This window comes from Aegilops tauschii, chromosome 6 (assembly GCF_002575655.3).
Source record: "Aegilops tauschii subsp. strangulata cultivar AL8/78 chromosome 6, Aet v6.0, whole genome shotgun sequence".
Taxonomy (NCBI): Eukaryota; Viridiplantae; Streptophyta; class Magnoliopsida; order Poales; family Poaceae; genus Aegilops; species Aegilops tauschii.
The window spans coordinates 151,220,754-151,292,842 of record NC_053040.3 but is presented as its reverse complement, the minus strand read 5'-3'; the positions used below and the strand labels follow the sequence as shown (position 1 = coordinate 151,292,842).

General features: G+C 43.4%; 3 protein-coding genes across 3 annotated transcripts; 2 read left to right on the top strand and 1 right to left on the bottom strand.

Moving 5' to 3' along the window:
• The first annotated feature begins 25,154 nt into the window (after nt 1–25,154).
• LOC109779599 (uncharacterized) lies at nt 25,155–32,495 on the top strand. Its single transcript, XM_020338239.4, has 14 exons — nt 25,155–25,662; nt 26,536–26,617; nt 26,733–26,836; nt 27,086–27,212; nt 27,296–27,390; nt 27,613–27,736; nt 28,273–28,353; nt 30,363–30,461; nt 30,731–30,895; nt 30,994–31,081; nt 31,171–31,241; nt 31,313–31,381; nt 31,699–31,830; nt 32,008–32,495. Exons 1-14 carry the CDS (start codon nt 25,622–25,624, stop codon nt 32,230–32,232), a joined length of 1,503 nt encoding a protein of 500 aa, XP_020193828.1. The 5' UTR covers nt 25,155–25,621; the 3' UTR covers nt 32,233–32,495.
• Nucleotides 32,496–33,013: 518 nt separating this feature from the next.
• LOC109779598 (uncharacterized) lies at nt 33,014–48,101 on the bottom strand. Its single transcript, XM_020338238.4, has 5 exons — nt 47,706–48,101; nt 34,452–34,705; nt 34,137–34,348; nt 33,788–34,049; nt 33,014–33,619 (listed from the first exon to the last, which is right to left on the bottom strand). Exons 1-5 carry the CDS (start codon nt 47,794–47,796, stop codon nt 33,323–33,325), a joined length of 1,116 nt encoding a protein of 371 aa, XP_020193827.1. The 5' UTR covers nt 47,797–48,101; the 3' UTR covers nt 33,014–33,322.
• A 1,607-nt stretch (nt 48,102–49,708) lies between these two features.
• LOC109779594 (protein FAR1-RELATED SEQUENCE 5-like) lies at nt 49,709–52,136 on the top strand. The gene is made up of 3 exons (XM_020338235.1): nt 49,709–49,736; nt 49,999–50,118; nt 50,671–52,136. The coding sequence occupies exons 1-3, from the start codon at nt 49,709–49,711 to the stop codon at nt 52,134–52,136; spliced, it is 1,614 nt and encodes a 537-aa protein (XP_020193824.1).
• Nucleotides 52,137–72,089: the final 19,953 nt, after the last annotated feature.

The following is a 72,089-nucleotide window of genomic DNA, read 5'->3' as shown; positions in this document are numbered from 1 at the left end:
GAGTTATTCCATTTGGGTGGTGAACTTGGCGTTGATGTAGTCGCAGTTCCTTGTTTCCGATTGACGAAGGTCGGAGGCGAGTTGCTCCATGTGTTCACCCAATGCTTCACTTTCTTGATCTAGAGCTCGTTGCACGATGAAGAAGTGGTTCTTTGTGACGTAGCCGTGATCACCATCTTGCTCCTCGGAAAGCGGGTTCGCCGACGAACTTGGCCTATCCATCATAACCAAGTGGGGTGAGTAGGAAAATGAGAGAACAATACCGAAGTTACCTTTTCTGAGGATTGAGGATGTAACAAGTATCACTCAATGTAATGCCACAATAGGAGAATTGGAACCGGGTTTGTTCCTCACACCTACAAGTAAAAAGCTTATGGAGTAGCTCGGTTAGGATGGCGGCAAAAAATTCAAGCAAATGTTAGTCAAGATATCGATAAGGTTGTGAAGGTTCACAAAAATGCAAGTAAAGCAAATAGATCAAGCCCAAGGATATCACTAGGAACACACACACGGAAGATAGATGGGATCCGCACAACCAAGGGGTGAGCTCAAAATGTGCAACCATGGAAAATGCTCTTGTTGTGCGAATGCTAGAGACACGCTAGCTCGATTGCTCAAATGGGCAAGATACGCTTGTGCACCAACCTATGAGAGAAACGTGCCGTCTTCAATCCCAACTATGCTATGTATGCGGTGACCAAGATGATATGACTATGCAAAATGGCTCAATACTATTGCTTACAAGCTCTTTGTTTCTCCTCTTTTGCTTAAAAGCTTTTCTTTCTTTCTCTTTGTTTTTTTCTATGCTTGATGCTCGAGCCAAGTATGATATGAGACAAGTATGTAAGATATGCACGGGAGAGACTTATGGCACTAAGATGATAACAAGATCACTACGGTGCACAATAGCGTGGCCCGGCAATTCTCAACTCGCTAGTCTCGATGGGTAAGCAACGCAAAATGGCTCGGGCTATCAATGCAAAAGCAAGGGTAAGAAGTAAGTGTCGTCAAGGTTACCATCCTTTCTTACGGTCCGGTGAAGATGACTCCGAGTGATGATGATTGGCGGTGATGTCGATGTCACATGCTCCTAAGTAGCCGAAACACCTTAGGAAACGGAAACCGCAACTCAGAATCGGTCAAATGCAGAAGGTGGGTGTTTTGTGATAATTTTTTGGATGGAGGCTAATGGTGGTGGTAATGATATGAGTGGATGGGGGATGTCAAATGCTTCCAAACGAGCTAAAGAACACAAAAAACAGGCTTGGGAGTTGGAAGTTATGGTCAAAATGGTTGTGTAGTTGGGTTGATTCGGGGGGGTGCAGGCACCCGGGGGTGGGAGGTGAGGGTGCCCGGGGTGGTCAGGGGTAAATGGCCCGGGGGTGTGGGTGCCCGATGGTTCGAGGTGCGGGCACCCGGAGGTCGTTGATTTGGGCGGAAATTTTGGGGGAAATGCAAGATTCTGTGGATTTAGTGGTGGAAAGGGTGGGGATTGTTGGGGAGGGGTTAGATCCACTTGCCAAACATCAAATCCATGGACCAAAACAACCAAATCTCACAAGATCCAACAAATTGCAAGAAAATTTTTTGGGGCTATTTTTGTGGGGAATTTTTGAAATTGGATGAAAAACAACAAAATCAAGCTAGCAAATGGGGGATGGGACTCCAAGATGTGAATCAACCTTGCTCATGATACCAAGATGTTGTAGGGTGAAACCCTAGAGGGGATCTTTTCACACTTGGAGGCGGAAAAGAGGAAGAACACTCAAGAACACAAGGCACAAATCACTCAAACAAACCCAAATATCACATCCACTAGAGTAGCATACATGAGATCCACAAGATTACAAGATCAATCCAAGGAAAATAGCACTAGGGTAAAAGTTCTTCCCACTAGGTGAGGTCTTGCATCCAAGAGGATCTTCTCCAAGAGGAGGGCTTGATCTCCAAGAGGAGCTTCTTGATGTCTACTACGCAACCTTCTTCTTGTAGACGTTGTTGGGCCTCCAAGTGCAGAGGTTTGTAGGACAGTAGCAAATTTCCCTCAAGTGGATGACCTAAGGTTTATCAATCCGTGGGAGGCGTAGGATGAAGATGGTCTCTCTCAAACAACCCTGCAACCAAATAACAAAGAGTCTCTTGTGTCCCCAACACACCCAATACAATGGTAAATTGTATAGGTGCACTAGTTCGGCGAAGAGATGGTGATACAAGTGCAATATGGATGGTAGATATAGGTTTTTGTAATCTGAAATTATAAAAACAGCAAGGTAACTAATGATAAAAGTGAGCGTAGATGGTATTGCAATACGTTAAAACAAGACCTAGGGTTCATACTTTCACTAGCGCAAGTTCTCTCAACAATAATAACATAATTGGATCATATAACTATCCCTCAACATGCAACAAAGAGTCACTCCGAAGTCACTAACAGCAGAGAACAAACGAAGATATTATGGTAGGGTACGAAACCACCTCAAAGTTATCCTTTCTGATCGATCTATTCAAGAGTCCGTAGTAAAATAACACGAAGCTATTCTTTCTGTTCGATCTATCCTAGAGTCAAGACGAAAACGTGTGCCAACCCCTATGCATAGATTCCCAAGGTCACGGAACCCGCAAGTTGATCACCAAAACATACATCAAGTGAATCAATAGAATACCCCATTGTCACCACGGTTATCCCACGCAAGACATACATAAAGTATTCTCAAATCCTTAAAGACTCAATCCGATAAGATAACTTCAAAGGGAAAACTCAATCCATTACAAGAGAGTAGAGGGGGAGAAACATCATAAGATCCAACTATAATAGCAAAGCTCGCGATACATCAAGATCGTGCCAAATCAAGAACACGAGAGAGAGAGAGAGAGATCAAACACATAGCTACTGGTACATACCCTCAGCCCCGAGGGTGAACTACTCCCTCCTCGTCATGGAGAGCGCCGGGATGATGAAGATGGCCACCGGTGAAGGATTTCCCCCTCCCGTAGGGTGCCGGAATGGGTCTAGATTGGTTTTCGGTGGCTATAGAGGCTTGCGGCGGCGGAACTCCCGATCTATTCTGATCCCCGATGTTTTTAGGGTATATGGACATATATAGGCGAAAGAAGTCGGCCAGGGGAGCCACGAGGGCCCACGAGGGTGGGGGGCGCGCCCAGGGGGTAGGGCGCGCCTCCCTGCCTCGTGGCTTCCTCGAAGCTACCCTGACGTCTACTCCAAGTCTCTTGGATTGCTTCCGTTCCAAAAATAACTCTCCCAAAGGTTTCATTCCGTTTGGACTCCGTTTGATATTCCTTTTCTTCGAAATACTGAAATAGGCAAGAAAACAGCAGTTTGGGCTGGGCCTCCGGTTAATAGGTTAGTCCCAAAAATAATATAAAAGTGTTTAGTAAAGCCCATAAACATCCAAAACAGGTAATATAATAGCATGAATACTTCATAAATTATAGATACGTTGGAGACGTATCAGCATCCCCAAGCTTAATTCCTGCTCGTCCTCGAGTAGGTAAATGATAAAATAAATAATTTATGAAGTGTGAATGCTAGCAGGTGCACAAGTTTGATCATTGATAATTTCAATCACCTTTTCTAGCATCATTATATGTCATAACACTAGCTCATCTCATAAAACTTTTCATGATCAAGTAACAAACTATTCACATGTTAAAGTATAGATCATAAACTTTCTTGAAAACTAACAAACAGTGCTCTTAGTCATCAAACAATTGCAATTCATCTTATTTTCAGGAAGGGTCTATGTCAGAGCTTTGATTTAGCAAACTCCACATACTCAACTATCATATAGTCTTCCATGATTGCTACCACTCAAAGCATATTTTTAGAACAAATAGTATTCATCGAACACAGAGAAAGATAGGGGCTTAATGTTTCGCCTCCCAACCTTTTACCTCAAGGGTAATGTCAACAATAATAATTCATGCTCAAATATATTTGAATGGCCATATATGCTTAGATCTTTCTCCACCACATGATGCTTGCCAACTAAAGAGTAGGTTGGAATGAGAAGGAATACTACTGACTCTTGCATAAAAGTAAAAGATAGGCCCTTCGCAGAGGGAAGCAGGGATTTGTAGAGGTGCCAGAGCTCGAAGCTAAAACAAAGATGAAAATAATTTTGAGAGGTATGCTTTCATTGTCAACATAACAACCAAGAGTTCCCAATATCTTCCACACTAGATACATTATAGGCGGTTCCCAAGCAGAAAGGTAAAGATTTTACTCCCCCTCCACCAAGCATCACACTCCACGGCTTGTCCGTAACAACGGGTGCCGTCCAACTATCAACAATCCTGGGGGAGTTTGTTTAAATTATTTGCTAATTTGTTTTTGATCTTTTGATCATAGGACTGGGCATCCTAGTTACCAGCCATTTTCTCGTGAATGATGAGCGGAGTCCACTCATCGTGAGAATAACCCACCTAGCATGGAAGATACTGACAGCCCCTAATCACTACATGAGCGGTTCGGGCATACAAAACAGATTATTATTTGAAGGTTTAGAGTTTGGCACATGCAAATTTACTTGGAACGGCAGGTAAATACCGCGTATAGGTAGATATGGTGGACACTCATGGAAGGAACTTGGTTCAAGGATTTTGGATGCACAAGCAGTATTCCCGCTTAGTACAGATATTTTGGCTAGCAAAGGATTCTAAATAGCAAGCACCACATGTTAGAAGATCCATAACAATATAACTTCTATAAAAATATACCCAAGCATAACTCATTATGTTGTCTTCCTTGTCCAACTTCAACTAATTTGCTCAGGTTTGAAAATAATTAATGGGGCTCACAATCATAGAAGATGTCCAAGATAGTATATTTATATGTGAAATCTCTCTTCCTTCAATAGTCTTTCATGAATTGTTCAAGTGACCAATACAATGTTTGCTAACCTTCAATAAATTTACCACCTCTACTTCTTATATGTGAAGTCATTACTCCCCATGGGATAAACATATGAAACATATATAATTTCATATTTATGATATTCGCTCATTCAACTATTTACTCATAGGATATAAGTGAAGCACACGAGTAAATGACAAACTACTCCAAAAAGATATAAGTGAAGATTAATGAGTAGTTAAATAATTATGTAGCTATGTGAGGACTCTCTCTCATTTAAGTATTTCAGATCTTAAGTACTTTATTCAAACAGCAATCGAAACAAAATAAAACGGCATTTCAAGGATAGCAAACATCACGTGAAGAAGCAAAAACTTAGGATCAACCGAAACTAACCGATAGTTGTTGAAGAAGAAAGGTGGAATGCCAACCGGGGCATCCCCAAGCTTAGACGCTTGAGACTTCTTGAAATATTATCTTGGGATGCCTTCGGCATCCCCAAGCTTGAGCTTTTGTGTCTCCTTAATTCCTCTCATATCACGGTTTCCTAAATCTCGAAAGCTTCACCCACACCAAACTCAACAAGAACTCGTGAGATAAGTTAGTATAAACCAATGCAGAAACCTTATCATTTTCTACTGTAACAAATCACTAAAATTATTATTCAACATTTCATACTAAATGTCTCTACATATTTAATACTCCTATCCTCAAATAGAATCATTAAACAAGCAAACATATGCAAACAATGCAAACATAACAGCAATCTGCCTAAACTGGACAGTCTGTAAAGAATGCAGCAAGATCCATACTTCCCTAGCTCCAAAAATTATGAAAAAAAATTCCCACTGTAGTTATTTATCAGAGCTTATTATGCAAAAGGTTTCAACATTTTATCATATTCTGACTTTTCTAGGGAATTTTTGCAACAGCGGTAAACTTTCTGTTTTGAAACAGCAACATGTATACTTGCAAAATAAGCATGGTAAAGTCTATCCTTGACATTTTTATTGAAAATAGAGATGCAAAACATTACTATAAATAACAGCAAGCAAATACTAACAAAATAAATTGACGCTCCAAGCAAAACACATATCATGTGGTGAATATAAATATAGCCCCAAGTAAAGTTACCGATAGACGAAGACGAAAGAGGGGATGCCTTCCGGGGCATCCCCAAGCTTAGGCTCTTGGTTGTCCTTGAATATTTCCTTGGGGTGCTTTGGGAATCCCAAAGCTTAGGCTCTTGCCACTCCTTATTCCATATTCCATCTAATCTTTACCCAAAACTTGAAACTTCACAACACAAAACTTAACAGAAAACTCATAAGCTCCGTTAGTATAAGAAAATAAATCACCACTTAGGTACTGTTGTGAACTCATTATAAATTCATATTGGTGTAATATCTACTGTATTCCAACTTATCTATGGTTCATACCCTCCGATACTACTCATAGATTCATCAAAATAAGCAAACAACACATAGAAAACAGAATCTGTCAAAAACAGAACAGTCTGTAGTAATCTGTATCATTCGAATACTTATGTAACTCCAAAAATTCTGAAATAAATTTGTGGACCTGAGGAATTTGTCTAGTAATCATATGCAAAAAGAATCAACTAAATATCACTCTCCAGTAAAAAGTTTTAGCTAATCTCGTGAGCGCTAAAGTTTCTGTTTTTTACAGCAAGATCATAAAGACTTCACCCAAGTCTTCCCAAAGGTTCTACTTGGCACAAACACTAACTAAACATAAAAACACATCTAACCAGAGGCTAGATAGATTATTTATTCCTAAACAGACCCAAAAATCAGAGAACTAAAATAAAATTGGGTTGCCTCCCAACAAGCGCTAACGTTTAACGCTCCTAGCTAGGCATGATGATTTCAATGATGCCCACATAAAAGATAAGAATTGAAACATAAAGAGAGCATCATGAAGAATATGACTAGCACATTTAAGTCTAACCCACTTCCTATGCATAGGGATTTTGTGAGCAAACAACTTATGGGAACAATAATCAACTAGCATAGGAAGGCAAAACAAGCACAGCTTCAAGATTTTCAACACATAGAGAGGAAACTTGATATTATTGCAATTCCTACAAGCATATGTTCCTCCCGCATAATAATTTTCAGTAGAATCATGAATGAATTCAACAATATAACCATCACATAAAAGCATTCTTTTCATGATCCCCAAGCATATAAATTTCATTACTCTCCACATAAGCGAATTTCTTCTCATGAATAATAGTGGGAGCAAACTCAACAAAATAATTATCATGTGAGGCATAATCCAATTGAAAACTAAAATCATGATGACAAGTTTCATGGTTATCATTATTCTTAATAGCATACAAGTCATCACAATAATCATCATAGATAGCAACTTTGTTCTCATAATCAATTGGAACCTCTTCCGAAATAGTGGATTCATCACTAAATAAAGTCATGACCTCTCCAAATCCACTTTCATAATTATCACAATAATATTCAACATCCTCCAAAATAGTGGGATCATTACTTCCTAAAGTTGACACTCTTCCAAACCCACTTTCATCAATATAATCATCATAAGTAGGAGGCATGCTATCATCATAATAAATTTGCATATCAAAACTTGGGGGACTAAAAATATCATCTTCATTAAACATAGCATCCCCAAGCTTGTGGCTTTGCATATCATTAGCATCATGGGTATTCAAAGAATTCATACTAACAACATTGCAATCAAGCTCATCATTCACATATTTTATGCCAAGCATTCTATGTAATTCTTCTTCTAGTACTTCAGCACAATTTTCCTTCCCATCATTTTCACGAAAGATATTAAAAAGATGAAGCATATGAGGCAATCTTAATTCCATTTTTTTGTAGTTTTCTTTTATAGACCAAACTAGTGATAAAACAAGAAACTAAAAGATTCGATTGCAAGATTTAAAGATATACCTTCAAGCACTCACCTCCCCGGCAACAGCGCCAGAAACTGCTTGATGTCTACTACGCAACCTTCTTCTTGTAGACGTTGTTGGGCCTCCAAGTGCAGAGGTTTGTAGGACAGTAGCAAATTTCCGTCAAGTGGATGACCTAAGGTTTATCAATCCGTGGGAGGCGTAGGATGAAGATGGTCTCTCTCAAACAACCCTGCAACCAAATAACAAAGAGTCTCTTGTGTCCCCAACACACCCAATACAATGGTAAATTGTATAGGTGCACTAGTTCGGCGAAGAGATGGTGATACAAGTGCAATATGGATGGTAGATATAGGTTTTTGTAATCTGAAATTATAAAAACAGCAAGGTAACTAATGATAAAAGTGAGCGTAGACGGTATTGCAATACGTTAAAACAAGACCTAGGGTTCATACTTTCACTAGCGCAAGTTCTCTCAACAATAATAACATAATTGGATCATATAACTATCCCTCAACATGCAACAAAGAGTCACTCCGAAGTCACTAACAGCAGAGAACAAACGAAGATATTACGGTAGGGTACGAAACCACCTCAAAGTTATCCTTTCTGATCGATCTATTCAAGAGTCCGTAGTAAAATAACACGAAGCTATTCTTTCCGTTCGATCTATCCTAGAGTTCGTACTAGAATAACACCTTAAGACACATATCAACCAAAACCCTAATGTCACCTAGATACTCCAATGTCACCTCAAGTATCCGTGGGTATGATTATACGATATGCATCACATAATCTCAGATTCATCTATTCAACCAACACAAAGAACTTCAAAGAGTGCCCCAAAGTTTCTACCGGAGAGTCAAGACGAAAACGTGTGCCAACCCCTATGCATAGATTCCCAAGGTCACGGAACCCGCAAGTTGATCACCAAAACATACATCAAGTGAATCAATAGAATACCCCATTGTCACCACGGTTATCCCACGCAAGACATACATAAAGTGTTCTCAAATCCTTAAAGACTCAATCCGATAAGATAACATCAAAGGGAAAACTCAATCCATTACAAGAGAGTAGAGGGGGAGAAACATCATAAGATCCAACTATAATAGCAAAGCTCGCGATACATCAAGATCGTGCCAAATCAAGAACACGAGAGAGAGAGAGAGAGAGAGAGAGAGAGAGAGAGAGATCAAACACATAGCTACTGGTACATACCCTCAGCCCCGAGGGTGAACTACTCCCTCCTCGTCATGGAGAGCGCCGGGATGATGAAGATGGCCACCGGTGAAGGATTTACCCCTCCGGTAGGGTGCCGGAACGGGTCTAGATTGGTTTTCGGTGGCTACAGAGGCTTGCGGCGGCGGAATTCCCGATCTATTCTGCTCCCCGATGTTTTTAGGGTATATGGACATATATAGGCGAAAGAAGTCGGTCAGGGGAGCCACGAGGGACCCACGAGGGTGGGGGTGCGCCTAGGGGGGTAGGGCGCGCCTCCCTGCCTCGTGGCTTCCTCGAAGCTTCCCTGACGTCTACTCCAAGTCTCTTGGATTGCTTCCGTTCCAAAAATAACTCTCCCAAAGGTTTCATTCCGTTTGGACTCTGTTTGATATTCCTTTTCTTCGAAACACTGAAATAGGCAAGAAAACAGCAATTTGGTCTGGGCCTCCGGTTAATAGGTTAGTCCCAAAAATAATATAAAAGTGCTTAGTAAAGCCCATAAACATCCAAAACAGATAATATAATAGCATGAATACTTCATAAATTATAGATACGTTGGAGACGTATCACTTCTCCAAGAGGAGGTCTAGATCTCCTAGAGGAGGAAGATGAGCAAAGCTCTCTCTTTGTGTTCTAAATACTTTGCTATCCTTCCAAACGAGCTAGGTAAAGAGTATATAAAGTCTAGGGACGAAACTTGGAGAAAGAGGGGTACAAAGGACCAAAATGTTGTAGCCACGGAGGAGGAGTCCGGGCACCCGGGGTAGACCCGGACCGGTCAGGGGCTCCGGAGGGAGGAGGACCGGGCACCCGGGGTCCTAGGCCCGGGCACCCGGGGTAGGAGCGGGCGACCTCGGCCGGGAACCCGGGGGTCCAAGGCCCGGGCACCCGGGCGAGGCTGGAGCGAGGCGGGGCCGGGCACCCGGGGTGCAGCCCAGGCGGCGGCCGGGTGGGGGACCGGGCACACGGGGCCTCAGGGCCGGGCACCCAAGGCGGGCAGGGGCACAGCCCAAGTTGAGGCCGGGCACCCGGTGCCAAGGAGGCCGGGCACCCGAGGTGTCCAGGGAGTTTGGCCCTTCCCTTGGTTGCTCGTCCGGGCACCCGGGGTCCTCCCGCCCGGGCACCCGGGGTGTCCAGAGACTCCTTTCCTTCGTTCTTCTTGTCCTCTCCTTCCTTCTCTTGCTCCGTGGATGCTCTATTCTTCACCTTCTCCTTCTCACGATCATCTCCCATGTACCTAAGAATGCATAGCGTATCTCTTTGAGGTAGAATCTCATTCTCATGTGAAACCGAACGAAACTCGGAGAGGAAAGAAGTGACCTCGTTCTCGATGTTGTGTGCACGTGCTCTTGTCATCGGTCCTCTCGGTGCTTGTGGTGGTGATGGAGTGTCATTGCGGATGGACGAGGGATGCTCCGCATCAATAAGCATATGAAGCATATATAATTTTAGATTTATGATATTCAATTCATTCAACCATTTACTCATAGGATATAAGTGAAGCACGAGAGTAAATGATAAAACTACTCCAGAAGGATATAAGTGAAGATCAATGAGTGGTCAAATAGTTAAATAGCCATGTGAGGACTCTCTCTCATTCAAGATTTCAGATCCAATGATTTTATTCAAACAACAAGTAAGATGAAAATACGCTCCAAGAAAAACACATATCATGTGACGAATAAAAATATAGCTCCGAGTAAGGTATACCGATAGTTTTGAAGACGAAAGAGGGGATGCCTTCCGGGGCATCCCCAAGCTTAGTTGCTTGGGTCTTCCTTAAATATTACCTTGGGATGCCTTGGGCATCCCTAAGCTTAGTGTCTTGTCACTCCTTATTCTCCTCATATCGATATCTCACCCAAAACTTGAAAACTTCAATCACACAAAACTTAATGGAACTTCGTGAGATGGGTTAGTATGAGAAAGACAAATCATTCACTTTGGTATTGTCAAGATAAGATCCATAATTGTTCTCACACAATGCCTACTGTACCATATCGTTTCTACAATTTATATTGAGCAATATAAGCCATAGAAACTAGAAAACAAGCGAACTATGCATTGAAAATAGAATCTGTCAAAAACAGAACAGTCTGTAATGATATGAACAACAACCATACTTCTGTAAAACCAAAAATTCTAAAAAATTAGTACAACGTGGGAAATTTGTATGTCAATCTTGTGTAAAAGATTCAGAATTTTATTGTGTTCTAGTTAATTTTCAAAATTCCTGGACTGTGAGAAAAAGTTTCTGTTTTTGCATAGAATCAAGTCAACTATCATCCACACTATCCCAAAGGCTTTACTTGGCACTTTATTTAAACAAAGACTATAGACATGATAACTACAGTAGCTTAATCATGTGAACACACAAAAACAGTATGGGTAAATATTGGGTTGTCTCCCAATAAGCACTTTTCTTTAATGCCTTTTTAGCTAGGCATGAAATTTTAATGATAATCTCCCAAGCCCAATTTCGATGATAAATATAAGTGAAGTTCATATAGCATTCTACAATTAATATGGATTGACCAATATCCAAGCTCAAATTATATAAGTGAAGCACACGAAGCATTCTATAAAGCCATACTCAAAAGATTTAAGTGAAGCACAGAGAGCATTCTATAAAGCCATACGCAAAAGATTTAAGTGAAGCACATGAAGCATTCTATAAATCAATGAAGGATTATCTCATAATAGCATGGTGTATAAAGGAAAAGAAAAGTAAAGTAAACACAAAAGACACATGTCATGTGAACAAAACAAAAATCGAGGTATACCGCTAATTGTTGAAGAAGAAAGATGGGACGCCAACCGGGCATCCCCAAGCTTAGATGCTTGAGTATCCTTGAAATATTTACTTGGGGTGCCTTGGGCATCCCCAAGCTTGAACTCTTACCTCTCCTTATTCTTCTCATATCGATAACACCTCGATCTTTGAACACTTCATCCACACAAAACTTAACAAAAAACCTTGTGAGATCCGTTAGTACAATAAAGCAAAACACTACCTTTAGGTACTGTTCTAAACTCATTCCAATTTCATATTAGCATTATATCTACTGTATTCCAACTTTACCATGGTTCATACCCCCCCATAACCCATAGATTCATCAAAATAAGCGAATAACACATAGAAAACAGAATCTGTCAAAAACAGGAAAGTCTGTAGCAATTTGGAAACACCGTATACTTCTGTAACTCCAAAAATTATAAAAAATTAGGACAACCTAAACAATTTGTATAGTAGTACTGTATAAAAATTTCAAGATTTTATCACGCTCCAGTAAAAAAATGTAAATTCAATTACTACAGCAAAAGTTTCTGTTTTTTCTGCTGCACACACCAAACAAGAAATCTAATCATCCTAAAACCAAAAGTTGGCACATTATTTTTATAATACAATGGATATATACAAGGGGATAATTATTTTTGAGAAACTTCCATTAAAATTCTACATTGTTTCCATGAGCATGAACACAAGTGTTCAAGATCGACCCTCACTTCTCCAATGCATAACCTTCCAATCACTTCTCTTTTTGAAAAAGTTTTTAGGCATAAGAGGCAAGTAAATTTTTTGTATTTTGCATTATTTTAATTTTTTTTGTTTGTTTCACCCACAACTAAATAAAACAAAAACAAAAGGTAAAACAAAATCTACTTAGTGAAGAAAGCAAACAAGCACACACGAGAATATTAACCCCACGCTATTGCTCCCCGGCAAAGGCGCCAGAAAAGAGCTTGATAATCCCCAAGTGCAAGGAATCATCATAGCAATTTCCAAAGGTGGAAGTGATACGTATGGAGTGTCAAACCCACAAGGAGCTAAAGGTAAAATCAATATTCTCTCAAGTCCTATCTGCCACTAATACGACTCTATGTACATCGAACGTTTGCTTCCATCTAGGAATGAGAAATAAAACTACGTTTTTGGTATGAAGAGGATAACTTTGCATGATATCGGAAAACTAAAATATAAAAATGGATGCTGTTAACATAAAAATGGGTGCTGTTAATATAAAAATGGGTGCTGTTAAAATACCCAGTAAATTATTCTCTGAGCTATTACGTTCTTTTTTTGAACTATTTAATATGAGTACTATTTAATATGAGTATTTAATACCTATTAACAAAATTATGTACATATCGGGTATGTATATACCCAATAATTTATGTAAATATATGGGTATTTAATACCTACTAACGATACCATACAAAAATACCTACTAACGATATTATGTACAAATACGGGTATCTAATACCTACTCATGTAATTATGTACACATGCGGGTACGTATATACCCAATAATTTATTTTTAGAACTATTTATGTTTTATTTTATTTTCTAACTATCTAATACGGGTATGCAATACCTACTACCAAAATTATGTGCATTCTTAGGGTGCGTATATATCCAATGAAATCTTGCGTCATACGTACCCATTCCTAATTTGATCTGTTATACAAGGGCAAAATACATGTTATATAAGAAAGTAATAAATGTCGACCTACATATTAATACCCTGCCTTTTTATCACGTGACATACATGCATGGGACGGTCCACGAATTAAAGCCTGCCAAATTAACTAGCAATTGATGCATTTTTATTGGTTTCCAAATCAATCGCTGAACACCTCCTCTCCATCTTGAAGTTCGATTTGATTCTGCCCAACATGTGTGATGCTCGCGCACGCCTCGACCCACCGCTACCAGCGACGGCCACCGCTTTTACCTTCCTCCGCAGGTGTGTTTGAACTGCAGCATGCCGCCCTTGGCTCCTCAAGCTCCATACACCAGCCGGCTTGGTTCCGGTTGCCGGCCCAGCCGCGCAAGTGAAAGCACGGCACTGGCACCGGAAGCTTGCTCGGGCGTCGTATAATTGCATAGAAGCTGCAGAGCAAGTCTTCTTGCCACTACTGAAGGAGGCGTCACCGGACCTTGATGCTTGCCCTTCATGCTCCAGCCACCAATAGCCAATAGTTGGGCTTCAGGGACGGGCGATGCTCATGGTTTCCCTGAGGATCTTGTGCTGCAGTCCTACAGCTACAGGTCCTCTACAACTACAGGGCGGGGGAGCTCCTAGACTCCGACGATGTCACCGCTGTGTCGACTTCACCTACGCGGCTACGTGGATGATCGTGCTGGCCGGCGCTTGGAGGCGGAGAACTGCCGTTGCAGCGTCTAACGCCGGCGTGGTGTTTTTTCCTGTTAATAATTAGATAATTAACAGGAGGAAGGAGAACCACTTGATTGGAATGAACGACAGATTTAGGAGCTACAGCACCTATGCAGTAATAACCATACTGCAGACGAGCCGAACCCGTCTTGAACTACTCTGTTTATTTATCCTCTCAGTTTTTATTTATTTCTGGTGCTTTTGGGAGTAATTAGTCAATTTTGTTTTTGGATGGATGTAATTTACAGTAGATAGAGATGGTTTTCTATAGTTAAATGTCTACATGTTCATTCATATGCTCAAGAAAAATAGTATGGCTGCACATGGTCAACTATTCTTCACCATTTTGTGCAGTAATTAGTATGGCTGACCATTTTCAGCGGTAATTAGCATGCTGCAGTCCACTGTGTCGATTTTCAGCAGGCCAACTTCAGTTAAGTATGCGTGTCGACATGTCGTGCGTGTGCAGACATCTTCAGTTAAGTATGCAGTGTTGCTCAACATGTGTGGACTGCAGTGCCGCGTGCTCCTGTGTGTTGCTGTTAGGTGCACCATGCGAGCCAGCTCAAATCCCCAAAACATGAGGAGCGCCGCCGCCAGGAGCATGCTCGCGCAGCTGCCTGTCAAAGCTGACGAGGTCACAAATACATGCGTCGAGAAGTTCCTATAGAGGTGTAGTATTATTCTTCAGAGTTCAGATAACTGAAATTTGGGCTGCTGCTAGAACCTGATGGCCTCGAGCTTGTAAAAGGATATTAAGAAGTTTCTGTAAACAAAAGTTCAAAATTCAAAAGAAAGAGTGTTTATGTACTCCTGCGTCTGTCCTAAGTCTGGTGTCTCATATGTCTCTGTGTGGGTACTTCGTGTGTGTCGTGTGCTCCCATGTGTGCGTGCTCTATTATGTGTGTCGAGTGTGCTCTCATATATACTCCCGTTTGTGTTTGTGTTTGTATGTTCTAAAAGCTTATATAATATTTTCTTCAGTCTTCATGTCTTGGTGTTAAACATTCTTTTTCTTTTCACAAGCAGGAAAAAAAGATTCATGTAAATTCACAAAAAATGTTATGTATGTGCAATAAAACAAAAGTATACAAGCAATAACAAATTACTTCCTCCGTTCGGAATTACTTGTCTCGAAAATGGATGTATCTAGAACTAAAATACGTCTAGATACATCCATTTCTATGACAAGTAATTCCGAACGGATGGAGTACATTTTAAAAAGGGTCCGCTGAAATACATATTCTTGATTTTGGAAAGTTCATATTTCACCGTCCCCGAGCAGTGCAACACAAAGGAGCTCATTCAAAAACAAACTAGCAAAAATGAAAAAAAAATCAAGGCCCGACTTATAAGAAACTTTTTCTCATTTCTAAAAAAATCTAAGAAGGTCAAATAAAATAACATAGCAGTTCAATATCCATAATTTATTAGAATTTTCTCTTTTCTAAAAAATAAAAGCAAGAATAAAAAACCGATTTTCCCATTTCAGAAAAAATAAAACCATGAAGTTCAATTTTTTTCTAAAAAAGAGAACAATATGATGTGTATCAAAACCTAGCATTTTCCCCATAAAAACAATAAGTGAGGTTGGGGAGTTACGGGCCTGATCTCCATCCATCGCGTGCGGCTTGCCCTTGCGTCTCTAATCGAACTTTCGTAGCTCCTCTCTCTGCTGCCGCACACACGACATCCAGGTTTTGTATGAATGTGTGGTGATGAATTGGTCGACCAGTACACTACACCCATGCAAATATATGTGTTTCTATCTACTTTGTATAAATCAAAATTTTAGATTTTTCTACTTATGTGGATACATTACTTGAGAAATTTGTATGATACTGGAGAAGAAAGTTCTCACATCCTTTTGTATCTACCGAGTTTGGAAGGTCGGAGACTAAAACCAACAAAGTTCGGCGTTCAGTTGTAAGTGAAAACCAGCTGCTCAGTGCAATGAAGCCTAGTCCAAAATTCAAGACACAGTGTTTATGCCTTGTAAGTAAAAAAATGGAACTTATGTCTTTTTCTTGTTCGATTGTTTCTATATTTGGCTTATGAAAAACTTGACTTGATGCCCTTTCAAAAAAATTTGAGAAGTCCAAATTGTAAAAAACATGAAGTTTAAATTGGAAAAAAGTATTTCCCTATTTCTAAAAAAATGAAACAAAGAATTTCAAATTTAAAAATAAAATAGAACAACTTGATGTTTATCAAAAAAGGATTTCCCCATTTATAAAAACAAAACCAAATAGTTAAATAAAAAAATTAGACATAACGGAGTACAAATTTAAATAAGGAAGAACCTAGAAATTCGAGTTTAAATAACGAAGTTGTTCAACGAAAAGACTACGAAAAAAGTGATTTTCTTTGTTTTTGGGAAAAGCCTCGAAGTTCAAATTAAAACAACGAAGCGGTTCAACATTTACTAAAAACTTAGATTTTTAAACGATACTAAAGAATAAACCAAGAAGTCCAAATTGAAAAAACCAAGAAGTTCAATTTTGAAAAATAGAATTGTTCAATGTATATGAAACACCTAGATTTTCCTCGTTACTAAATAATAACCTAAGAAGTTTGATTTAAAAAAGGAGCAGTTCACTATTTATTACAAAAGCTCGAATTTTCGTGTTACTAACGAATAAAACAATAAGTTCAGGTCGAAATAATGAAGAAGTTCATCATTTATTAAAAAACTCCAGTTTTTCCTATTTCAAAAAATACACAAAGAGGTTTAAAAAATTGAAAAATGGAGCGGTTTGATCTCTATAAATAATTTAGATTTTTTTCCATTTCTTAGTTTTTCTATTGCATTTTAAAAAAATGGAGCAATTTGATTTTAAAATTAAAATCAATAATTTCATATTTAACAAAGGGAATAGTTTGATGTATACAACAAACTCAAATTCTTCTTGTTTTTGTGCAAAATTAATGTATGAAGTTCAATTTAACAAAGGTTGTATGATGTTTACTTAAAAATCATTTTTTTCTTTTATAGGAATAAAACTAAGAAGTTCAAATTAAGAAACAAAGAAGTTCAAAGATTATAAAAATCTAGGATTTACATGCTCAATTTTGATGAAGTTCAAAAAACTCGATTTTCCCCGTTACTAAAGAAAAAACTAAGAAGTTCAAATTAAAATAACAGAGAAGTTCAAAGTTTGTAAAAACCTCTCATTCTCGTTACTAAAGAATCAACTAATAAGTTTGAACTAAAATAAGGGAACAACTAAAAAAATTTAAAAAGATTTTCCCCATTTTTTAGAAAGCTAGGATTTTCCCCGATACTAAAGATTAAATCATGAAGTTCAAAAATAGAAAAAAGACAAATTCGATGTTTATTTTAAAACCGAACACAATTCTTTACTCAAAAAATAAAATATGTGAAGTTCAAATTAAAATAACTGAGAAGTTCAAAGTATATTAAACCCTAGGATTTATAAGCTCAAAAACAAAAACAAAAAACAATGCCATTTTGGGCATTTTCGTTCCAACAGAGTGAAGTTCAAACAGACATGTCCGAGAAGTTCAACTACTTCACGCAGTGCATTTCCGTTCGCAATGAACGCAGAAATCATGATCTCGCCATTTTAATTTACTTCAAAACAGCAAGAACATTATTTGTGTAAGTTCAAGTCCTCGGTCGGAGAAAGTTAAAAAAATTATTATGAGAGAGGTTTGTACAAAAGGAATATCATTTGTGTAACACTGATGAATAGATGAGAAAATTACAAACAAAAGTATGTCACAGAAGTTCAACGTGAAAACAACAGGAAGTTCAACTACTACGCTGAATGAATTTCAGATGAAAAGTTTTAAAATTGTCGCGAGTATGAAAAAATGATCAACACGAGAAAGTTGCATGTTTACAGCAGCTTTCCATCGGTATATCACTTACTCAATTCCGGTAAGTGGATGGAAAGCTACGAGCAGTGGATGAAGATCTAGAAGAAAAAAAAGCACGTGAAAAACAGAGTGAAGTTCAAGTAGATATGCCGAGAAGTTCAAGTTCTTCACGCGGTGCATTTTAAAAAAATCTGTTTCGCGATAAAGCCCGAACGAATGATCCCGCCGTTTTCGAAATTACTTGAAAACAGCTAGGAATTAGAGAAAACCATCAATATGAAAAAGTTTTGCATTTTCCGTAGCTTTTCAGCGGTATATTATTTGCCCCATTCCGATAAAGTTTGTAGAAATTAAGGCGAAAAATACATTTTTAGCAATTTTTAAAATTGACTTAAAACTGTAAATAATTGGAAGAAACAATATATACCAAAAAGTTTCACATTTCCTTAAGCTTTCCAACGCCATATCATTTGCTGCATTCGGACGTAAGGTTAAAAAATTAGCTCGAAAATACGAACTCGGTGGTACTTGTACCGTTTTCTAAATTACTCTTAAACCGTTTAAAATTAGAAAAAACTTTCAACATGAAAAAGTAGCGCATTTTCATAAGCTTTCCAATGCCATATCATTTGCCTCGATTGGATTAGCCGTCTAGAAATGGTATCAAAAATACCAACTCGGTTGTTCGGTTTATGAAATTTTACGATTTTCCAAATTACTCTTTAACCATAAGGAATTAGAGAAAACTTTCAACATGTGGAAGGAGCGGTTTTACAACAGCTTTCCAAGGCCATATTATTTGCCTCATTCCGATAAACGGTTTAGAAATACGATCGAAAATACGATTCACGTTTTGTGTATGAAGAAAAACGGTTTTCAAAACTGCTCTTAAACCGCTTAGATTTTGCCCAAAATTCAACCTGGGTCATGATACTGGTGTCCATAGATTTCCAACGGTATATCGCAAGCCCCATTTGGGCAATGTTGGCGGAAGTTCAACCTAGCACTGGGAGAAGTCCACGCCTCGCCCCTCCCTGCGCCGCCTCCTCCTGGCACGCCTTCCCCTCCCCGCGTCGCGGCGTCCTGCCACGCCAAGCCCGGCGCCGCCGCCTCCTACCCCGTCGGCGCGCCTACTCTTACCCCAAGTGCCCCCACACCCGCGGCCTCCCACCGCCGGTAACAATCGACGATGCGGCCGTTGACCGCTCCCCCTGCCTGCCACCGCCGGGATTCCTCCCCATTGCTTCCACCTCAACAATGGTTCCCCCAACCCCGCCGGCTTCGCCACCAGCCACTCCTTCATCCACACAAATCATAGGAGACAGCTGCACGGGCGATCCTACGAGCAAGGCCTCGACGACGCTGGCGATGGAAGTACGCGGGTGTGGGGGCGCTTAGAAGGTCGCGGTTGAGGCATGAGGACGGCAGCAAAGGCACTCCAAATCTAAAGGAAGTTTTTCCGCTTACCCTCCCCCGGTCTAATTTCTCTCCAATCTTTGAATCCCCTCAGTTTGAACTAATGCCATGTATTTTCAGAACAATTAATGAATCAATTGTCAGTTGAAAGATGGTTGATGCACCGAAAAAGATTGTATTGATTCAATCTGGAAAAGTCAAGATCACAATAGCAATTAAATATACATTTGTTGGGCCAAAAGTAGCAGTTACATATGCATTTGGTCAAATTTTTGGCCTCTCTCTTTATGCATTATGATTGCCATGTTGAGAAAAAAAATGTAAAAACATGTAAAGCTGTATGAGTTTTTTATGTTTGCAATTTTTAGTTTTGGGGGGAATTAATGGATCCACTCGGCTTGCCCTTGAATCCAACTGTTTTTAGCTTTTAGTGTCTAGGAAAAATTCTTGAGATGACGGTGTTAGAATAAATCCGAAGCATACCGTCGATCATCCGAGGACCAAGCAATCACACGCGCACGACACCGAGATTTGTTAACGAGGTTCACCGATATGGCTACATCCCCGGGGCATGACTACGGGCGCTCCTCCCCGTGACACCGTCACAATACCGCACACCGGCCATCCGGGTGCCGGCACACACCGCCGGGCTCCCCCTTGCCCGCCTGTGCTATTATGTTGGCATAGGTTACATCGTGTGTCTACCCCCGCTATATATGAGAGGCTTAGGATACAAGTGCCTACTAGGACACGACTCCATATCCTATCTAAACACAATACAACTACAAGTCCAACTGTAACCTACCGTGTACACTATATTCGACACAACTCCAACAAACTCCACCTTGGCGAATATTCTCCACCACCTGGAATTCGTCAATGCGTCAAACTTCCATGTACATTAGACTTGAGCTTATCCCATGAGTACCGCTGCTACTCCAAAGACTCCATGTGACTCCACCTGCAACTTGTAGTCCCTCCTTTTCTTGATCATAGTCAACACTCGAGCAAAATTAAGTTCCTTATTACTCTAGTTTGCGCTCCCAACTTCCAGAGCATCAGTCCAACGCCATCACACATTGATCACTGACCTACGTGAAAGTGAACAACTCACATATTGGGTGTCACACATAAGAGTTACCTGAACTCAACATCACCGCTCCTTCCTTGACCGCCTGTCTGAAACTTGAAGGAATTTCACCGTTGCTTGTAGTCATCCCGAGTCAAATTCGCAGTTGTCTCACCACATGTATGACCACCAGAGCCCTGGCCCGTCTCCATGTCCCGTGCATACCGCACGCCTCGCCGCTATTACTGCGTCGAGCCTCTGCTGTCCCGGTCAAGTCTCAAGGGCCGCGAACCCACACCACTCAACTCCCAATGCAGAGTACCACCGATCATCACCGACCGATAACGAGTTTCACGCTTCCATCAGACCAGTGGGCTCCAATCCGAACTACGTGTCACTCGCTTTTTTCTCCATTGCTGAATAGGCTTCGACTCCCTGGATCCTTACATCTTAGCCCCTCAATCCAGCTCCACCTTCAACATGACTCTATGGTAGATGATTAGTCCACCCTCACGCCCCGTCGACTTCAAGCTCTCATGTGTGCACCGTCTTGAATCAACCCCGCGCCATAGTCTTGTCGAAGCCACACAAGCCCTCGGGGCCTGCGCCACATGTTTCCACGCCCCAGAAGTCGGTCACCATCAGCATCACGCTCCTATGTCGTCGTCGCCGATCCCACCACCATCTTCTGTACCAACCGACTCGCGTCGATCCGTCAGACTGTCTAGTCCGACCCAGCCGAACTATTCCGGCTGCATGACACGCTCCAGGCTCCTAAATCGTCTTCCGCGAATTTCCATCCATCACCTGATAATTCCATCTTAGCTGACATGACTTACTGCAACTCCTTCAAGCATCTCTATCGTGCCAACAAAAAAAAATTCATCCTTGTCCGCCATAACCCAAGGTTTTCAGTTTCCTCAAAACTTCTCCACCTCAAACTTGGTACCCGTTGGTGCCCTAGTTCTTCATAAGGCTGGCCCTATGAAAAAATTATGCGAGCTTTCCACGTGACGCCCCAAGTACACGAACAGAACTTCCGCGTACTACTAGCAATTCCAAGAGAATTAAAATCTTTGGCCTTCACGTGGTCGATGGGCTCCCTTGCACAAAACTTCCAATGCTAGCTTTGCCATGACCTTGTGCTTTCCCACGGATTATCCCTTGCGATTTTTCTATTCGCCAGTTGATTTGCCTGCCTATCTCAGTGTCGTTTGGATACTCGGTCTCCTTTTGGTCCAAAACAAATCCCGTAAGATGCCTTTGTACACGACCCTGGTCCTGATCGCCTTTGCATACGCACACGTACGCCTGAGTTCACAAGCTGTCGTTAAGCCCGTGACTTGCCCGCCTGCTGCAGCCGTGCGGCTTCCTCCACCTGGGCCGCAGCCCAGGTCGCGCCCCGCGCTTTCGCAGCCAGCATCCCCGATCGACCGACCTGCTGTCTGCCAGTCCGCGCGCAACACGCCGCCGCCGTCGATTGCATCTCTCCGAGTCCATGCCTGAATCGATTAAACCGATCTCACCAAGAACTCATCTGATCCACCGAATCGACCAAACAACCTAGCAATTCCGGGTCCGCTATCACCAGCGTTTCCGACCCATATGCGTCAACCAGGCCCAACCGGAGAGCAACACAGATTTATAAGAGGCCTTGGGCCCTCTCCCCCCAAAAGACTAGTCTGTTAGGAGGGGACACCCCCGTCCTTATAAGTTGTGTTATGTCTCCCCCCACAACCGATGTGAGACTAAACCCAACAATCTTCCCCTCACATATCGGTCACCCATGGGCCCGCTAACACCAGCATTTCCAGCCCACCAATCATGACCGACCACCCGTGAGTCCACCGAGATTTATTCCGGGCACCTCGGCTCTAATACCACTTGTTAGAATAAATCCGAGGCATACCGTCGATCATCCGAGGACCAAGCAATCACACGCGCACGACACCGAGATTTGTTAACGAGGTTCACCGATATGGCTACATCCCGGGGCATGACTACGGGCGCTCCTCCCCGTGACACCGTCACAATACCGCACACCGGCCATCTGGGCGCCGGCACACGCCGCCGGCTCCCCCTTGCCCGCCTGTGCTATTATGTTGGCATAGGTTACATCGTGTGTCTACCCCCGCTATATATGAGAGGCTTAGGATACAAGTGTCCTACTAGGACACGACTCCATATCCTATCTAAACACAATACAACAACAAGTCCAACTGTAACCTACCGTGTACACTATATTCGACACAACTCCAACAGACGGAAACGAATTTCCCTCTCAAGAAAAGGTGGAATACAAATTGGATGGAAAGCTAGAGCAGGTTGACTCCGGGCGTGACTCAATCTGGAGCAGGTTGGCCCTGGACACTTGCAAAATCCTTTTCAACTTTACATGTTTTATTATCATTGTTATCAAATTTTGTTCTGGACCGTGGCTTTCTGAACATCCTTTGGTTAATCACGTACGTAGAGCATGGTGGAGGGTCTGCTTCTACATCTCTGGCCTCTCGACCGGATCATATATGTTTTGCGGCTCCGCGGCTCCATTAATGGCAGTAGGGCGCTTGTGCCATCCATGTCTGATTCGTGCAACCATTATCTGTTGCATTTGCTAGAGCCATCATCCGAAACAGTTTCACTGATTCTCAGGTAAGCAACGTGATTTTTCCATGTGTTGACTCAATCTGGGAAAGTCAAGCTTACAAATGCTTTAAGGGATGCTTGATGGAATTGAATCACAGGAGTATTGGTCGTCCAGACCTTTTTAGGGACCTTCTAAGAGTTAGATTTGACATGAAATCAATTGTTTTCTACATTGTACTGTCATTGCTAGAATTGTTGATCTCGAGCTGCATCCTCCACAATAGTGGCTTCAAATATTGGTCACAACTATTGGCAATTAATGGTGAATCCAGTCCATCAGGGCTCACATCGTCGCCAACCCCAATTGTGCGTGTGGGGCGAAGGCAAGCGCGGATGGACTGATCCCAACCCGACGCTGCGCACCACCATCTCCAACATCCTCGCCGTCAGGGCCAGCGGCGCTCCGAGCAGAACAAAAAACCGGAGGAGCTTCGTCTCAAGCAATGTGGGCACGCCTCAAACTCAAAGTCCGGCCGCCGTGTGGGAGAGCGGCATCAGCCATGTACGTCTCTTCCAAGAAGGGCACGGCCTTGGAGGAGCACAACAATGGAATAGTCGACGCCGGCTCCTGCGGCACGAGCCAGGAAAGGGGCAGGAGACGGGCATGGCAGAGGCGCGCGCTAGACATGCAGATCATGAAATGAATATGGGTACAACGCTGCATTTCCCTCGGGATGCTATGATCCTTTTCTTGGTGGGATGCAGTGGTCGCACGACCCTTTCATGTACTGCGGCTTCTGTGGGCGGTGGCATGGCTTACGCTTACGTTACCTGATGGATCATGCACACCATCGACGCCATCGGCAGCATGACAGTACCACCACCATGGCACAACGGCAGATTGTATGGCTGCGACGGCAGCAACTGGAGGCGCACAAATAGTGAGGTTCAGAGCTTCAAGATGAGGCGTGGCGAAGGCAGATTACAGGTGGCGTTAGTTTTGACATGGGGTACAAACTAGCTGGTGCTCAAACACCCAATGCAGAGTTTTGCATGCGTATGAGAGTATGAGGAAATCTGCAGCACCATGATAAGCATGTACATAGATCTGCCTCTTTTTTTACAATAAGAATAATGTGGAAACTTCTAGCCTTCTAGAACAAGCATTGTAGCTTATTTAACTTTGTTATAACAAATATTGTATATGGTCAGTCGAGGATAAAAGTCTATTTATCAACTTGGTTAATCTGGTTGCAGTCAAGAGGAAATCTAGGGGGTGCTTCTTTCACTTCAGTATTTGCCATTGATATTGGCAGTTCTCTATAGTACTCTGTTTGTATTACTTTTACCTTTTTTCCTCCATGTTTGAGTACTTGCATTGCTATTGCTTCTGACTTTATTCCTATGATGCATGCTGCTGACGACAGCGCCTCAATGTGAACGTTTCAATCATTTGATAAACGTTCTAGAACCTGTGACCAATGCTTCTAGAACAAGGCTATTGTTAAGATCATCATTAATCGTCTGCCCATCTAAAAGTTAACCTTTCCTGACCTTACACTTGCACGCAACGCTATCATTATTGCTTACAAGGGGCGGCTTAGTGATTCAATCTGACTATAAGGCAGCTTAGTGATTGTCATGTTTGTTTTGCTCAAATCAAAAGAAAATTGTTTTGGTAGTTGAAACTGTTTGAGTGGTAAAATATTTTTTTAGCCTTTTAATATATATATATATATATTTTTAAATGTACGATTATTTCCCCAAAACGTTATATATATATATTGTATTTTTTGATGTTGCAATATTTAAATGTACGATTATTTCCCCAAAATGTTATATATATATATATATATATATATATATTGTATTTTTTGATGTTGCAATATTTAAATGTACGATTATTTCCCCAAAACGGGAGCAAGATCGTAATTCGAAGTACTTACCTTCTAGCACCTGCCTAAAAAGGAAAAACGTGTACGGCAACGTGTATCTCTCAACATGTGTTTGCAGAAATAAACAATATTTATTTTTATTCTCCCGATTACCTCGGCTTTCATTACCATCCTCCATTTCCCACGGCTATTGCTCCCTCCCTCTCGCTCGTCCCCTCTTCCCACCCCCACCACCTCCGCCAACCAGAGCCCACCCACCTCCCCCCTTCCGCTCGCCGCCCTCCCCGCCGGATTCCGCGGCTCGCGGCGAGAGTCTCGAGCCTCGGGTCGCCGGCAACCGTGCCGGATCCGGCGGGCACTCGGCGCGGCAGCGAGCTCCCGCGGCGTCTCGCGCAGATCCGTCGCGCGTGCCTACGCTCGCCGGGAGACTCCTGCTGCGGCTGTGGTGGGCTCGGGCGCGTTCTCGCGGGTGGGCGGGGTGGAATTCGGAGAGGACGAGCTGGGGCCGTGAGAGTCGGGCGGGCCGCGGGCGTGCTCACCGTGAGCACTTGGAGCCCACCCACCCACAGTCCCATACGACGCACGGGCGTCGCGTTGTAGCGGCACGCCGCCGACGCCATGATCGAGCAGTTCGTCAATTTCGTCATCCGGCCGCCTCGGTACCCTCCTACGTCCCGCATGATGTGCTGTTGCATTTGTTGTTTGGTGCTAATTGACACGACGTTGCATTGGCATGCGGCCGTGCCCGTGTCGTTGTAAATTGGAACAATGTCGGTGGGACAAATCGATAGTTCGGTACACATGCGACATCAGGTCCGGATTGGTTATATTGCTTTAATGCTCGTGCATATAGCTGTTCGTTGTTTGTGGTACGGTTGACAATGCCGAGTCATTTTGCCTGCCTTGTTAACCGTACTTTTGGAAATTGCAAGTTCCACTTAAAATCTGGGAGGACGATGAGGGCAGTTGTTTCAGTTAGTACTTGGACTTGATTATGTTGTTCGCTCGTTGCGAATCAGTACTATCATGTGCAGTTAAAGCTAGCCACAATGCAATTGTAATTAAGGTTGTCATGTTACGAATAACTGTACTTGTATCTGTTCAGACGTGATGTCCGTCCATATAGCGCTAAGAAGTAACTCTAACCTATCGTGGCAATCTTAATGCTGCTCAAATTTCGAACTGAGATCCTTATGGAGGAGAGACTGAGATAAATGATAGGCTGTTCCTCTGTTGCACCGTCTCTGATGTTGCACTTCTCTGTTTTAGTTGTCATGTTTATGGCCCATGCTTCCTTTTCAAACTTAGGTTTGAGGTTTAGCTTTGTTAATAGGATGATGTATATAGTTTTTAACAGTATCAACTCGAACCAAGTCATGTCTCTTCATTACTTATAAAATCCGAGTCTTATGATAGATGTTTAATTAGACCAGAAATGTCATGTATATGACATGTCCATTGATAAGGTTTTGAACTTCAAATATTTCAAGCATCTGCAGCTGATCTGATGGGATTGAATGACTAATTTACAGGTCAGAGTATAACCCAGATCAGTACTTATGGGAGAGAGAGTTTATGCTCGCAGGGCGAAGGTATAAACGACTAGACTTGGAGGCAAGTACGGAGACCAATTATCGAGGTTTCTTCTTTCTTTAGTTTGCTGATGAGAAGTGACCCCAACTGGGGACATGTTTGTTTATAACCTTATTGGTATACCTTAACCTGGCAGCTCACAAATCCAAGGGGCCATACCCTGAAATGCAGCCACTATCTTCCTGCTTCCATTCCAGAAAATATTGCCCTCCCGTGTGTGATCTACTGCCATGGAAATAGGTACTTACTCTGCGGGATCACTGCTAGCATATGTTTGCTCATGCATTGGGCACTTGTTAGTTTTGGCATTCTTATTTAATATAACTTGCTTTATATAACATTCATGTAGATTTTGGAAACTGTAGCACTGGATTAAAAGCACAAATTTATAAATCAGTGTACTTAGTAATTATGATTTAGCTTATCACCTCGAGCAATCACCAATATCTTCTGGAATATTTAACAGGATTTTGCTCTAACTCAATGCAGCGGATGCAGAGCAGACGCAAATGAAGCCGCTGTAGTACTTCTTCCTTCAAACATCACAGTTTTCACACTAGACTTTTCCGGTTCAGGTCTATCGGACGGAGATTATGTCAGCCTTGGTTGGCATGAGGTATATAATCAGTATACATTTTGTTCTTCTGCATTCATATTGCTGTTCACTGTATTCTGAAATTCACAGTAATTTACTTCTAGAAAGAGGACCTCAAATGCGCAGTATCATTCCTGCGCACCAACAAGCAAGTTTCCCGTATAGGCCTTTGGGGGCGATCGATGGGTGCTGTTACAAGGTACTTTCTGGTTTGTATACAATATGTGCTCCATTTCCTTCGGGGCATCTCTCTATTGCATTTCACACGATTCAATATTTTTAGATCACAATGCACTAGATGGTTCCTGAACAGAACTGTGTGTGTTCAAGTGGTTCTTGGTTCTTCCGTTTAATTCTTAGATTGAGATATTTATGTACATCTTCAGGCCTTTAATTCATGTTTTGTATAAATGTAACACAGCCTACTATATGGAGCAGAAGATCCCTCAATTGCTGGCATGGTATTGGATAGTGCTTTCACCAACTTGTATGGCTTGATGTTGGAACTTGTGGATGTTTACAAAATTCGAGTTCCTAAATTCACGGTAGGTGCATCTACTGCAGAGTCTGTTGCTTCCCCACCATTGTGAAATGATCATGGAAGAAAGTGCATAATGTATTGCCTTAATTTTAGAAAATCGTGATACTGCATTTTGAAGTTTCCTTAGATGTGATGTTAGTTTCGGAATAAGTATGAGACAAAAGGTTATACCTTTAACAGAATTTGCCAAGTAGTACCTCCTTCAGAGTATACCCATCTGAATTTAGCTTGGACACACATCCTCTAGTTGCAACTTGCAAAAGTTTGTGAAGTTTTATCTTACTGCACTCTTATTCTGCTACTGAAATATAATTTGCAGACACTCAATGTTAGCACACAAGTGACTCCTACATTTTGAGCTTTCATTTCTATCATTGAGTTAGTTGAGGAATCTGTTTGCTCACTGTGATGTATAGAAGGACGATGTGTTTATTAGATACTTAGATTTTGGTGGCTTATTTCATTCTCACTAACGTAAACAGTTTTCAAATGAGTGTTGCCGTAATTGCGTAGTGTTAACGAGGTCTTCTGCTTTTTCAGGTTAAGATGGCTGTACAGTACATGCGACGAACCATTCAGAAAAGAGCGAAGTTTGACATAATGGACCTTAATGTTGTAAAGGTGCACTTCATATACTATACCTTGTCACAAACATACAGCCAGATATAACTGAACTCGTGAAAGATCATAAAAGAACCATTTTGCAACAGTGTACACTTTGCAATACATTGCCCATGACTCACTGTAAAGGGTTATGTCTCAGATTAGATAAGTTCTGGTAAACGACAATCAAATACGGGCATGTTTGGCTGCCTGCATCATTTTGGCTACCAGGCCCCATGAGCTAGGCTGTCATGGGGAGCTCCAGCCAGATCCTGGCAAGCCAGGCTACGACAATACATAAGTGAGTATTCGGTTGCCTTCATTAGAAGATCCAGGCACATGGTTTCGTTGAACAGGCTCATTTGGAGAGATCTTGTCTACTTGCCTGCATGGGATTGAATATGGTTACCTTTCGTCGAACAGCTGAACATGGTTTTCGAGTCGATGAGTCGTTCTGGGGTAGCGACTCGGAAAAAGTTGAGCCTGCAGTTGCGACTAGTCGCGACTCGAGTCATGAGTCGACACTAAGTTGAGTTGACATTTTTTTGCGACTCATCGACTAGTCGACGACTAGTCGTGCGACTCGAAAACCATGCAGCTGAAGCACGTTGGCGAGACACGCGCAATAGTCGACTTGAGCTTGATGCGCTTTTGCCAAGGCACGGTGTGGCTTGTCCTAGCTCACCATCGCGGTGCTCTCATGCCACAGCTTGTGCGGCTCGTCATGGACAAGGAGGTTGTGTGGAGTGTTGGGGAGGGCATCATGCCGCTCACGTGGCCGAAGTGACCGGAGAGGACTTGGACATGGCCATCCTATGTGGGCTTGAGCGTGGTCATAGGATGTCTAGGAGGTGGCGCGTGTAGCCTGCTATGGTGTATTGCCGTAGCCTGGCTTGCCAGGATCTGGCTGGAGCTTTTTGCGGTAGTGAGCTTGAGCTACTCCTATATGCCGAGCCGCAGGACCAGATGTCTTCTCGGCAATGACGATCCCAATTTTGTCATTGGGATTTGTGGAAGAATTTTGGATTTGCTTGTCACCATGGCAACCATGGGTGTGGAGATAGAGGAGGAAGATAACCAACGATAGTTGCATCAGCTCAGCCTGGCCATGGAGAAATACTCAATATCAATAATTCTGTTTCCTCATAGCCTGGCTGTGGGTGCTTTAGGGTTCCTGCTGGCCTTGCTTGAGCTTCTCGTGTAGGCAACCAAACAGCCCTTTATAACTGTTGTGTGCATTTGGCAGGCCTGGCCAAGGTTCATGCAGGCACAACCATGTGTGTTTAGTAGTAACTCATAAGGTGTAATGCTCATGTAACCAGGAGTCCGTAAAGAGGGATCTGAAGGACTGGAGTATCAACAGAGAACTAGCCATGGACAGGGATGCGTGGAAGCTTGCTATCCATGTGCCAGAACCATGAGTTGGTTGCGAGATCTTATGGGTTTCACCTCTAGCCTACCCCAACTTGTTTGGGACTAAAGGCTTTGTTGTTGTTGTTGTTGCTGTTATTTGTTGCATTGCCCCAGCGTTAGATTTTGGAACTGGCATTTTCCAGTTCCCACCAAGGATACTATAATTATCCTTAAAAAGGATACTATGTAATTATTGATTAACCAAATACAAGCAAAACTCTAGGAACCCATCTGGTCCTAGTGTGGATAGAGTGTAATTAAGCAAATTTCAGCAAAACTCGGAGAAGCCCACTTATTAAAACTTTCAGCTTTGCCTGGATTTGGTACGAGTTTCTTCTACATTATTTTAAATTGATCTGAAGGTAACTAAATTAAGTCTCTTCCTCTCTAGTTTTTGAAAGCTCATAGTTTCTAGTTTCACGGCAGTCCAACACTGATTGTCTTGTTATTGCTGGGGTTTGAAGGGCGATACCTTCTTTGATCCTTTACCAGCATAGATTATTCGACCTTGACATCTCAAGTGTTGTGGATTTATGTTTCATTTCAGCAACTTCAAAACTAGCTGCATATTTCAAACTGCAACTAACTTTAATGCTCTCTTTTGTCTTAACCAGCTTGCTCCTAAGACATTTATTCCTGCATTATTTGGACATGGTCTGAGTGACATGTTTATTCAGCCTCACCACTGTGACCGTATTCACGAAGCATATGGGGTAAATGCATATGTGGCTTGCTTTATAAAGTTTCACTGGCAAATATTACCTCCATCCTAAATTAGTTGTCTTAGATTTGTCTAGATGCAGATGTATCTAACACTAAAACGTGTCTAGATACATCCGTACCTAAACAAAATCATACTAATTCGGGACAGAGGGAGTAGAGGTCGCACCACAACTAAAATAGTTTATGGAGGGCTGGTTGACGATCTTCCTTGCTAAAGAGCATGGTACATTTAAGATTTAACACATGTTTTTATGTACAGGGGGATAAAAGTATGGTAAAATTTGAGGGTGACCATAATTCCCCAAGACCTCAATCATACTATGATTCGGTTTCGATATTTTTCTACAATACTCTGCGTCCTCCCCAGTTGCCTGCATCAGGCTCAAATAAGCTACATGTAAAAATTGGTACCATGACCAATGAGGTAATTTTCATGAAATATCACTCTGTGACCTAATTGGGGGCGTTTGGTATGAAGTATTTCCAAGGAAATCACTCTTGTTTTTGGTTCTTTTTTTGTAGAGTTTGTTCTTTGAGATCATCAATGGTCTGAGGGCAGCTAAAACCGATGCAGGCAGTTCATCAACAAATGCACATGGCTTTCGAAATTGTCTGGCACAGGCCCCTTCTCATCTTCCTTGCAAGTTTTTAACTTGGTGTTGTTCAATGTTCACTAACTCCTTCACTTTTTTCTTCCAGCTACAACTTCGGTAGTCGAATTACTATCGGAGAGCGCAAATCAGTTGTCCATTAAGAATGACAATGACTTGGTAGGTTTGTTGCCGATATGTTAGTATCTATTTTGAAAGATACTTTCCTGATACATTTCCATTGAATGCAGGATTTCCTCTTAGATGAGAATCATAACCTATCTGGTGCAGATGGTGATAGTGTTGGACTGCATTTGCAGGTAAAGTGTATAAATTGCTTTAGCTGCTCCTTTTTTGGCAGTCAAGTTCATTGTCATATCTTTCACTCATCCTCTGACCATCCGTTGTGATCCTTCTATTTATTGGCTTTGAAATGCATTAAGTTACTTCATTGTGAGCATTTCTGATCAATAGAGTACTGACATGGGTGGTCAGTACTCATCACAGGTCATCAATACCATATTTTGTCTGCTCCGTGCATTATTTCATGCATTTCCTGAATCGTGATCGAGTCCATTGTGCAAAATATATCATTTTGTAAGCGCCGTGCTGGTAATAATTATTCATTTCCTAATAGGATAAAACCAGTAGGCACAGCGAGGAGTCCTGCTCATACACAAGCTCAAACAGAGAAAGTTGGGGCAGATGTTCATCGTTAGGTGCGGCGAGTGATGGATCATTCTCACGCGGCCTTGGTGATAAGCACGAGGTACATTTCTTCAGTTTCTTGCCTTCACCACCTAATACAAAAGTAGCCACGTTAGACACAAGAGGTGTTCTAAGGAATCAAGATTTCCATAAACGTTAGTCACTTCACACAATAATGTCGACTAGCTAACTCACTCAGAGAACGGAAGACTCGCTGACCTGATAATTTGCTCTGCAGAGCATGACGGTAAATGCTCTGGCCACGCCGCGGAGACACGAACAGAGGAAACTGGCCAAATCGTCGCCCCCGAAAACGAAGGAGAGGAAGTTCCATGCCCTGTGGAAGAAGCTCAAGCGCGAGAGGGAGGAGATGGGGGACAGCCTCTCCCAGCGCCTGAGGATGTGCCTCGGGCAGTCTCCTCGTCACAGGCGAACCCAATCGTCATCTGGACAGCAACTATAGCTGACACTAAGCACTGATCCGGTTCCGACTGACGTGAAGATCCTGACGAAGACCCAGGGAGCTGTAACTAACGTTAGGTGATTACGTATGTAATTTATAGTGCCACGGTCGTGTGATCCGGCCGCACGGAAGGGTTGTGAGCATTGGGCGGGCACGCCCATGGATCATCGCCGTCGTCTCTGGGTGGCCAGATGTTGCCGTGGATGTTGTAAGTCGCGGTGCCTGTTTGGCGAAATGAAAGGGTGCATTGTTTTCCACGGTCATCATTTGCCCGTCTCAGTTCTGACGTTTTATGTCGTCTCAAGGGAGATTTTTCTTTTTTGCCAAGCGGTCAGCTTGGTAAGCTACCAACAAAAAAATGCAATCAAAGGAGAATTTTTTTTTGGGCGGGTGTAGGAGGTCCAATTTGACTTCGTTCGCTTTATATTTTTTATTGACATGATGATCAATTAAAATTCATTCATCGTCCATCGAACCAAATCCGGTTGGGCAGCGGCTCTATTGTTGTTGAACCTTTTTCTCTGCGATGGACACTGGTTGATGAACCATGGTATGCTGAATTTATTTTGGTACAAAATGCACTTGTAAAAAAAATTGGCCTGTGTTATTTATTTATGGAAGTAGATAAAATATAGTCTGGTAAACAAGATTATCATTGTTCCGGAAAGGAGGAATTGTTGTCCTCTGCATTGAGTGATGCACACATCAATTATATTGTAAAATATTCTTATAGTTCTTTGCAAAAGATGGTAGTAACATAAGATATGATACAGCTTGCTCATTCCTGATTCTAAAAATACCATTAAAATTGAACTCATGTATTGCTGATTTTGTTGCTAACTTGCCATTCAGATTGGGTAATGCTGCTCAGGGGAATAAGCAGCAGAGACCTACTGTTTTCCTCAACAACAAAAAAATGCTGCTTGGGGAAAACCAGACACGGAGTTATTGTCACGAGCTTTCTACATAGGAGCAGCCTCGTTGTTCAATGAAAAAGAGTCACCTTCTTGAAAAAACACCAACAACCAGTAGTACAAAGAAGACAAGAAAACGCAGACAACATCGCTGACCACTCCCTCTAGCACTCACTTCAGTTTTCCCCGAGCAGCATGGTCCTGAGGATGACATCCCCCATGCCGTCGGCGACGGGGAAGAGGTGCCCGGCCGTGGGCAGCTCGTGGTATCTCACCCATGGCAGCCTCTCCGCGATGTGCCGCGACAGGCTAACGGGCACGATGAGGTCCTCCGCGCCGTGCCACAGGTGCACATCCGCCTCGTCGCCCGGGAACGGGTTCTCCATCTCCAGCGGGCTCCAGCCCCACTTCCCGAACCCGACGGTCATGTCCCGGTGCAGGCTCTCGTGCTCCCCCTGCTGCCTCGCCTTGCTCTGTGGGCACACAAAATACAATGCAAACAACGGGTGAGTCATTGCGACAAACAAAAGGCGCACACACTGTGATTCTCACAGATACAAACGGTGGGGTCGCTTCACTGATCGGTAGTACAAAATTAGTATAAAGTTGAGCCACTTATTTTGAGACGGAGGGAGTATTACCGAGCAAGGTCGAGACGCGAACTTGGGGATCATGGCCATGTCTTCTCTGGAGAAGATGGCGGGGTTGAAGGAGATGACGCTCGAGGCCGGGAAGAGCTTCTGGGTGTTCCACCAGTAGGCCAGCCAGGGCGCGTGGTGCGCGACGCGGACGGCCCATTGGTCCTGAGGGGTCTGCTGGTACCACGCGTCCCACGACACGTTGGACGGGAAGCCTGACCACCAGTAGTTGCCCACGGGGCCGAGGATAGACACCCCAGCAAGCCTGTCAGAAAAATGTAGTTGTCACTAAGCTTGCAAATTAGTCACTGTGCAGTGGTGTCAAGTAGAGAAGAAGTATGGCGGGTGATACCGGTGGGGGATGTGCTTGAGGCAGCTCCACATGATCTCGCCGCCCATGGAGAACCCGACGAGGTAGAACCTGGACCCGAGATGCAGGCTGTCAGCTAGCTCTGCAATGTCGAGGGCGATGCTCTTCTCGGTCCTTGCCGGATGAGGGTCACTCTCGCCGTATCCAGGTCGATCGAAGGACAAAATGTAGATCCCGAGCTCCTGTGTCAGCTCCTGCATGCCACAGTTTCCAGCAACACTTCCCTATGACTAATTGTTCCTTGTGTAGTAAATAAGAGCGCATTCAGGTTCAGTTCAGCTGATGATTGTGACGTACGGGTGATACTCGGAGGGCATCGTATCTGCATGAGTCGAATCCATGGACGAAGATGATCTTATGGTTGGCTTGTTCTTTCGGGACACCCGACTCATGGTAGGCCAAGTGCCTGCCGTCACTGAGCCTGATCCTTGTCCCGGTGATCGGAGGGCCGTCTGGGGATCCGCAGATCTTTGGAGGCGGAGCCTGAAGCTGACGGTACAGAACCGCAAGCAGGAACACGAATGCAAGGCGGGGAAGCCTTTTGGCTATACCTGCGAGAGATAAATATCATTTTTGTCAGGCTCTAGAAATCATTTCAGATGTAGAATGCCACAAACACGCGACGAAATAGACACGCATCTGGTTCAATATACGGAATTGTGATAATCATGTGTACAATATACAGAAAAAACCCACAGAAAGAATGATATGTAGCGATTATAGTAAGGCAAGTTGATTTTTCTTTTTTTAATAGAAAAAAGGGTTGAATGTGAGAAATGAACATTAAGTGAGCCGTGTAGAGTCGGATCTCCTGTACGACGACCGTATTTTTTTGTTTTCAAAATTATATTTATATATATATATATATATATATATATATAATATTTTATTTAGTAAAATTCTAAAATATAGGCAAAATATACATATGAACATGAAAACAAAAAATGTTCATGAGCGTTAAAATAATGTTCGTACATTCGAAAAATGCTCATCTCATATTTAAAAACAATTCACTACATATGAGAAAAGTCATATATATTATACATTTGAAAAAAAATTCATGTGTGTTCTAATATATGTTCATATAATTTTAAAAACTTATTTAGATTTTTCCTATTAAATAGGTGAAAACAGAAAAAGAACATCACAAACGCAAAAGGAATAAAAGAAACAAAGAAAACACAAAAGGAAATAGAGAGAAAAAATTTGGCTACCCCGGAAGGACTTCAGGCGGCGATGCCTTATAGGACTTCGCTATAGAGTCGGCATGATCGTAACACTAAGTTAAGAAAGAGAAGGTACTAGTATCATATTATTATACCATATCATAATAATGAGGTGTTAGTATGAGTCAACAAAGTAATCAATTATGTCATCTAAAATGCCAGTCTATGATACTTTGCACCATGAAGTTATCATACACTAGCATTATATGCATATGATATTTGCTACGCAGATCGCGACCACAACCATCTTCTGATCTACATCGGCGACTTTCCGACCGCTGCTTCTGCAAGCTCCAGTGCTTAAACAATATTGCTTCGCTAAGAGAGAGCCCCAGAGGCGTCACAAGCTTTGCTCATGGTTTGCCGCCTATGGATGCAAGAGGAAGAAGACCTCGACATCCCCAAAAATTTAGATGTATTTTTCAATTTCTATAAGGATGTTTTTGTGGGTTTGTGCTATTTAATATATGACCTTTGTCCTTCTCAAAAAATAACTTATGATAATACCCATCATGAGAGGTCTAAGACCCGGTGTTCTCATAGAATCACTACAATCTTGGAAGGCCTCCACCAAATAGCCTTTTAAAGTCCTCGCTTGCACACTATGGGCCGGCCCAGATAATTAGTGGATCGGTTGATACTAGCTCCGTTCTAAAATAGATGACTTAATTTTATCGAAATCACTAATTAAGGAGTACTCGTTGCAAAGAACACTTCATCTTCCCAGGTCACGACAAGTGGCGCACATGCAGCGCGCCACTTGTCGCAACCTGGGAGTTTTCCCTTTTTTCGTAGTTTCGTTTATTCAAAACGTTTTATCTCTTAAACCGTGCGTCCAAATCTCAAACCGTTTTCACCATTGGATTCCTCGCGTCGAGATCTTCAAAACTAGATCCCATGTTGATTGGTTTTGACGGACTTTTTTTTCACGAGAAAAACCGAACGAAAAAAACCGGACAAAAAAAACAAACCGGGAGCACGGTTTTTTTCATTCCGAAAGAGGCACGTCCGTGCCTCTCGCGAAATCACAACCGTGCCTCTCGTGAAAGCAAAACCGTGACTCTCGTGAAAAGAAAAAAACAGGAAACACGTTTTTTCCCTTTCCGAAAGAGGCACGCCCGTGACTCTCGCGAAAGCACAACCGTGCCTCTGGCAAAAGCAAAACCGTGACTCTCGCGAAAGAAAAAAAACAGAAAACGCGTATTTTTTCCCTTTCCGAGAGGCACGGCCGTGACTCTCGCAAAAGCACAACCGTGCCTCTCGCGGAAGCAAAACCGTGACTCTCGCGAAAGAAAAAAAACAGAAAACGCGTTTTGTTTTTCCCTTTCCGAGAGGCACGGCCGTGACACTCACGAAAGCACAACCGTACCTCTCGCGGAAGTAAAACCGTGACTCTCGCGAAAGAAAAAAACAGAAAACGCGGTTTTTTCGTTTCTGAAAGGCACAGCCGTAACTCTCGCTAAAGCACAACCGTGCCTCTCGCGAAAAAAAACGTGACTTTTCACGAAAGAAAAAAAAAGTAAACGCGTTTTTTCGCGCAAATTTTTTTTAATTTTTTTTGGTCGAAACGCTAAGGAAGACCGGGGAAAACCAAAACGTTGAAAAAACCCGGAAAAAACCGTTTAAAAAGCCGAAAACGCGTGCGGAAAAATAAAAAAAAACAAAATCTGGAGGGAGCGTCCAGAGCGCGACACGTAGCGAATGGCTGAGAGCGCGCAAAGTGGCGCTGATCGTTGCGAGGCTCCCGAAGGAGCGCTCGTTAACTAGTTGCTCCCCAATTTTATACTAAAGTTAGTACAAAGTTGAGTCATCTATTTTGAAACGGAGGGAGTACCTTCTAGTAAATGAATTTGCCATTGCGAACTTTTTTCAAATCGGCAAATTAACACTAAATCGTCAGTCTTTCGGTCGCCAGCGACAAGAAATCTGAAACTTTAGGATAAAAAACAAGATAAAAGAATGTTCTACACACTAAACGGTCTGATTGCTTAACAGTTGTTTTTGCCGTTGACTTAGAAACTACTCCCTCCGTCCCATAATATAAGAGCGTTTTTTATACTAGTGTAGTATCAAAACCGCTCTTATATTATGAGACGGAGGGAGTACTTGATATATATTGACATTTTTCTCTGTTAAAGTTGTGTCGAATATTATTGTACAAATTAGGTTACAGTTGGATTTGGAGTCGTACGGTGTGTAGACAGGATATGGAGTCGTGTCTAAGTAGGACACTTGTATCCTATGCCTCTCATATATAGCGGGGGTAGACGCATGATGTAACCTATGCCAACATAATAGCACGGGCACGCGGGGGAGCCGGCGGCGTGTGCCGGCGCCCGGGCGGCCAGGGTGCGGTATTGTGATGGTGTCATAGGGAGGAGCACCCGTAGTCATGCCCCGGGGATGTAGCCATATCGGTGAACTTCGTTAACAAATCTCGGTGTCGTGCCTCGTATGATTGCTTGGTCCTCGGTAAATCGACGGAGTGCCTTGGATTATTATAACAAGTGGTATCATGAGTAAGGTTCGAAGAGGCCGTGGAAGTTGATCTCGAGGAAGGTCGAAGGTGATCGTGCTGCGAGTTGTGTGAACAACGAAAGCAGCGGAATTGATCGCTCGGTATTCGAAAGCAGATTGGTCAAGTAGACAGCATGACAGTCAAGACGAGTCGCTGCCGATTCGTTGGAGGATCGCTGTGTGATCGACAAAATCAATGGATGCAATCGAGAGCGGTGTTTCTCGACGGAATTGAAGCAATCGGAAACAGCCGGCGTGGCAACGTGTAGCAGCACGAATCCTCGGCGAAAGTGGCACGGGAACGCTAGGCGCACGAGTGCTGGCGTGCAGGGTGGCCCAAACGGTAGGCCCGCTAGGCGCCGGGCACGTGGCTGAGCGGCTGGCTGGCTACGGCCCAGGCTCGGTGCGTTGGTTGCCTAGAAAGCTGGGCAGAGGCAAAGAGCCGTGCGGTCCTGTGCATGCACGTTGGATTTGTTAAGGAAAAAAAGAGCTACGTAACAGATTGTTGCTGACCATCGGGAGATAGGAAAGACCAATGGACCTACAGCCTATGTGAGCACGTGGTGAAGTTTGAAGGTTGATCTCCAAAAGCTAAGTGCACATGGAAAGGCTTATATGGTGGAGTTTGGTTTATTTCTTTGTACATGGTTTGTGTATAGGGATGGTAGCGTGAAAGTCTGTGGTCCGCGGGGCGAGGATGGCGACGTGCGTATAAGGCTCAGAGGAGTCTGGAGCGCGTCGTGGCAGAATCATGCATACACAGGGCATCAAGCAAGACACAGAGATGTGCGGGCAGACCGATGCAGGGTGAAACATGGTTGCAGTCGGTTAATTTCGGCTGGGTCGGACTGGACAGTCTGACGGATCGACGAGGATGTTGGTCAAAGCAAAAGACGGCGGTGATTTCAGCGACGACGACATAGGAGCGTGATGCTGATGGTGGCTGGCTTCTGGGGCGTGGAAACACGTGGTGCAGGCCTGAGGGCTTGTGCGGCTTCGACAGACTATGGCGCGGGGTTGATTCAAGACGGTGCACATGAGAGCTTGGAGTCGACAGGGCGCGGGAGGGTGGCACGTACAACCACCATGGAGTCATGTTGAAGGTGGAGTTGGAGTCTGATGGAGGACTACACTCTGTGCTGATGGAGGGGCTACGGCGTAAGAATTCAGAGAGTCGAAGCCTATTTCAGCAGGATAGCGAGAGACACGTGGATCGGACTGGAGCCCAATGGTCTGATGAAGACGTGATACTTGGCATCGGTCGGTGATGATCGGTGATTCTCTGCAGTGGGGGTTGAGGCAGTGTGGGCAAGCTACCTGGGAGACTCGACCAGGACAGCAGAGGCTCGACGCGGTAAGCATGAGACACAGCGACAGGCCAGGGCACCGGTGGTCAGATATGTTGTTAGACAAAGTGTGCAAGGGGTGCTGAAGCAGTGTTGACGAGTACCGGATTCAAGTTGGTGACTGGGTCTATCGGTGCCGGTTGATGGACAGGAGTTGACCATGGAGAATCTGAGAAAGTGGAGGAAAGTTTGAAATTGTCAAAAGCTGGGAGAGTACATGACCGTATATTCTGTGGTGTTCAGTGCACATGGCAAAGTGCGGATGATAAGTACAGAAGTAGGCGGAGTGCTATAGCTATGGGCATGTCAAAGACTACCCCGAAAAAAGATGAGACAACTGTGAATTTGACTCAGGGTGACACAGGGCGACGGTGAAATTCCTTCAAGTTTCAGACAGACGGTCAAGAAAGAGCGGTGATGTTGAGTTCAGGTAACTCTTGTATGTGACATCCAATATGTGAGTTGTTCATTTTCACGCAGATAAATTATCGTGTGTGATGACATTGAACGGAAACTCCGGAAGTTGGGAGCACAAAGTAGAGTAATGAGAAACTTAATTTTGCTCGAGTGTTGACTGTGAAGAAGACGAGAAGGGACTACAGTTGCAGGTGGAGTCATATGGAGTCTGGGAGTAACAGCGGTGCTCATGGCGTATCTCAAGTCCAATGTACATGGAGGTTCGACGCACGGACGAATTCAAGGTGGTGGAGAATATTCGCCAAGGTGGAGTTTGTTAGAGTTGTGTCGAATATTATTGTACAAGTTAGGTTACAGTTGGACTTGGAGTCGTACGGTGTGTAGACAGGATATGGAGTCGTGTCCAAGTAGGACACTTGTATCCTAGGCCTCTCATATATAGTGGGGATAGACGCACAATGTAACCTATGCCAACATAATAGCACGGGCACGCGGGGGAGCCGGCGGCGTGTGCGGGCGCCCGGGCGGCCAGGGTGCGGTATTGTGACGGTGTCATGGGGAGGAGCGCCCGTAGTCATGCCCCGGAAATGTAGCCATATCGGTGAACCTCGTTAACAAATCTCGGTGTCGTGCCTCGTGTGATTGCTTGGTCCTCGATAGATCGACGGAGTGCCTCGGATTATTCTAACATTCTCTCTAGTAAATGAGTTTGCCATTGTATTCGTGCCAATAGAATGGCTAATTCCTTAATCACTAGGTGACAACTTTCAAGATGGTTTTTCTTCATCGAACATACATATATGGTATATAGTTTCAATTATCAAAACGCTCTTCACGACAAAGCTGACCGTGAAGACGGATAGTAAATCAAATATGCGATCTAAGGATTAAAACATTTTAAAGTTTTAAAGGCACCATTTATTACGCTGATGTCATTGCTCGTACCTTAATTTTGAAATGTTTTTGTTTTCTCAGGACCCAAGAGTTATAACGTTTTCACAACAAATAACAATTAACGATTACAACTAAAACCAATCACATTGAACATCATTCCACAACAAATACTCCCCCCAGCCTGATATATACTAGAGTCTAATACATATTTTGAACTTTATTTTGATCATCACTCAGACCAATAATACATGACATGTGTGTTAAAAAGGTACACAGTTGTGTTTATTTAAAAGAAGTTTTAAAAAATAAAAATAAAAAAGGAGTTATCAATAGTATAATCTTTATATCATACTGTTAGGATGATCTCCACCGTGTGGGCCCAACGGCCCACCGGGCCCTTAGATCTGCGCCCTGATCGGGGGCGCTCAACCGACTATGGTTGACGGGCCCCTGTCACCTGCACTATATAAAGAGGTGGGGCCCGGCGGCTCGCATCACGAGGTTCGTCGCGACGCCGTACACCCCACCTACATCCCCTACCGATCTAGGGTTAGTGCAGTGCTGACGGAAAGCACCGCCACCGCTACTCTGCCATCACCGGCCACCGTCACCATGGCCGGCACCGAGAGCTCCTCGAGCCACAAGAAGAAGGTAATACCTACCACCACTGTTGCCGGAATCCTAGCCTAACCGATCCACAGAATCTATCAATGGTATCAGCCAGAGATTGGTTATTGGATCTTCGGTACAAAGAAAGCCAGAGATAGAAAGACCCCCCATCCTCAAGAACCCTAACTACTAACAGAGAAAAGAGGGAAAAGAAATCCCTAAAGTAGCGCCGCCGTCATGGCCGCGCCGTTCCTCTCGATCCGGCCGCGCATCGGCAAGCCGAGGCGCCGGACGAAGAACCACCCCGAAAGGGGCAAAGGGCACCACCACCGTGCCATTTGACGGCGGCACGTTCACCCCGGAGGTGCTCGCGCACGCCGGCAAAGGGGACAGGGAGGGCGCCGCAGTATCGCGCGTCAGCCGCCGGCGCGAGGGGGAGCAAACAGCAGCTCTGCCCGTGGCTCTCTCTCTCTCATACAACGCGGTGGTGGATGGGGGCTTGAAAGATGGAAAGAAAAGGGGGGAGGAAGCAGAGCCTTGCGCCACGCGGAGGTTTTCGACCCCGTCGCCGGCGGACGGGCTGAGCAACGCCGGCGGCATGCAGTGGCCGCTGCGGGCGAGATGCACAGAGGAAAGGGGAAGAAAAGAGGCGCGGCGCGGTGGCCGTCTCCGGCAACCGGGCGCGGCGCGGTGGCCCTCAGCGCCGTCGCCGGCGGTCGGGTCGTCGCCGTCGCGGGTGACTACAGAGACGAAGAGGGAAAGAAGCATCGAGAGAATGGGGGCTAGGTTTTCGGATCGAGGGGGCTCTCCTCGTTTTGGTTCGAGCGAAAAGTTCACTGGATCGTTTGATGCAATTGAACGACTGAGATCGAAACCCTAGCCTCGCCCCGGGCTTTTTGAGCCTAAAGTGGAGCTGGACCAGGCCAGCCCCCGCGGGCTCACTCGCGCGGGGTGCTGGGCCGAGGCCGTAGCAGCGCGCCGGACTAGCTGCATTTCTTTGTTATTTGTCAAGATTTGTGGCAAATTTCAAATAGTTTTTTCTATGCGATTTTTTCCAACAAAATTTTGTTTAGAAAAATAGAAAAGTAAACAGAAAAAGTTTCTGAAAATGAAATAGAAATTTTTCAAAAAACGATATGTTCATGAATTTATAAAGAAAATAATAAAGTTTATGAATTTTTATTTAGTCAAAAAAAGTTTCTTTTAATAGTAAAAAGTTCATGAATTTTTTATTCATGTTTTTCCGCTGCGTAAATAATTAATAGTACTCTTTTACAAAGAAAGAAAAAGTATTATCCTCCAATTAAATTGGAACCAATGGGAAAATTTAATTGGATGAACAGTTTTTTAAGAGAAGTTTTTTTCACTTGTGGGAGAAATCAGATTCAGATAGCTTCTGCTATGACAGTAGAAAAATATTTGATTAAAGTTTAATTATGGTATTGTTATTTTCTGACCAACGTTGATGATGACAATATTATAATTCAATGAGTCTTATAGTTAAAAGTTCAAATCTCTGATAATTTTTGTATCAAAGTGACCAATTTTCAGAGCATTTGATAAAGATTGAGAAATGCATATTAAAAGTTTTCCGCTGCAATAAAGTTGATAATGATGATTATTTTCTTAGTAAAGTCGCTTAATAGAAATTTTATCATCACATTATTTATGAGTTATATGCATTATTTCCATTTCCGCCCAACGGTGATATGGAATTAATGTAGAAGGATGATATTTTATTCTAATTCTGCCCAACGGTGATTTAGAATATAAAAGAAAGCTTTTCAAACTTTGATGTGCATATTTTTTTTAACCAGACCAACATGGGGTTATTTTTTATGCTCATTATTGTTGATTATTGGCTAAGTTTTCTCAGACTAAAAGTTTTCCATGTTTTCATTCGCGAAAGGAAATGGCTGGGTACTTGTGACCCGAAAGATGACCAAGAAAGGTCATAACGTGAGGGAGTATGTTCTCTCTAAAGAATGGCTTCAAAAGAAAAGAGAAAGATCATTAAGAGTCTTGGTTGACGAATGTCTTTCATGTACTCTCTATGAAGAAGAGTTTTCAGTCAACATGATTTGAAATGAAACAAGCAACATGCATGTTTAATTTGACCAACGTCGGATCAAGCACGTGTGTCAAAGAGCATTCGAATTTATTTCTGAATTTGATGATTGAATATGCATTCAAACGAGCCAATTCTGGCATTTATGTCCCTTACAGGGAATTACCCACATAGCGGGAAAAAGATGGTTATGATAAAAACCGCACGGCGGGAAAAGTCTGGAAAAAATACCTGCGTAACTGGGTAAAGTTGACATAGTATTATGTCAGAATCCTGTATGGCGGGAGAAATTTATGCAAAGGACTTATCCTATATGACAGGAGAAAGATATGATGACTCATGTGCGTTTAATGTGTCCTACTCTAGGAGAAAAGTATGGAGTAGCTATTATGCTTTCCTAGTATTGACCGTACACCTTATGTGCAATGGTCATTAACCACTCAATAAATCCAAAGAGAATAAAAGTGAGAGACGAACCTAAAGATAAGATTGATATGCAAGTGTGACTTGCAAAAGTACTAATAATAAAGAACTCTGTTGAGTTTCTGAAATGGAATGAGGAAAAAGTACTCCCATATCAGTTAACAGATAACTTCAAGTAATCAGATGAATGAAATAGATAATTGAAGTTTCCTCAATTCACAAAAGTTATGAATGATTTTTGAAATTGTGGCAGAAAAGTTCTTGCCACATTTCGAGGGGGAGAAAGAAATATGAGATAAATTAAGAATGATGAAACTCCTCTATACTTTCGATAATGTGATGCACATTATGCATCTAAAGTGATCCATTAATGAAGAATGTGATCGTCTGGGGGAGTACGACGGTCATAATAATACCCTAAAGAAAAGAAATAGTTGTATTCCTGGATCTTTTACAGTTCCGAAAGCAGACTAAGGAATACTAAGACGGTGCTTAAAGTGCCATAAAGAAGAAAGTTTTAACAAAATAAACCCAAATTATAAAGTTTAAAGATACGCCATTTTTAGTGAAGATGGAGTAATCTGGGGGAGCATGTTGTATGACCTATACAGCACCTGATGTTAGCTCTATAAAGGATGAATGAGTACACATGGATCTTGTGACACAGGTCCCTGTAAAACCTATTGCGTCTTGGAAATAAAAGACTATAGAATTAATTGCCTCTTGGCAATGACAGAGTAACAACAGCCCCATATGAAAGAAGTTCCAGTACCTGAGACACAGATGGTCTCAAGGAATGAGAAAATCAGATACTTCTGATTACTATAAAGTCTATGTTAGTGAAATTCAAATCGAGGTTGATCCCACCTCATTTAAAGCGCTCAATCGAGCTTAGAGAAGTGTCTGTTTGTCTAAATGATAAGAGACTATGTGAGATGAAATAAAATTGGTGAATCCCGACAATGTTTGGGACTCATAAGTAATTTCCAATGGAGCATAAATAGTAGGCTGTAAAAGGTCTACAAGGTCAATGTGACTCCAAAGGAAATATGTAAAGGTGTAAAGCGCGACTTGAATCGAAAGATTTTGTGCAAAGAGAATGAACAAATTACAATGAGTGTTAGTGGCACATCATGACCGACATCATGATCTGAGTTACATCAGATGAATGTAAAGAACACAAGGGATACTGCTTCAAGAAGTTTTTTATGGACTAGAGCAAGTCTCTAGACAGTTGCATTTAAAGTTTAAAGAATCAGATGATATTTTGGGTTAAAGAAAATGGAAGGACAATTGTATTCATGCAAAGTTAGAGAATGGGAAATTCATTTCCCAATCTTGTGCATGTGGATGACGTCCTACTTGCTAGTGGTGATGTCAATCTACTTCAGGAGGAGAAAAGAAGTTCTTGTCCTCAAAGTTCGAAATTGCATTTCTCGGAGTGTCTCTCGTTATAAATATCGAGATTCACCAAGAAAAGAATAAAATGGGGTATTAGGAATGTCGCATGGACATGCTAACAAAGGTCTCTAAAGTATGCATGCGAGAAAACCTACGCCTGTTCTTATAGTCAAGGGTAATGGAACTGGAAACTATGGTGTTCCAAAAGTTGATGAGAAAAGATTGAAAACGGATATGGTACCATATGCTTCAGCTGTTGGAAGCTCACTATATTACCCTGACACAATTCACGTATCCGGGTTGTTTTGGCAATATCCAGTCCATATATAGATCACTGGAATGGAGTCAAAGATATCGGCCTCGTGCTGAAAGAAATAAGTGCTCTCAAAAGATTGTGAGTACAAAGACAGGGCTTGTGAAATGTATAGCGAAATCCACAATTGTCGCTAACTTTCATACTTGGAGGTTTTTGTGTGGAAAAGCTCCAAAGAATGAAACAATTATCATCAATGTGATGCAAAGATATTTTATAGCTTGATATGAGGCTGAGGAACAGGCAAAATGGTTAAGGAGACCTGTACCCGGAGTTAATAATGGTTGACAACAGCGATAACCATTTTAAATTGTTCGCTCCTATGACAACGAGTGAAGTGTTGATGCCAAACACACTGACACAGAGTTATGCGTTGTAAAGGAGAAAGTCCGGAATTATGTAGAAATGCTTGAAGCATAAAAGCAACAGACAAGTGTGTGCAGATCTGCTTATTAAAGGCTTACCGCCCAGTGTGTTCGGAGAACACACAGTCGACATGGGTTTTATGGTATAGTCTAAGATTTCCGGACAATAAAAGGGCCCAAGGTTAAAGAATTTGTTTCAAAACAGAGAGGTACGTTGTGGCTGTCTGATTCTATCGGCAATTGAGCTGTGACGATGAAACATGTTCTATGTATTGATCTGTTATGAAACGAGTAAAGTAAAAGTATAAGGTCAAAAGTAAAAGTTGAGATCAAGGGGGAGAATGTTAGGATGATCTCCACCGTGTGGGCCCAACGGCCCACCGGGCCCTTAGATCTGCGCTCTGATCGGGGGCGCTCAACCGACTATGGTTGACGGGCCCCTGTCACCTGCACTATATAAAGAGGTGGGGGCCGGCGACTCGCATCACGAGGTTCGTCGCGACGCCGTACACCCCACCTACATCCCCTACCGATCTAGGGTTAGTGCAGTGCTGACGGGAAGCACCGCCACCGCTACTCTGCCATCACCGGCCACCGTCACCATGGCCGGCACCGGGAGCTCCTCGAGCCACAAGAAGAAGGTAATACCTACCACCACTGTTGCCGGAATCCTAGCCTAACTGATCCACAGAATCTATCACATACATCTTATGTTTATTGATCTTATCGATGGAGTAGGCCCTATGTATATCCGGCTAGAGAAAGCAACATCTTGAACAATTTATAAAAGAATATGCATATGCTGGGAAAAATATATTATCACAAAATTACATGCTAGCATTGTTCACTATAGCACTCAAAGTACAAGCTGGGGTTTTCTTTACCAATTAATAAAGGTCAACTGTCCTAGAACGTCCTTATAGGTGTACTAATTAATAAAGGTCAACTGTCCTAGAACGTCCTCACTAATTGCCATGGCTGCCGTCCACCGGACGAAGATGACCAATACTTGTTACCCGCAAAAGGGTGCTAAAATAGTTTTGTTGTATGGTGCTCGATGCAGTCATAAAAAGAAAACTTGAATTGAGCCTAGCTTCTCCGACTGAATGAACATCGTCAAAAAAGCTGAAATAAATTCAGAAGGATACTATCACCATGTTCAGTTTAGAATTTAAACATGAATGGGCTGATTTCACCACAATAAACCTAATCATTTGAGCACCGGCACTTTTGGATGAGGTGTGAACTAAGATAGATTTGAGGGCAGGTTATTATCAAATAAGAATGGAAGGAAGAAAATATCTACAAAACAGCATGAAGGACTGGCTTTTTGAATTCAAGGTGATGCCCCGGCAACCTTTCAACAACCAATAGATGTTGGGGTTCCTAAATCATAAGGATACTCTTTTCATAGATGTGAATGTATGTACGTGTATGTTATGTTACCGTGTTATTAAAAAGAAAGAAAACATTCGTGTGGCTGCGTGCCTTGCGAAGCTAGAAGACAAACGAACTCCGACAGTATATTTCGTGGCTGACGCAAATCACTCCCGCAAAATTTGGAAGTAGCAAAGCATCGAGATCGCCGCCCCAAGTCAACAAAAGGACAACTTGGCTACCGTCTGAAAAGGAAAGGGGCATATCGCCTCGACCGGCGGACCCCCGTTAGCAATATCCCGATGTATCCCTGTCTGTCGCAGGGTCGATCTCGAGGCGCCAACGGCAGGAAAAATGCAAAGAACCACGCGGTGCGGCAAGAGCCTCTTCTTCTTGCAGCGAAGTGCAACGTGGACAAGAAACAAGGACAACGTGGACAAGAAATAAGCCAAAGAATCAGAGATGGCATCGGGACCGTGGTACTCAGGCGTCAAATTTCTTCTGGGAAGGAAGACGATCACCACGCACGCGCGAGACCGTCACGAACTCACGATCCAGAAGCGAGCGAGAGAAGAGAGGAGGCGGTGGTACATACCGGAGCCGCCGGGAGCGGCCGGAGGCGGCGGGGCTTTCGTGCCGTTGCCGTTGGCGGAGGTGGACGACGGCTTCTCGCCCGGCCCTGCCATGGCCAGATCAGGCGCACCAAGTACAGCAGAGCGAAGCAACTAGGACGACGACGGCTGGGCGGTGGATCGGATGTGTGCAGCTGATGCACGAGAGCGGCGTGCGTGCTATTATATAGAGCTGGGTCGAAGTCGAACCTTAGCCGCCGGCATGGGCGCATGGCTGCTGTCCCGTTGGCGCGCAAGTCACACGAGCCGCTGTCTTTGCCCAGTGTTTTCTTCTTTTTGACGGTGGTGATTCGCTCAGGGTATGCGGAGACCGCTCGATGGACCAATTCGCAGCCAGGCTCCTACGGGTCGACGCCGTGGAACGGTGAAAAGTGCGACGTGCATGTTGAAGTACTACTTGGACAGGACCGGTTCACGGGATTAGCATCAGCCGCGCCCGCGAGTTCAACGGCCAGCCGTGCCCGGCCGACACGTCCGGACTTGCTGCCGCTGCTATTGACAATAGCTTCGCAGTTTTCTTTTTCAGAGATGCAACCGCTCAAGTATATAATTCACACATATGAACACACAACTTAGGGTATCTCCGCTTAAACACCCATCCTTATTTTTAGGACGCCGATAACTGCCATACGTGTGGTGTATCGGGTGGTTGTGCCGCACGCCTTGTGTGGCATGAAGAAAAACCCGCCCGCACGACCGCGTCCGGGTGCGCGCAGCCACAGCCCGCACGTCCGGTGTGTGGCAAAACTGCCCACACGTCCGGGCCAAACGACCGCGCTGCCCGCACGACCCAGCACTCCAGCCGTCCCGGCCTTCTTTCGATCCCCAGTCCGACCTGCCGCCATCGTCTCCCACCTCTCGATCCCCTATGAGCTAAAAAACAGGTGGATCTCCGATTTCCTTCTGTTTCTCGTCCTTCTTCTGCGCAGAAATTTGAAATTGCAAATTTGCCCACAATATATGGCGACTGGATCCACGCTATCAGTGCAAACACCCTACAGATTTGTGTGTATTCACGTTTGCCCACCAACATACACCAGATTTGCCATGTACTGTGCTAGAGTTAAGCTAAGCTTCTGGGTTGGGTATGTGCGAGTAGTTGGTAAGGAAGGATGCGTAGGAGTCACTAGAAATAGGGAGGGAAATGAGAAATTTGGCAAAGGAAGAGAGGAAAAATAATTGCCACTTGTATGTAACAACAGTTGCCATCTATCGTTGTCCTTAGTTGCCACCGTGTTATCTTGTTGCTTGCCATCCTATTTTATTGTCTGTTGCCATCGCTTCAAAGTGATAGCTGGCATCCAGAATTCAGAAAAAAGAGAATGAATGTGCATGTCCTACTTGCCATGATGTGTTGGTTGCTTACGCAAGAAATGTGATAAGATTGCCGTGTTATCTTCTACGTGCAAACAGCAAGAATGCCTTTTTGCGGATTGTTGATGCGTTCTTGTTCATGCAGTGACTGAAAACACAGTGGCAGAAAAAAAAGTAGAAGAATGAATCACGAAGATGGCAATGATCCTTGGCTTTCTCAAAGGCCGGAAACGCCACCTTGGGATGCAGCAGAGTACAATCAACTCATTTCTGCAGGGCCCTTGCTGCCACTACTAGAGCACTACGTGGGCATCGGTACGATGCATGATAAACAAAAAAGAAACAGTTGCCATGTTCGTGACGATGAAGATGTCATCTACTTATGTCCTACAATCTAATTTTTAGCAGGTTCTTATGACCAAACCACAATCAGGGGGGCAGCATGGCAAGTTCAGTCACAGGGCGCTAACGCTGACAAATGTACGGGCAACCAACTTCAGCTAACTAATGTGGCAAATCAAGGTAACGCATACGAAAAAGAAACTTAGTGTTGTGGACATGAAATTAAACTTGCAAGGATGGCAAAAGACTCACGAGTTACGTCGGAAAAAATGTAGGACCTTCATGCATCACGTGGCATCAGGCAGCAACCATGTATCTGCCATCAACGTCGTACACAGGTGAGTGTATGAAGTGAAGTTGTGGACAGTGAGTTAGGAGAAAGGAACATATCTAACACCTGCAGTTGCCATGCCTGGACAGCTGCAGTTGCCATGCCTGGACAACTGCAGTTGCCATGTATAATCAAATGTGATTGCACTATCTAAACAACCGTGGATGACAAGTGTGAACAAACATGTGTGGCATGGTTGGACCACTACATGTGCCATGCTGAACAAACTACAGTTGCCATGCAATGACCAACTGCTACCATGATCACAGGTTGTTACGGTGGAAACGTCTCATGGCAAGCTTCACAGTTGCAGGACAACGTTATTGCAGATAGAGCACATCAAATTGGGATGACAGACCACACAACATCGGCACATGCGGCACAACAAGGTAAAAATGTGAACCAGAAAGCAGTACTGCGTTTGCTTTTGTGGGAATAGCATGTGAGGAAAAGTAGATTTGTAACGGTGGTGGTGGAAAAAACAAACAAAAAATGCTACCAAGTGGTCGTGTGCAAAGAGTCATATATTGTCTTCGGGATTTGCCAATTGCTATAAGAGTGTGTGCAACATTCATGATTGATCGCATTTGCCTAGTGAGCTCAAGCCTAGAATACAAGTTTCGATGCTAGAATAAACTGGTTGCCATGTATTGGCAGCAGTGGTTGCCATGTATGTTGGACTGTAGCTGCCATGGCTATAGAATCCAAGTTTTGGTACTGAAAGAAGGTGGTTGCCATGCATTGGCAACAGTAGTTGCCATGTTTGTTGGACTGTAGCTGCCATGACTGGAGAACTATAGTTGCCATGCATGGCCATATGCAGACTCACGGCTTAATGTGTGAATGATGTCATGCCAAATCACATGCAGTTGCTGTACTCCGTTACAATAAACATGCCATTCAAGCAAAATCTTACGCTCGTACCTGTTTTTTAATTGCAGGACCTTCAACTACAATCAACAGCGGCACGGGGACATCTACTGCGGGGAGCTCTGAGCGCACGAAAGACGCGTTCCACCAGCCAGCCAACAATCATGCCACAAACAATGCCGAGTCAATGTCGGAAATGGCAATCGTTCCAGCAATGCCGACAAGCACACCTTTGAACACCAGCACAAGCAACACTCAAGCAGATGAAACAGCCGCCGATACTGAAGTGAATGATGAAACTGATGACGAAGCACAAGGGGATGAAGATGGTGGGCAATCAGAAATCATGGTACCTCAGCCACCGTACGTTGGGCAGAGATTTGATTCATTCGAAGACGCAAAGGAGTTCTACCAGACATATGCAAAGTTCCATGGGTTTACGGTTAACACCGAATACCATAGGAAAATAAATAAAACTAATGAGTACAGCAGAGGTGAGATGATGTGCTACAAGGCACGAAAGAACAAGAAGGGTAAAGGTGTTGCGCCTGTCGTTCCGGAACGAAAGAGAGGTATCATTGTCAAGACGGAATGTCCTGTCCGGTGTAAGCTGAACGTAGATGGAGCACGGTGGGTGGTCACTGAATATTTTGACGAGCACAACCACGAACTCATAAAGAAGTTTGACCTGGTAAAATTTCTGACCGCCCACAGAGGATTCACCCCCCTCGAGAAGAAATTCATAAAGCTGCTACATGATTGTAACGTCAGTCCATCAAGAATGGTCCAGATACTATCCCTCATCCACAGCAAAAATGGGACTCTGAGTAGCATGCCTTACATACCAGCAGACGTCACAAACCTAAAGGCAAAGTACCGTAGAGAGAGCAAGTTGGCTGACATAGAAGCCACGATAGCCTACTTCGATGAGAAAGCGAAGGGAGATCCAGATTTCTTCTACATGATAAGATTGGACGATGAGGACCGTGTCAGGAACATGTATTGGGTGGATGGTGCTGCAAGAAGAGCCTACAAACATTTCCGAGATTGCATTTCATTCGACGCGACATATCTCACTAATATGTACAAGATGCCATGCGCTCCATTCATAGGATTAAATAACCACAATCAGTCATTGCAGTTCGGATGTGGGCTCGTTCGGAACGAAGACACGGATGGGTACACTTGGATGTTCAAGACCTTCTTGGAGTGCATGGGTGGACTTGCTCCGATGAACATAATAACAGACCATGATTTTAGCATGCGTGTAGGAATAGAGGAGGTCTTTCCGTTGACAGTGCACAGGCACTGCAGGTGGCACATTATAAAGAAGGCCGAGGAGACGCTAGGACCGTTCTTTGCTGACTGTCCAGAGCTGCACAAGGCATTCGAGTTGTGTGTGGACCACAGCTTGACGGTGGAGGAGTTTGAAAGGAGCTGGATGGCTATGATTGAAACATATCAAGTCCAAGACAACGAGACGCTTGCTAGCCTGTGGGAGAAGCGAATGTATTGGGTGCCGACCTACTTCATGTAGTGCTTCTTCCCGTTTCTGCAGACTACGCAGCGCAGCGAGGGGTTCAATGCTATTTTGAAGCGGTACGTGAGCCCTGACAACTCATTGCTACAGTTTGCCAAGCAATACACCGCTTTGCAACAAAAAATACTGGGATCTGAGCTACAGCAAGAAGCAAACACCGCGCTCAAGCAGCCAAAATTGCTAACGTATTTACCGATGGAGAGGCAGATGAGCAAGATATACACCAACAAGATTTTTAACAAGTAAGTCAGTTGTGTTACAATCTTATTTGCACAAGCATGAAGGTAGTAGGTGCCATGTAGAATGCAATGCAGTTGAAAAGCTTATTTGAAAATGATGATTTGTTGAAAAGTAGCCATTGAGTACAGAGTAACCATGATATGTAGTTGCCATGTTTAATGAACTACAGTTTGCCATGTTTAATGAAGTACAGTTGCCATGTTTACTCAACTGCAGTTGCCATATTTACTCAACTGCAGTTGCCATGTTTGATGAACTGTAGTTGCCATGTTTAATGAACTGTACTTCCATTGGCCATGATGGTATGGAAATGCAAATTCCAATTAAAGATGTTATGCAAATTGCCATGTTTAATGAATTACAGTTGCCATGTTTAATGAACTGCAGTTGCCATGTTTAATGAACTGAAGTTGCCATGTTTACTCAACTGCAGTTGCCATGTTTAATGAACTGTAGTTGCCATGTTTAAACGAACTGTACTTCCATTGGCCACAACAACATAAGGTGCTACAAAAAACATCACACAAGAGTTTAACAAAACCACACAAAACTTGCAGATTCCAGGAAGAAATAAAGCGTGCCAGCATGTACACGGCTTTCCAGGTGGACAAACATACGTTCAAGGTGTGTTCTATCTTGGGCATGTCGGATTCAGAACCTGAAGACCCGGACAAGGGAAGGAACTACTTTGTGAAGGCCTCGATAAGCGAAGGCGAATACTACTGCCAATGCTGCAAATTCAAACGGGACGGGATTGTGTGCTGACACATACTAAAAGTAATGGACATGAACGCGGTGACACGAATGCCCCGCCATTTCATACGGCGGTGATGGACTTGGGACGCTGACGACGCATTGGCGCCGCAAACATCAAATGCAGTTTTGGCTGTGCATGACAAGAGACCAGAGTCAACCATGAAAGCCATGAGGCACGTTGTGTTGACAAAGAACTATGCTGAACTAATTGATGAAGCATGCAAGAGTGATGAGACAACGAGGGTCGTAGAAAAACACAGGAAGGCTCTGAAAAGAGAGCTTGATGAGATCAAGAAGAGGAAAGCTGAGGAAGCCTTACACAGGTTCCCCCGCACATCAAGTGTGCCTTCGTCCACGGGGCCATCATCTGAAAACTCGGAGGTAGGATCTGGAACAGCAAGCACACAAACCCAGGTCAGGAACCCGCCCCGTTCCATCACAAAGGGGCGTCCAAAAGAGATAAGATACAAATCGGGATTGGAGATTCAAGCAAAACACAAGAAAACTAAGAAAGGGACAGGCAATCCGTAAGCAACATTGGAGCACCGTGACTTGGTCCTTGGTGACCTTTTTTTGTAATCTAGATGTTCTAAATTTTTAAAAATGGGAGAATGACTCTTGATGGGCATCAGAATTTGAAGGAAATTGCCATGGATGAATAACTACAGTTGCCATGTGTATGGTACTAAATTTGCCATGTTACTTCAACTGAATCTTCCATGCCGTTTCTACTGAATCTGCCATGCCATTTCTACTGAATTTGCCATGTTATTTATACTGAATCTGCCCTGTTATTTGTATTGAATCTGCCATGTTATTTGTATTGAATCTGCCATGTTAGTTGTACTGAAAATGCCATGTTAGTTCTACTGAGTGTGCATCGCGTAGATTTCCGTGTTCAATCAGCGCATTTTAGTCACACATATTGTATTGTGTGCAAACTATGGGAAACAAGTTGAAACGGTCACGTGGAGCAACCGCACAGGTTACGGCCGCGTGATCAAACTACCATGCTAGCCAGTACAGTTAGCAATGAAAAAAAAGAACCAAACAGACAAATGAAAAAGGACGATAATTTTCACTAACTGTGTCTGATGAACTACATTTGCCATGTTTTCAAACATCGTAGACGCATTCGAAACACCAAACTGGTACTACCAACGATGAACGCATAATAATACTGAAAAACATAAACGTATCTGCTGTCACACCTAATTAGGTTCACATCCACACATATATTACAGAAAATGTTCAAATGTCGCTCACACAAACACCACTACATACTAGGCTACGCGGAGATGCAGCCATAACATAGTACACGGACATAGTTTTGAAAAGAACAAAGGTAATACCTTACATTCCTCGGCAACAGAATGTAAGGTAGGCGTTCGGTATGGAGCACGACGTGATCACTTGTACTTCTTGGTGGCTTTCTTGACAACTTCCTCTATGAACTCACGTGCGTTGGACCGCGTGTTGAAATCTTCATTCATCAACAAGTTACATGTGTAAATTTTGCGGAGCTCGACGACCATTGCAGCTGTGACGACAGGAACCCGTCGACCTTCCCACTTTGCAAGGTATTCCAACATGTGAAAGCCGCAGTCGTGCCTAAAACAAGAAAAGAATCAGGTGAACTCACAAGAACAGAGAGAAAAATCATAAACTTCAATTCAAAGGTGACAACAGGGTTAGCATTGGTGTATAGGACACATGAAGAAAAGATGGGAAAATACCGGTTTCCTTGCTTCATAGTCGCCACATACTCAATTGGAAAATGTCTGATCTGGACCTTTGAGTTTTTGTAGTGACGGTTCCATGTCTCTTTGAGGTTGTTGATGAAGTATTCAACACGCGTAGTAAGGTCTGCATCAGCTTCTGAACGCATTGAATCAAGCACCTCAATACGTTGGTTCTTCAGGTCAAGGCAGATCGCGTAGTGGTGACCACACTTGTCATGTGGGTCGTGTGGTGCAAGCTCCTGGAACATGGGGAACAAGACCTGCAAGTAAAATGAAGGAAAGAAGGAGCAGAGTTCACATGGAGAACAGAAATGATGTAATTGGGAAAATGACGTGTAAAAGATATCACCGGTTGCACTAAGAGGCACATGAGTGACATAAAGCAGCAAGGGTCCAAAAAGTAAACCCACATAGAAATGTTTAGTTATAGTGGGTAATTAAAAGAAGTTGCCATCCATGTATGAACAAAGTTTCCCTGTATTTTAGTTTGAGCCACATAGGTTATAGTAAGAAGCAAATCGAAAGTCATTTTACATGGCAGCTGTTGCCACATGAAACAGCTGTCACAAAACAGGGTGTAGCCCACATGTGAAGCATAGCTACTTGCAAAAACATACCATGGGAGGAAAATGTGCAAAATAGGAAGGAGTACTCACACATTTCTTCATTGTGAGCTTGAAATCACCATGCGCAGGAAAATGCTTCCTCGGGATTTTGTGGTGGAAGTCACCATCCCATATTTTGCAGGTCACACTGTACTGCATGATTGTTTTGTCGGGAGACATATCCATATGCCTGTTGATGAAGTCAATCCCACATGCAACTACATTCTTCGACATTTTACCGAGTGGCCTCACAGACTCGGCAAGATCACCCAGGTCAACGTACGTCGCATCGCATTGTATGATCTTGGTTCTGTCCAAACATGAGCTGTATGAAAATGATATAACATGAAAGAATCATGTATACTAAGTAAAAAAGAAAGAAATAAAATGTGAACGGAGCATATCTAGAAATAGCAAATGGAGGAATAGTAAAAAGAGCAACGCAAATGAGAGGTTATGTGGTGTGGTCATTACGCTTTCAGTTCCTTCATGTGCTTGCTGTTGGACCTCACATTTCCAAAGCACTTGACAATATCGTACAGCTGGTTCTGATCCTTTGTGGCCTTGACTTCTGGCTCGTAATCATCCGCGGATGGTGCGTGAACTACCCTATGCTGCCTCACAGAACTAGGGGTGGCACTTCTAATGGTATCCTCAGATACCGTCTCAGCAGGCACGTTAGAACTTGATTGCCCCTGACCTCGTGAGGACCTCCTCTGCAATGCTGTCTCCTCAATCCTGCGGTAAGCTTCATCAAGTGACGGCGTAATCTCCTCAGGGGTGGCTACAAGGATCAAAAAAGTGGGTTAGGATACTTGGAAAACAAAACAAGTTTAGTGTGAAAGAAAGGGTGCAGAATATGAAATGTAGGTAGAAAACGTAGGGAGTTGCCATGTGGAGGCAACTCCAGTTGGCATGTGTAGTGCATTGTAGTTGCCATGTGACAACAACTACAGTTGCCATGTTGTACCAACTACAGTTGCCATGTACTTGCCGAATGGAAAATGCAACATGGCAACAAAAATGTAGGTGACAATGTGCAACAAATCCAGTTGCCATATCCATTAGATAACATTTGCCATCACAAGTGAGAACCCAAAAAAAATTCTTGGGACAAAAGTCAGACTAAAAAGATGTATACAAGAAAATGATAAACGCAGAAGAAATGTACCTTGCACAATCGGCTCTGCGAACTTCACAGCCTTCCTGCCCTCGACCATTGGCTGCGCCATCATTGCGGCCATGCCTGCCGGGAAAGCAAAGGCAACTGGCGTAGGATCTTGCACCACTGGTTGATCTTGACTAATGCCAAGGCTAAAGCTCGATGGGGTGAAGGCCATTGGGTGCCTCTCCTGCCTACTGGCCGAACCGCGAACAACTTGCTGGGCAGAATCCAAGGGTGAAAGATCAACAAACATTTCTGCATCGGCCGCTACAGAATCATCGGGCTTATTCGTAGGGCGGGGCGTGTTGTCAGCGGTATCAGTCGCAACTTTGTTGACAATCTTCTTGTTTGGGCTGTAGGGGACACCAACATTGACTGGGAGCTTAGAAGTGCATAGATTTAAGCTGGGGTTCTCCACGACGGGTAAAGACGCAGTCCGCTCCGGACGTTCACCTCCGTCAGTCCTGCCCGGCTTGCCACCTGGGCAGTTGTACTCCGGTCTTCCGTTTTCTCCATAACATTGATTTTGGCAGGTGATGGGAACAGCGTGGACGCAGGCACATAACCAGAGTCATCTCTATTGCTCCTAGCTACAGCCGGTGCGTTGGGTATGTGTGCTGATTGCTTGCGGGGGCTACAACGCCTAGGTGGAAGGCCAGTTCGTGAAACGGTCGCCTTAGCAACCTCTGGACCACCAGAAGCTGGAGCTGTTGTGCCAAGACTCTCACCTGTGGATGGCATATCATTATGGACTGTCGCCTCAGCCCCTTTTTTCATGGACGCAGAAGTGCCACCACCCACGCGCTTGGAATCCGTCTCAGATGAGCGGGAATCTTCCTTGCTTAGGTTGATCTCGGGGGCGTCCACTTCAACACTTGCTGATCGGGTGGCATGGCTCACAGCAGCATCCTTCATTGCCAGCAGAGTGGGCAATATTTCAGCAGTCCTGGCAGATACCGACTCGTCACTCCCAGATGTACGGATGCCTGTTGTTGTAGCCTGCACATCTGCAATCGGCGGAGATGGTCGACCGCTTGCATCAGAGCTAGTGGGAACAGTTGACGCTGTAGCAGCAGTTTTGCCGACTGGCACCTCATGAACGTCTGAGTTGCCACGTGTCGACAACTTTGAATGAAGGCGTTCGAGTGGGTCTCTAATGTTCTGCTTGGTCACGCGTGTAGTAGTCTTCTTCACCCTGCAAAGAAAAAGCACATGAAAAGTATTGAAAAATGAACAAAAAATATTTGCCATGGTAGCCATCTTAAAAAATGAAAAAAATGTGTGATGTGCCAGGGCTGCCATTTCAAAACTAGGTATGGATGAGCACACAAGCCAATGGAAGGCTGGTAGTTGCCATGCAGGTAGAATAAGAGTTGCCATGTGGCCTAGTTAGCAGTTGCCATGCAGAACAAGCAGGAGTTGCCATGGTAGCCATCTTGAAAAATGAAAAAAATGTCTGATGTGCCAGGGCTGCAATTTCAAAACTAGATATGGATGAGCACACAAGCCAATGGAAAGCTGGTAGTTGCCATGTAGGTGGAATAAGAGTTGCCATTTGGCCTAGATAGCAGTTGCCATGCAAAACAAGCAGGAGTTGCCACGCAGTAAAAAGAAAGAGATCATTGGAAAAACAACAGTTGCCATGTGGGACTGATGGCTGTTGCCCATGTGGCAAGCTGAACAGCTGCATTGAAAAGCAAAAATATAGCACTATGGCAATGAAGGAACAGGGATAACCTACTTCTTGACAGTCTTCCTCAAGTCTGGCAACATGACAGGATCCCCGGGGTTGGACGTCGTCGTACGAGGAGATGACCTGGTGGAAGGGGTGTCACCAGCAATGGGGGCACCCTTGTTCAATTGAGCAGAAACACGGGTTGGCGTTGGTGCTTGTTTCTTTGTAACTGCTCGTCCACCAGCTGTTGCCTCACTGCACGTATAAGAAAAGTGGCAAAAAAGGTGCCAAGTGTCAGACACGAAAATCGTTGCCACGCTTAGCAGAAAAAATGGAAAAAAGGGCCAGTCTATTCAAAAGGAGAGACAAAACAAAACACTAAAATAGAAGTCGAACCTCCTCCTAGAAGCTAAGGGATCGGTCCTAGACCTCTTGCCAGGAGAGTCCTGCCCAACATCCTCTGGATCCCTCCCCCTCTTTGAGGGCGACACCCCCTTGCCTCTCGCAGCTGTATGTTTTTGACTTTCTCCGGTGAGGGGACATCTGGTGCAACCTTGCCCTTCTTACCACATGCACGAACTTCAACATGTTCATCATCGTCGGTGTCGTGTTGCACGTTCTCCATGTCATCGTCATCATCCTTGTCGAGAACAGCATCTCCATCTAGTTCATCTTGTGTGTCAGGAAGCTCCTGCGAGCTGTTGTAGTCGTACCGACCACGGCAACCAGTTGGCCGATGTGTCCGTTCTGCAACAAATGGAGTGAACTGCCTCGCAACCGCGTCGCTGTCAGAGCCATTAAGGGTCGTCCAACCCTCAACTAACTTCCCGAGCAAGCTGGTCATTCCGGATACAAACTGCCCAATTAGATGCTCAACAGATGCCCTCGCCTGTGCACGAAACAAGAAGCAGCAGTAACCAACCATATTAGAGTCACGTGCACAAGATCAAATAAACCAAACACAACCATAGATATATATCCTTGATTACCTCTGCAGGACAAGATGGAGCTGAGTGCACGTCCATCCACTTCCCAAAGTTTTGAGGCCCACCAAACACGCTGTAGTCTATAGCATGCTTGGCCATCAGCTGGAAATAACAAAAAACAGCTAGGTTGTAAGAGAGAAAATAATGAACACTAACTAACAGTTCATGTATTGAAAAAAGTAAGAGGAAGAGGATAGAAGTTTCAACATGGATGGCGGAGTTGCCATGTGGCGTAAGACATGGATACCATGCGCAGACATCCATGGCTAACAAGGTAGTCATCTCTTGTTAGCCACAGGCGGTTGCCGTATGGGGATTTTTTCATATGTTATGTAGCAACAAAATTGAAAGAATGTCGTGTAAAGAAAGAAGCCAGAACTAACCTGCAGTTTCCCATATTTAGTATCAGTTATCTTGTTTGCGGCAAGCACAGCTTTGACAGCACCGTACGTCCACGCAGAGACATCAAACTTATGTGGAGGTGGCCGACCTCCTACCCCAGTAAAGTCAACGGTGGACAGATCAAGACGATCGACGTACATGAGCTGGTGTACACAATAAAAAAGGAAAATATGTCAGTTGCCATCATGCTATGTTGAAAAATAAGCTAATGTATGTTCCTTCAAACATCAAGTTAAAGGGCATGAAAGAAAGAAAGAGTTGCCATCTATATGTGCTAGTTGCCATCATGTTGTGCTGGCAGTTGCCATCTTGTTATGATGGTAGTTGCCATAATATCACCATCATGGTTGCCATGCATACTCAAGGTGCTAAGAGTGTTTGCAAAGGGGTAGTAAAAAAATACCATTAAATGGAGTCGACAACCCTTCTGGTACATCTTGTTTGAGAATGCATCATGCAGGAAGTCCGCAATGAACTTACACCAATTCATGTTCTTCACATCTTTCAGTTTTGCCTGCACGACACAAATTTCAGGACAAGAAGTTGCCGCATCGGAAATCAAATGGAAAAACATCAAAATAACTGGCAGTGACTAGCTTACAGATGACATCGGAGTAAAAAGATTGAAGGAAATAAAGGAGTAGAGATAGATCATTCACCAGGATGGGGAAGCATTTGTTGCTTGGGCGAAGAGATGTGGTCGGCGCAAAAACAACTGAGATCAGGTACATGAGTAGCTTCATCTTAAAAACCTCGCCATGGGTTGTCATGGCCTGCAGCGAATTTGCCAACACAGTCATGTTCGGCATGGTTGCCGTCCCAGGAAACAAACGGGCAAACAACATTTCCTCAATCTTATTATTGACCTCATACGGGACTTTGATTTCTCCACGGGGCACACCCAAAGTGCCGAACACGGATTCCTCGTCCAATGGCAGTCTTCCACATCCCGGAATCACAAATTCCCTGGAGGCGGGCTCGTAAATCTCATCGAGCCAGTCACATACAGGGTTCACTAGATTCTTGCACCGAACATCCATCAGAGCCTGCATCCCCATCTCAGCAGCAGCTCCCTTCTGGTCGTCGGTAAATCCATCGGTCAATATAGTCAGGCGTTCCTGTGAAGCCCTATTGTGATTACATTTCTTCTTCTGCAAAACAGACAAATGATCATTTGTTGCCATGTTTCACTATCATGAAAATTTAGTTCGTAACAGACGATTGCAAACTCAATGTGACATTCAAAACATATGGGGGGAGGGGGGGGGGGGTGGACAGTTACCTCATCGCCGTCTTTTGTCCGTCCAGTTGCGCGATTCTGCTGCGGTAACTCCATGAACTCATCATCATCATCTTGATGATCGCCGCGAGCCATTGTGCTCAGGTAAGAACAAAGCAAAATGTCAGGGTGGAAATGAAAGTATGAAGTAATCAGTTGCCACCTGACAGAATGTACTTGCCACATGGGCTCAATTGAAAGTGGCAAAAAAGATCAGGTAATATCATATGAACACCCACACCCCCTATGATTGTCCAACAGGAAATGTGGCAACTAAACACGTTGGCTTCATTTGAAAAATGTACAGATAGTAGGGCATTTAAAACAAAATGTTGAAGTTGCCATGTTAGCACAAGATAGTACAAAAGAAAGGCACAAATCTTCCACTGCACAAACATATAATGTGGCAACTCACACCCTGTCCTCATACAAAAATGAGTTGCCATATGTTCGAAGGCAAATGTACTATGTTGAAATTGCCATGTTAAAATGCAAGAAAATTCAAAATGTGCTGAAAAATCCACTGAACAACCTGCAATGTGGCAATTCACACACTAACCTCATATTAAAAATGAGTTGCCATGTAATACGGCCAAATATGTTCACATATCACAAGTCACCATGGCAAAACATAAAATTGAGTCTATAGTACAGTGAATTTGCCACATTATCCTGTCTACATCATGGCAATGTAAGGCAGCCAAAATATGTTCAGATATCACAAGTCACCATGGCAAAACACAAAAATTGAGTCTATAGTAGAGTGAATTTGCCACATTATCCTGTCTATAGCATGGCAACAACCATAGTGTGTTCACAGAAATACTTGCCACATGGAAAGCATATTTGTGGCAATTAAAACAGTTGATCAGGAAATTAGTTGCCATCCAGTGCACAAAGTTGCTGAAACTGCCATGACTACCTATATACTACACTTTATCATGCCTACAGCATGGCAACAGCAAGAGTGTGTTCACAAAAATAGTTGCCACATGGAAAACATAGTTGTGGCAAATGACACAGTTGATCAGGAAAATAGTTGCCATCCAGTGCAGATAGTTACTGAAACTGCCATGACTACCTTCATACTACACTGTGAAATACAACTATCTAGATCTAGGGTTCATTGGCAACTATCATAACCTGAAATTCATCAACAAAAACTTCCTGCACTAATCGCAAAAAGCATTTCAAGACAATACATAAACTGACGACTAGAAAAACGTCGGCTCAATCCCAAGGCAGAACCAGGATGTGGCTGCGGACAGGCCGAGTCACACCGTCATGACAGCCACCGCGGCGGCGACGAAACTGCGCAATGCCACCCAAAACGGCAAGCACATGACTTGATACGTCTCCGTCGTATCTATAATTTTTGATTGTTCCATGCCAATATTATACAACTTTAATATACTTTTGGCAACTTTTTATACTATTTTTGGGACTAACATATTGATCCAGTGCCCAGTGCCAGTTCCTGTTTGTTGCATGTTTTATGTTTCACAGAAACCCCATATCAAACGGAATCCACACGGGATAAAAACGGACGGAGAATATTTTTGGAATATTAGGAGAATATGGGAAGAAGAATCAACGCGAGACGGTGCCCGAGGGGGGCACGAGGCAGGGGGGCGCGCCTGCCCCCCTCGTGGGCCCCTCGTAAGGTGGTTGCTGCTATTCTTCGGCCGCAAGAAAGCTAATTTTCAGAAAAAATCTCGGCGAAGGTTTCAATCCAATCGGACTTACGGATCTCCATATATATACGAACGGTGAAAGGGCAGAACCAAGAACGCAGAAGCAGAGAGAGACAGAGAGACAGATCCAATCTCGGAGGGGCTCTCGCCCCTCCCATGCCATGGAGGCCAAGGACCAGAGGGGAAACCCTTCTCCCATCTAGGGAGGAGGTCAAGGAAGAAGAAGAAGAAGGGGGCCCCTCTCCCCCTCTCTTCCGGTGGCGCCGGAACGCTGCCGTGGCCATCATCATCATCACCGCGATCTTCACCAACACCTCCGCTATCTTCACCAACATCTCCATCACCTACCCCCCCCTCTATCTACAGCGGTCCACTCTCCCGCAACCCGTTGTACCCTCTACTTGAACATGGTGCTTTATGCTTCATATTATTATCGAATGATGTGTTGCCATCCTCTGATGTCTGAGTAGATTTTTCGTTGTCCTATCGGCGGTTGATGAATTGCTATGATTGATTTAATTTGCTTGTGGTTATGTTGCTGTCCTTTGGTGCCCATCATATGAGCGCGCGTGTGGATCACACCATAGGGTTAGTTGTATGTTGATAGGACTATGTATTGGAGGGCAAGAGTGACAGAAGCTTCTACCTAGCATAGAAATTGATGCATACGGGATTGAAGGGGGACCAATATAACTTAATGCTATGGTTGGGTTTTATCTTAATGAACGTTAGTAGTTGCGGATGCTTGCTAATAGTTCCAATCATAAGTGCATAGAATTCCAAGTCAGGGATGACATGCTAGCAGTGGCCTCTCCCACATAATACTTGGTATCGGTCTAATAAAGTAGTCAATTGCTTAGGGACAATTTCGCAACTCCTACCACCACTTTTCCATACTCGCTATATTTACTTTATTGTGTCTTTATCTAAACAGCCCCTACTTTTTATTTACGCGCTCTTTATTATCTTGCAAACCTATCCAAAAACACCTACAAAGTACTTCTAGTTTCATTCTTGTTCTAGGTAAAGCGAACGTTAAGCGTGCGTAGAGTTGTATCGGTGGTCGATAGAACTTGAGGGAATATTTGTTCTACCTTTAGCTCCTCGTTGGGTTCGACACTCTTACTTATCGAAAGAGGCTAAAATTGATCCCCTATACTTGTGGGTTATCAAGACCTTTTTCTGGCGCCATTGCCGGGGAGCAATAGCGTGGGGTGAATATTCTTGTGTGTGCTTGTTTGCTTTATCACTAAGTAATTTTTATTTGCTGTTCTTAGTTGTTCTCTATCTTTAGTTATGGATATGGAACACGAAATACCAAAAAAATTAGGTGTACTTGCTACTCATGGAGATGGGGAACCTCCTAAAACCCTCGATGCTCGTTATGTGAAAGATATTATGTACTACTTTGATAATCCTGAGAAAACCCCATTCAATTATGTAATGGGAGACACATTGGATCAACGTGAATACTTTAGGGTTTATCGCTTGACTCAAAAAGGGAAACTATTATGGGATCAAATTCATATATTGAATTGGTATGCTAGGCAACTATGCTTGAGATATGATTATACTTGTTGCTCTAGGATGAAGGCTCCACACCTTCCCTTTTCATGCGAATTTATTGATAATGAAACCTTGGCTTCTTATGCTAAAGGTATATATGATTACTATGATGTGGAACAAATAGAAGAATTTGTTGCTTTTATGGGTGCTTATGAAATTGAATCTATGTTCAAAGAGTTTGAAAATCTTTATGATGCTGTTTATAGACCTGAAAATTTAGCTATCCTTAAATATTGCTATGAGAATTATGAATACAATGCCGATATTGATGCATTTATTGAGAAAGTCTCCGCTGTCCAAGAAGAGACTAATATTTTGCAGGAGTCTATGGAAGAAGAAATTGATGAAACTGGGAGCTCATTGGATGAAAAAGATGATGAGGAGAGCGAAGAACAAAAGGAGGAAGAGCGGATTAGCTACCCATGCCCACCTTCTAATAAGAGTAACTCTTCAACTCATACATTGTTTAATTTCCCTTCGTGCTTACCGAAGGATGAATGCTATGATGATTGTTATGATCCCGTTGATTCTTTTGAAATATCCCTTTTTGATGATGCTTGCTATGCTTGTGGCCAAGATGCCAATATGAATGATGCTTATGGAGATGAACTTGCTATAGTTCCTTATGTTAAACATGAAATTGTTGCGATTGCACCCACACATGATAGTCCTATTATCTTTTTGAATTCTCCCGACTACACTATATCGGAGAAGTTTGTGCTTATTAAGGATTATATTGATGGGTTGCCTTTTACTACTACACATGATGATTTTTATGAGTATAATATGCATGTGCTTGCTTCTCCTACTTGCAATTATTATGAGAGAGGAACTACATCTCCTCCTCTTTATGTTTCCAACACGAAAAAATTGCAAGAAATTGTTTATACTATGCATTGGCCTTTACTATGTGTGCATGAATTGTTCTTTTATGACATGCCGATGCATAGGAAGAGAGTTAGACTTCGTCATTACATGATATATGTTACTTTATGCTCACTACTAAATTTCAAATCATTGCTAATTAAAATTGGCTTTGATATACTTTGGGATCTGGGTGGATCCATTACTTGAGCACTATATGCCTAGCTTAATGGCTTTAAAGAAAGCGCTGCCAGGGAGACAACCCGGAAGTTTTAGAGAGTCATTTATTTCTTTTGAGTGCTTTTATATAGTTTAAAAACAAAAAAATAAAGAGGGGAACCCAAAACTTTTCAAAAAGAAAAGTGAAATGTGAGATAGACGAGCATTGTGAAAGTGGGGGACGTCCTTGAACTTTGTTCATGCCCATAGAAACTTTGTGAATCTTAATTACAGAAACTTTTCAAGAAAAATAATTATCCCCTTGTACAATTCCATTGTATTATAAAAATAATGTGCCAAGGTTTGCCTTTAGGATGTTTACAATGCTTGTTGGTTTGTGCGGTGCAGGACAGAAACTTTGGCTGTAGTGCGCGATTTTTAGTTTTTTACTGGAACGTCAAACGGTTCTGATTCTTTTTGCACTGTATTTCTTTACAAATTTTTTATTTTTCATAATTTTGGCAGAGTTTTTCAAGTATCAGAAGTATGGTGAATGTTCAGATTATTACAGACTGTTCTGTTTTAGACAGATTCTGTTTTTGATGCATAGTTTGCTTGTTTTGATGAAACTATCAATTTATATCAGTGGATTAAGCCATGAAAAAGTTATACTACAGTAGACACAATGCAAAAACAAAATATTAATTGGTTTGCAACATTACTTAGAGTAGTGATTTGCTTTATTATACTAACGGATCTTACCGAGTTTTCTGTTGAAGTTTTGTGTGGATGAAGTGTTCGATGATCGAGAAGGTCTCGATGTGAGAAGAAGAAAGAGAGGCAAGAGCTCAAGCTTGGGGATGCCCAAGGAACTCCAAGTAAATATTCAAGGAGACTCAAGCGTCTAAGCTTGGGGATGCCCCGGAAGGCATCCCCTCTTTCTTCAACAAATATTGGTATGTTTTCGGATTTGTTTCGTTCATGCGATATGTGCAAATCTTGGAGCGTCTTTTGCATTTAGTTTTTATTTTTCTTTTATGCACCATGCTGGTATGATATAGTCCTTGGTTGATTTATAGAATTCTCTTTGCACTTCACTTATATCTTTTGAGTATGGCTTTATAGAATGCTTCATGTGCTTCACTTATATCATTTGAAGTTTGGATTGCCTGTTTCTCTTCACATAGAAAACCGCCATTTGTAGAATGCTCTTTTGCTTCACTTATATTTGTTAGAGCGTGGGCATATATTTTGTAGAAATAACTAAACTCTCTTGCTTCACTTATATCTATTTAGAGAGATGACAGGAACCGGTCATTCACATGGTTAGTCATAAAATCTTACATAAAACTTGTAGATCACTGAATATGACATGTTTGATTCCTTGCAATAGTTTTGCGATATAAAGATGGTGATATTAGAGTCATGCTAGTGGGTAGTTGTGGATTAGTAGAAATACTTGTGTTGAGGTTTGTGATTCCCGTAGCATGCACGTATGGTGAACCGTTATGTGATGAAGTCAGAGCATGATTTATTTATTGATTGTCTTCCTTATGAGTGGCGGTCGGGGACGAGCGATGGTTTTTTCCTACCAATCTATCCCCCTAGGAGCATGCGCGTAGTACTTTGTTTCAATGACTAATAGATTTTTGCAATAAGTATGTGAGTTCTTTATGACTAATGTTGAGTCCATGGATTATACACACTCTCACCCTTCCATCATTGCTAGCCTCTTCGGTACCGTGCATTGCCCTTTCTCACCTCGAGAGTTGGTGCAAACTTCGCCGGTGCATCCAAACCCCGTGATACGATACGCTCTATCACGCATAAACCTCATTATATCTTCCTCAAAACAGCCACCATACCTACCTATCATGGCATTTCCATAGCCATTCCGAGATATATTGCCATGCAACTTCCATCATCATCATATACATGACTTGAGCATCATTGTCATATTGCTTTGCATGATCGTAAGATAGCTAGCATGATGTTTTCATGGTTTGTCCGTTTTTTGATGTCATTGCTATGCTAGATCATTGCACATCCTGGTACACTACCAGAGGCATTCATATAGAGTCATATCCTTGTTCTAGTATCGAGTTGTAATATTGAGTTGTAAGTAAATAAAAGTGTGATGATCATCATTATTAGAGCATTGCCCCAGTGAGGAAAGGATGATGGAGACTATGATTCCCCCACAAGTCGGGATGAGACTCCGGACTTTATCAAAAAAATAAAAGATGCCAAAGAAGCCCAAATAAAAAAAAGAGGCCAAAGAAGCCCACCAAAAAAAGAAAAAAAAGAAAAAAAGAAAAAAATGAGAGAAAAAGAGAGAAGGGGCAATGTTACTATCCTTTTACCACACTTGTGCTTCAGAGTAGCACCATGTTCTTCATATAGAGAGTCTCTTGAGTTATCACTTTCATATACTAGTGGGAATTTTCATTATTGAACTTGGCTTGTATATTCCGATGATGGGCTTCCTCAAATGCCCGAGGTCTTCATGAGCAAGCAAGTTGGATGCACACCCACTTAGTTTCCAGTTTGAGCTTTCATACACTTATAGCTCTTAGTGCATCCGTTGCATGGAAATCCCTACTCCTCACATTGACATCAATTGATGGGCATCCCCATAGCCCGTTGATTAGCCGCGTCGATGTGAGACTTTCTCCTTTTTGTCTTCTCCACACAACCTCCACCATCATATTCTATTCCACCTATAGTGCTATGTCCATGGCTCACGCTCATGTATTGCGTGAAAGTTGAAAAGGTTTGAGAACGTCAAAAGTATGAAAAAATTGCTTGGCTTGTCATCGGGGTTGTGCATGATTCGAATATTTTGTGTGGTGAAGATGGAGCATAGCCAGACTATATGATTTTGTAGGGATAACTTACTTTGGCCATGTTATTTTGAAAAGACATGATTGCTTTATTAGTAGGCTTGAAGTATTGTTGTTTTTATGTCAAATGATAGACTATTGCTTTGAATCACTCGTGTCTTAATATTCATGCCATGATTAGATTACATGGTCAAGATTATGCTAGGTAGCATTCCACATCAAAAATTATCTTTTTTATCATTTACCTACTCGAGGACGAGCAGGAATTAAGCTTGGGGATGCTGATATGTCTCCGTCGTATCTATAATTTTTGATTGTTCCATGCCAATATTATACAACTTTCATATACTTTTGGCAACTTTTTATACTATTTTTGGGACTAACATATTGATCCAGTGCCCAGTGCCAGTTCCTATTTGTTGCATGTTTTATGTTTCGCAGAAACCCCATATCAAACGGAATCCAAACGGGATAAAAACGGACGGAGAATATTTTTGGAATATTTGGAGAATATGGGAAGAAGAATCAACGCGAGATGGTGCCCGAGGGGGGCACGCCTGCCCCCCTTGTGGGCCCCTCGTAAGGCGGTTGCTGCTATTCTTCGGCCGTAAGAAAGCTAATTTTCAGAAAAAAATCTCGGCAAAGGTTTCAATCCAATCGGAGTTATGGATCTCCATATATATACGAAACGGTGAAAGGGCAGAACCAAGAACGCAGAAACAGAGAGAGACAGAGAGACAGATCGAATCTCGGAGGGGCTCTCGCCCCTCCCGTGCCATGGAGGCCAAGGATCAGAGGGGAAACCCTTCTCCCATCTAGGGAGGATGTCAAGGAAGAAGAAGACGAAGGGGGCCCCTCTCCCCCTCTCTTCCGGTGGCGCCAGAACGCTGCCGTGGCCATCATCATCATCACCGCGATCTTCACCAACACCTCCGCCATCTTCACCAACATCTCCATCACCTAACCCCTCTATCTACAGCGGTCCACTCTCCCGCAACCCGATGTACCCTCTACTTGAACATGGTGCTTTATGATTCATATTATTATCCAATGATGTGTTGCCATCCTATGATGTCCGAGTAGATTTTTCGTTGTCCTATCGGCGGTTGATGAATTGCTATGATTGATTTAATTTGCTTGTGGTTATGTTGCTGTCCTTTGGTGCCCATCATATGAGCGCGCGCGTGGATCACACCATAGGGTTAGTTGTATGTTGATAGGACTATGTATTGGAGGGCAAGAGTGACAGAAGCTTCTACCTAGCATAGAAATTGATGCATACGGGATTGAAGGGGGACCAATATAACTTAATGCTATGGTTGGGTTTTATCTTAATGAACGTTAGTAGTTGTGGATGCTTGCTAATAGTTCCAATCATAAGTGCATAGAATTCCAAGTCAGGGATGACATGCTAGCAGTGGCCTCTCCCACATAATACTTGCTATCGGTCTAGTAAAGTAGTCAATTGCTTAGGGACAATTTCGCAACTCCTACACCACTTTTCCATACTCGCTATATTTACTTTATTGTGTCTTTATCTAAACAGCCCCTACTTTTTATTTACGCGCTCTTTATTATCTTGCAAACCTATCCAAAAACACCTACAAAGTACTTCTAGTTTCATACTTGTTTTAGGTAAAGCGAACGTTAAGCGTGCGTAGAGTTGTATCGGTGGTCGATAGAACTTGAGGGAATATTTGTTCTACCTTTAGCTCCTCGTTGGGTTCGACACTCTTACTTATCGAAAGAGGCTACAGTTGATCCCCTATACTTGTGGGTTATCAGGACTCCGCCGCCGGCGGGAACGCCGGAGCATCGCGAATCCGCCTGAATCTCTATGAATCTCGAGCGGAACATTGACCACGGAGGATTGGGGAGAATGCAGGCAAGGAATGTGAGCGTGGGAAGGAGCATTACCTTCAATCTGCAGGCACTCCGACGAAGACGCTTTGCTCCGGCGAGTCCCACCGACGGTCGCGAATGCCGTCGACTGTTCCGCCTCTGCCGTCGCCTTCTCCCCTCGCCTTCTCTTCCAATTGAATGAACTGCAGGTTGGGTTGGGTGAGTAATGAAGTGGAGAGTAAATGGAACCATGAGAGGAGGGGGTTGAAGTGCGTGACGTGGTTGACGGCAACCGTAGTCGGGTGTGGCGTGCGGGCGCAGAGCAGTTCCACCGCACGCCTCTGAGTGGCAACCGTTGACCGCGGAGAGGCAACCGGCATGTGGGCGAACTCTCTCACACACCACACACGCGACTTGTCCTACATGGCACACAAAATCAGGCCAAACGTGCCAAGATTCGTGCAGAAACTGTTGAACGGCGATGGAGGCGTGTGGTTGAGTTGGCTAACGACCACACGTGTGGGCGTTAGTGTTTTCGTATTTTTATTAAGTACACAACTCTCAAAATAATTATAGAAAATAACACAATTATGAAAAAGGGTTTCCCCCGCTTTATATTATAAAGCACCAACACCAAGCATCCAACAAGTCATGTTCAGAGTACAAACAAGTCTCAAATCATCGCTGGGGGCACAGCAAGACAAGCCCCAAAGAGAAGAAAAGAACGTCTAATCGGGCTCAGGAAGGGGTGGTGGTGGCGGAGTAGCAAGTGTTGCGGCCGAGGAGCGGAGACCCGTGATGATGTTGTCAATGACGTCCCGATCGCGCCGCTTGCTAAGCGGTCTCCATAGCTGTAAGAACACACATTTTGTAGATTGAGTCAGTCACACGGCAAGGGATCATGCATTCGATGACTAGCTTATTGCGCGAGTACCAGAGGGTCCATGCTAGGGTACCCATAGCAACCCAGGTGGGTGCACGCCTTGTGCCGGGGAGCCTACGAATCTCCCCGAATAAGTCTGGAAGGTTGTCGTGGCACCAAGTGCCCCCAACCACATCCCGGAAGCAGCTCCAAAGGAACTACGCCGCCGGGCACTGGAAGAAGATGTGGTTACAGTCTTCCGGTACCATGCAAATGGGACAAAGGCCATCTCCGGGGCCATTATGCTTACGCACCTCCTTGCCCGAAGGCATACGGCCTCTTACCTATTGCCAAAGGAAAATGCGGATCTTCAAGGGGAGTTTAATCTCCCAAATCACCGATAGCTCCACTGGTCCAGGTGTGGGGACAATCGCCTGGTACAGGGACCTAGTAGAGAACCGGCCGCTAGGCTTGAGCCGCCAAGATAGTGAGGCAGGCTCAAGGGAGGGGGTGTGTAAGGCAACACACTCGAGCAGCTCCTCCCACTTGTGTAAACTATAAAATCCCATAACATACATCAAAAGGCTAACAAGGGAGGAGTTCATTAGGATCACTCGCGCGGCCTTGGAGAGCCAGCTCCCTTGCCAAGGCTCCATCCTAGGTTGGAGCCTGGAGATTATTGGGCGGAACTCTTGATAATCCCCAAGTGCAGGGAATCATCATAGCAATTCCCAATGGTGGAAGTGATAAGTATGCAGTGTCGAACCCACAAGGAGCTAAAGGTAAGATCAATATTCTCTCAAGTCCTATCTGCCACTGATACGACTCTACGTACACCAAACGTTTGCTTACAACTAGAAACGAGAAATAAAACTACGTTGTAGGTATGAAGAGGATAACTTTACATGATAACGGAGAGCTAAAACATAAAAGTAGGTGTTGTTATCATAAAGTTAGAATATATTACTAAATATTATAAATAGCGAGTGTGGAATAATGATGGGTCGGTGTGCGGAATTATCCTAGGCAGTTGTTAACAAGACCGGTAGTCGTCATTGCAATTTCATATGAGGGAGAGGCATAAGCTAACATACTTTCTCTTCTTGGATCATATGCACTTATGATTGGAACTCTAGCAAGCATCCGCAACTACTAAAGATCATTAAGGTAAAACCCAACCATAGCATTAAAGCATCAAGTCCCCTTTATCCCATACGCAACAACCCACTTACTCGGGTTTATGCTTCTGTCACTCAAGCAACCCACTATA

Coding starts and splice junctions, on each gene's coding strand:
- LOC109779599 (XM_020338239.4), top strand. CDS start 25,622: ATGATCGAGCAGTTCGTCAATTTCGTCATCCGGCCGCCTCG. Junction 25,663..26,535: donor TTCGTCATCCGGCCGCCTCG/GTACCCTCCTAC, acceptor ACTAATTTACAG/GTCAGAGTATAACCCAGATC. Junction 28,354..30,362: donor TGGACCTTAATGTTGTAAAG/GTGCACTTCATA, acceptor TGTCTTAACCAG/CTTGCTCCTAAGACATTTAT.
- LOC109779598 (XM_020338238.4), bottom strand. CDS start 47,796: ATGGCAGGGCCGGGCGAGAAGCCGTCGTCCACCTCCGCCAACGGCAAC. Junction 34,050..34,136: donor CTCAAGCACATCCCCCACCG/GTATCACCCGCC, acceptor TTTTTCTGACAG/GCTTGCTGGGGTGTCTATCC. Junction 33,620..33,787: donor TCGCGTCTCGACCTTGCTCG/GTAATACTCCCT, acceptor GTGTGCCCACAG/AGCAAGGCGAGGCAGCAGGG.
- LOC109779594 (XM_020338235.1), top strand. CDS start 49,709: ATGTATCTGCCATCAACGTCGTACACAG. Junction 49,737..49,998: donor GCCATCAACGTCGTACACAG/GTGAGTGTATGA, acceptor CCATGATCACAG/GTTGTTACGGTGGAAACGTC. Junction 50,119..50,670: donor GGCACATGCGGCACAACAAG/GTAAAAATGTGA, acceptor TTTTAATTGCAG/GACCTTCAACTACAATCAAC.